Source organism: Sycon ciliatum, chromosome 9, assembly GCF_964019385.1.
Source record: "Sycon ciliatum chromosome 9, ocSycCili1.1, whole genome shotgun sequence".
Lineage (NCBI taxonomy): Eukaryota > Metazoa > Porifera > Calcarea > Leucosolenida > Sycettidae > Sycon > Sycon ciliatum.
The window spans coordinates 20,761,092-20,833,180 of NC_088651.1; the positions used below are offsets into that span (position 1 = coordinate 20,761,092).

At 47.6% G+C, this 72,089-nt stretch overlaps 2 protein-coding genes and 2 long non-coding RNA genes across 4 annotated transcripts in view; all 4 read right to left on the reverse strand.

Annotated features, from left to right (window-relative positions):
• The window catches only part of LOC135824340 (protein argonaute-2-like), a 1,251-nt gene extending 1,063 nt beyond the window's left edge, over nucleotides 1-188 (reverse strand). Inside the window, exon 1 of the mRNA XM_065337073.1 lies at nucleotides 1-188. This exon is cut by the window's left edge and continues 1,063 nt beyond it. Coding sequence (XP_065193145.1) covers nucleotides 1-188 — 188 coding nt within the window.
• A 15,737-nt stretch (nucleotides 189-15,925) lies between these two features.
• LOC135824941 (uncharacterized) lies at nucleotides 15,926-41,607 on the reverse strand. Its single transcript, XR_010554981.1, has 3 exons — nucleotides 41,364-41,607; nucleotides 21,550-21,644; nucleotides 15,926-16,921 (listed from the first exon to the last, which is right to left on the reverse strand). It is a non-coding gene; the product is annotated as an uncharacterized LOC135824941 (long non-coding RNA).
• A 2,351-nt stretch (nucleotides 41,608-43,958) lies between these two features.
• On the reverse strand, nucleotides 43,959-45,850 carry LOC135824646 (uncharacterized). The gene is made up of 2 exons (XR_010554901.1): nucleotides 45,292-45,850; nucleotides 43,959-44,482 (listed from the first exon to the last, which is right to left on the reverse strand). It is a non-coding gene; the product is annotated as an uncharacterized LOC135824646 (long non-coding RNA).
• Nucleotides 45,851-52,873: 7,023 nt separating this feature from the next.
• LOC135824341 (sodium/potassium/calcium exchanger 1-like) lies at nucleotides 52,874-54,421 on the reverse strand. Its single transcript, XM_065337074.1, has one exon. The coding sequence runs from the start codon at nucleotides 54,419-54,421 to the stop codon at nucleotides 52,874-52,876; it is 1,548 nt and encodes a 515-aa protein (XP_065193146.1).
• Between the last annotated feature and the right edge of the window lie 17,668 nt (nucleotides 54,422-72,089).

Below are 72,089 nucleotides of genomic sequence, written 5' to 3' on the forward strand. Positions count from 1 at the left end.
TGATGCTCGATGAGAAACTGTTGAAGATCAATCAGCGCCATTTTCAGCTCACCCAGGCATTCACCAAGGGTGGAGTCAGCACCGCAGCTAAAGCCTTGCAGTGGGTGCTCTTCACTCTGAAGAACAGCGGGCATTTTCATTGCTGTGGCTACACTTGCCACAAGGGCAATCACTAGAAATTCCTTCATTATCTTTTGGTTTTTTATTGGAGTCTCTTTCTTGATTTTGCTTGTTATGGATGAACTGAACTTCTCAGCGAAATCATTCCACTTTTATAGCATGTTGGCTGGTTTTATTTATAAATCCGCCTTTAGGTTGACCATGTCTTTCCTCTTCATGGGCGATATACTGATTTCGTTGCTTTGAAATTCAACCATACTAGCGGTTTCTGGCTAGTATCAGTTCTATCACACTTATCAATCGTCCTTATTGGCGTCACGCCATCGTGGAATAAAAGAATATAAAAAACCGAGATGTTCTCGACAGGGTATTATGTCTTCTTTCAGTGTCATAGTTCCCGATGTTTTCAGCCCTGCAACGTCTATCCTCTGTTTGTACCACTTTGTACCACTAGTACGCACTATGCTGAACTCGTAGTTTGACAGATTCGAAAAATAGGCTATTCACGGATGTCATCGGGCAGTATCAATCCTCCCACACCATCATGGTGTCACAGTGACGCTTTCAACCAACCAGAGTGACATCAACTGTCATCTACCTGCCTACAACTTACAAGGCTACAGCCTGCATCTGCGCTGCACTACTATTCCCAGCTGATAAAACCAAACAAGAAAATTGTTTCTGCGTGCTTTTACTAACTGTCAAATTTGGCTGCACAGTTCATTCAAACACGGCCTAACGGTCAATCAGTGCACGTGTTTAGAACAGGTCTACACAGCCTGGCACGAAGGCAAGAGCAACACTACAAGAGCAAGCGCCCACGCAACACTTCACACAGCAGTGCCAGCACAGCACACGTACCGGTACTTCGTTCTATAATCTAGCATTCTGCACTGTCGTGAATTTGTGCGCTGCCAGGCACCGCAATCATTTACATGATTGTATCTGTTGATGCGTATTGATTGAATTTGTTAACTTGAATAAAAATCTGGCAAAGCCCATTTCCTTTCTCACTAATGCTGTATGGTAGTCGGCACCTAATTCTAGGATTCATTTTAGACGGCAAACACACTATGCCTGTTGGACATATTCTGCGTTGCGAGCGTTGACAATAAAAATATATTATCATGTCTGATTTGGAATCCACGGACAATACGTCATGTACATGTAACATGGAACCCGCGGATAAGATAATTATAATTTTGATAGTCAAACACTTTAGGGCGATGAACTACAGTATCTACCCACTCTCAGAACTGAAATTCCTAATCCAATGCTTAGGGCCGGTTGGAATGTCTTGGCAGGATCAAAATAATTATCATCCGAGCACGCCTTGCACTTGACTGTCAAAGGTTCAATGGATACTTGAAGTACCGGTATACCTGGCAGCGCAGATATTTCATGGCAGGGAGGGTTTAATAGTAGGAAGTGCGTGTGCTACATTGTGCTTGGTAAGTGTTGATGAATAGCGTGGGTGCTTTCTCATGTGGTGTTGCTCTTGCCTTCGTGCTGGGCCGTGCAGCTCTGTTCTAACTACTGCACTATTATTTTCTGTACTTTCGGTGCATCTGATGCATACCTAAAATTTCAATCCACCGAACATACACTAACACATATACTGTATGATATAATCCAATAGGGAACTGTTTCTCTGTAGCTACACTATCTGTGCAACTGACCTGGCCTTTTGCCCTCACACCGAAAATATTGAGTAACTCAAATTTCTGAAATTAGAGTATCCGGACTCATGCCGTGATTGTGACTTTGACGGTCATTACAGCCAAGCGTGTTAGTTGACACTCCGCCATCAGTTTTAAGTTTTGTTTTTATGAGTCAGGGATGTTGACTATTGTGCAGTATACGCAGGGTGTATGTACTACATTGTTGTAGATGACAGTTCATGTCACTCTTGTTAGCTCAACGTGGCAGGGTGCAGTGGGAGGATAGACAAGGTCGCATGACAGTAGTCATTAGTCAATAGCCCACTAATACTCTGTCAAAACGTAGGTGCTCAGCGTGATGCGTTGTAGCTGCACAAAGTGGTACGAGCCGTCATTAGGCGTTCCAGACTATCAACATCGGAAACTGTGTCACAGGGCGAAGCCGTCATATTCGCGAGATAGCTTCTCGTGTATTGTAGAAATCAATATTGTAATTGCAGGGGAGGGGGGGGGGAAATGTGGCAAACACACATGCTGATGAGTGGATAAAACCAACCTGCGTACTATAAAGGTCGAAGGATTTCGCTGAGAATTTCAGTTCAACTTTTACAAGCCAAATCAAAAGATCAAGAATATCGAGCCTCCGAGAAAGAAACTAGAAGATGATCAAGGAATTTCTAGTGCTTGCTCTTGTGGCAAGTGTAGCCACAGCAATGAAAATGCCTGCAGTTCTTCAGAGTGAAGAGCACCCACTGCAGGGCTTTAGCTGCGGTGCTGACTCCACCCTTGGTGAATGCCTGGGTGAGCTGAAAATGGCGCTGACTGATCTACGGCAGTTTCTCATTGAGCATCACCGTCAGAGCGAATCTGACGTTCCAAATATTCTCAGAGGTCTGCCGCATCCACTCAAATGTATTCTCAAGCGCATGGCCTCCGAAGAGCAGCATGGCCATGAGCATGAGGGAGCGGAGAAAGGCAACGGTGATCGAAGCGAGAACGAAGAGGAAGCCAGTGGTGATACTTCTGAATTAATAGCAGAGGGACCCAACAATGGACCAAAGCGCAATGGCAGGCGCGGCGGAAGACGGAGAGAGCGCCCCACAGGTGAAACACAGGAGCGTCGGGGAGGTCGTCGTGGAGGTGGCAGTGATTCAACAGCAGAGGGCGAAAATCCTACGCGAGAATCAGGCGAAGGTCGTCGCCGCGGAGGACCACGCCGTATATGGCCCCGAGGTGAACGCCCAACTGATGAGTCTGGGGAGAGACGTCGTGGTGGACCTCGACGACAGAGGCCTACCCAAGAGCCCAGTGACGAGACTGACGCTGATGAGGGTGCACACAACGAGAACCAGGGCCGAGATGGTCGTCGAGGTGGTCCTCGTCGCCGAGAGCGACCTACAGGAGAATCTGACATGGCTAGAGATGGTCCACGCCGTCGCCAGAGGCCTACAGAAGATACTGCGGAGGAGAGCAGCGTCGAGGAGGGCTCCGTCACTGAAGAGCGGAGACGTGGTGGACGACAGAGGCCAGGTCGCCGTGAACGACCAACTGGCGAGACTGGGGAAGCGGATGGACGTCGTGGAGGCCGCCGTGGTCCACGTCGTGAGCGTCCAACAGGCGAGGTTGGTTCTGATGAGGAAGGAACAAGGCGTCGTGGAAGACCATTCGGTATCCAAAGACGCGGAACACGGTCAACAGAGGAGCCCACTAATGGTGACAGTACAGAGGGTGCACAGAGTAGCGAAGAGGGCCAAGGACGCCGACCCGGATTTCTGAATTGGGTTTTTGGTAGAGAGTAGGTGAAAAACACTTATGAGGACAACTCTCATTTCCCCCATCTAATGTTCTTGCGATCTTTAAAGCTGTTTCGTATATCACGTTATCCAACTATTTTTACAGCCTACAATCTTCCTACCTAAAATTGAGGCAAATGAGCACTGTTATATCCTGCCGCATAAATTGTTTCAATCATCCGTTTTCGAATACTTCAAGTACGCTGTTATTTTATGACGAACAATCTCAAGGTTTCATTATGCACATGTAGATTTCATATCATTGTAAAGATAAGCACCTCCTTTTTTTGACGTACTAATGCAGCGACCACCATGAATTTATACTTTCCTACCTTGTTTTGAAACTCGAACACAGTCGTGTTTTGCTTCTGATTTCGCGCATACTTAATACATGCAGTACCAGTACCAGTACATGAACCCTGATTTTTTAATACCAGGCCACAACTTCATTTTTTGCAATTGCATTAAGAATACAGTACTCTTTTCATTGGCTTGAGGGAAAGGGGCAAAAGGGAAAAGGCAGAGGAAACAATACTTCTTATCAGATTGGCTGTCACCACCAGCAGTTGAACCGGGGACCGAACCCTGATGCCAGGGGTGCTCTAGCCACTAAGCTATAGAGTAGCTGTAATCCCAGCACAGACCGTTCAGCATTTTGTTCAGACTTCGAAACTCACGACCACAAAGGTGTGAACCTACGCACCTACACAATCCAAGTTCCCCAGGTCATTTTTTTTCCGATCTGGATTCGATTTTACTCAAACGAATGAAAAACGCAACATTTCAAACGTTGGGCGAGCAGCCAGCCCGACAATGTTTCGGGTACTGAAGACTGCTCGGAGCTTTGGCCGAGCAGCCTGGCGAGCTCCACAGGCAACTGGAATGACGATCAGTGCTGGAGTTACAAGTCGGCATTTCTCTGCCGCTTCGCGTGATCAAATAACTAAGTGCCCAGTTTAAGTAGTGTGTACATAATTATACTTTGTACATGTGTATTGGTTTGTTGCAGAATCGAATTGATGTGGACAACAAACATTTTGAATTTGCTTCCAGTACATTATAAGTGTTAGTGGTGTAATAGCTGTGCTAGTACTTGTTAGCAACAATCCGAACTAGTGCACACACTGCACTGCATTGCTTTGTACTGCATTCAAGACTGACGTCATGCGCTTTGTTTTGCTGCGTAATCACAAATGGCACCAGCCCATTTTTGCGGAAAAGAAAAACAAATCTTGCTTGCCCAGTTGTGCTCTTCCAGACAACGGATCGTGCTTCAGCAGTGTTTCTTTTCCTTTCGTAGCTTTGCTGCCAGCCCGAGTGTCACCTCGACACTGTATTTCTTCAGTATGTCTGACCTTACTGTCGACACTGTCAAGGCAATGCCTTGCCAAGCCCTCCGCGGCGAGCCTTCTCAGCGCGGCTTGAATCCGAAAGGAAACTTAGTAAAAGTATTTTACAGGACTGTTTGCTGGCACAACTAGCCCTTGGTAGTGAGGTCTGCTCCGGCCAGGAGAACCAGCAACATGACAGCGCGGACACGGCTCGCGAGCCCAGAAGCCCGACGCGCACCAATGCCTCCTCCGCCAGCTCAGGTGACGAGGGCTCAACGGATCTCTGCGCTCCCGTACGGGACGAGGTGTAGTCGGCTTTGTCGGTCGCCATTTTATTATTATCGGAGAGCATTGTGCCGCTCCTCACCCAAGGCCAAGGCAATGCGGCAGCTGTCGCAAACTACGCCAGGCCAAGCTCCTGTAACCCACCCGATCAGCCACCTGCACCAGCTGTGCCCAAGGCTGTGCAAGAACGTATCTTGCGAGGCGAGTTCATAGATTTTTCAAGTTTGTTGCCTGAAATTCTTGCACACTTCCGGCCCAACATTCTGGCTGGTGCACAGCCTGAATAACGATAGCCAGCTAAATATCGTTGAGTCGGATGACGCGAAGCAGGTGCGTCGCAAGGTTCACGATAATTACACATGTAGCTACCCGGCTCGAGGCATGGACCACATACATGTCTGTTATCACGGCTGCTGCCCTACACCGCACTGCTGAGCTGATTGCGTACCAGCAGTTGATCCTGACTGCTAACCGCCAGTTCTTCCCAAGCGCGTGGCTAGAGTACGACCGCCAGCTGCAGATGCTCGTGGCCCAGTAACCAGGCACGAAGAGGTTGGACACCATCGACGTGAACCTATGGCAGATAGCTGTCACAGGCCATGCACACCCAAAATGCGCTCAATGTAAGACGGTCCATCCAGGGGCGGTTTGTGTCATTTTCGTCCCGAAGCCAGCAGCATTTACCTCCAGTGGTCGCAACCATACCAGCGACGGCCAAGAAATCTGCCGCAACTTCAATGGAGGTCGCTGTTCTTCGTCGTCGTGCCGCTTCTCCCACACCTGCAGCCAGTGTGGCAAGGACCACCCATGCATCATGTGCAACCAGCAGCAGCGCGGAGCCAATCGGCCACACCGCCGCTCCTAGCAGAATGGCTACTGAATTGCTTGACTCGGTACGTAGCTTCTTTCCTATACACTCTGCAGACACCACACTGCTAGCTGACCACTTTGCCCGCCTGTTACGTAACCACTCAGATCAATCATGTGTTGCGTATGTTCTCCATGGCCTGCGCCGTGGCTTTACTCTTGGATCTGCCGGCCAACACGACATATCGGTTTTCTCTAATAATCTACCATTGGCTTTCACTCACTCGGCATTTATATCCAAGCAATTAGCTGCTTTCTGCGCCCGCAGCGAGACCACAGGCCCATTTCCGTCACCTCCATTTCAGTTCATGCGCCGCTCTGGTATTGGTGCCATCCCCAAAAAGAACGGCAAGCCGCGAATGATCCACCATCTGTCTAGTCCGGAAGGCACCGGCGCGAACGACAGCATTCCTGCCGAACCGCTCTCTCTGCACTACCCGAGCATTGACAACGCGATCAACATCATCATGTCATGCCCACAGCCTGTGTCTTTGTCCAAGCTCGATGTACGCAGTGCATTTCGGCAGATCCCAGTCTGCCGTCAGGACTTCGGTGGGAAGGCTCCTACTACTACGAGCGCTTTCTGCCTTTCGGCCTCCGCTCCAGCCCAGCCGTCTTTGACTGAGTAGCCACAGCAGTCAACTGGATCATGCAGCACGAGTTTGCTATAGATCACCGGCTTCACTACCTCGATGACTTTCTCGATATCTCCACTGGTTTGGCTGCAGCCAACCAGCAACTCACCATCCCCCTCCGGGCGTTCACGTATCTCGGCACTCCTCTTTGCTCCATCCCAGCTCGAACGGCCATCACCATCATTGACCTTCCTTTGTATTGTCCTAGACTGCGAGCGCCACGAAGCTCGGCTACCAGAGGACAAGCTGTCCGAGATCCGTGCGTAACTCATGGCTATTATAAGCGAGCGCAGCATCGGCCAGCGTCAACTCGAGTCCCTCCTGGGGAAGCTCACTTTTGCTGCCCGAGTCATCGTTCCTGGACACACATTCATGCGCGAACTATGATCAGCGTGCCCTGAACTGTATCTGTGTATGCGAGTGCGGTGCATAAAGCCCACCTTGAGAATGGGTTTGCCGGCCCCTTAGTAGATGCGTGGCTTCTGAAGAGGGGGTTGAAGGGCATCCAGCGATGCCAGGGTACGGCTGCACTCACCCCTCGCCTTCCTATAACTATGCCAATCCTACGACACCTGACGGATGCACGCCGGAAAATAGTATCCTGAATGGCCATGACAAGCTGCTCTACCAAGCCGCCATGCTGCTTCTTTGGATTTCTTCGGTGCGCTGAATTCACTAGTGGCATCACACGGGGCTGTACTAGCTCCCCTGGTGACGGACGCCAGCAACTCTTCCTGCTTTCATCCAAGACGGACCCATTCGGTAAAGGCGTTACTAATGACATTGGCCCGTCTGTACCGCCGTACTGCCCGGTCCGTGCCATTGTTAGCTACCCATTTGTCACTCGTCCCGAGGGACCGGAGCAACTCTTGTTCGTACTCTCGAACAGACAGCAGCTGGCCAGGCAGTCATTCACAGTAACAGTATGGTCTCTTGTCGCTGCGGCCGGTGTACCATCCCAGTCGAACTACTCCGGGTATTCGGTCCACATTGGTGCAGCCACCACCGCTGCTATGGCTAGTGCCCCCGACTCCTTCTTCCGAGTGGCAGGTCAGTGGAAAGAGCGATGCGTGTCTATGCTACATCCAGACTACAACAAGCGCATAGCGCCAGCTATCGTCCCGGCTTGCTGCCGTGCCTTGGATGCCGTGATCCCCAACTCGGGTGAGTAATGAGCTACTGAACTCTAGTTGCGCAATGCTTGCCTGTGCTGACATTAATTGACCCTTGCTGTGCGTCAATAGTGCTTAGCTAACGGAGTGCTGGTTTCATGGGTCCACTCTCACAACTGGTGTTATCTAGCTATTTGCTGCGGCTCTGCCTTGCGCTATATTACATCCATTTAGCATTGCAGCTCTACGTTGAGCTAACAGCAGCTCTACTTTGAGCTAACAGCAGCTCTACTTTGAGCTAATAGCAGCTCTACTTTGAGCTAACCGCAGCTCTACTTTGAGCTAACAGCAGCTCTACTTTGAGCTAACCGAAGCTCTACTTTGAGCTAACAGCAGCTCTACTTTGAGCTAGCAGCAGCTCTACTTTGAGCTAACAGCAGCTCTACCTTGAGCTAACAGCAGCTCTACTTTGAGCTAACAGCAGCTCTACTTTGAGTTAATCGCAGCTCTACTTTGAGCTAACAGCAGCTCTACTTTGAGCTAACCGCAGCTCTACTTTGAGCTAACCGCAGCTCTACTTTGAGCTAACAGCAGCTCTGCTCTGAGCTAACAGCAGCTCTGCTCTGAGCTAACACCAGCTCTACTTTGAGCTTCAAACCAGTTGTTTCGAAACCAGCACTCCTCAATCCAAAGATGCCCCTTTGTTGACTTGTTTGTGTGAGGGATGGGGCTAAATGTACAATATAGGGCCCTGAACCATTTTGGGCTGTGCATGTAAAAGCAAATCTCAGCCATTTTCGGTAGCAGCTGCGGTAGCCAACGATCCTCAAATAGATAAAGAGTATATTCTCAACAATATTCACATTCAATGGATTCATATTCCTTGAATGCACCATACATCATAGCCCAATGAAACACATCAGCTATGCTAGAACCATCATCCGGTTGCCAGCGGTAGTACCAAAGGACTAGATTGCAGGTAGTTTATATCCTACAAGTGGCTTGGCTCTCTTATTCCGTGTGTTCGTGGTATCACCATAGACGAACACCTCCTTTTCTCAACTCTTTTCCTCTTCTTCAATAAAGCAATTTATCTAATCCTTCTTTTCAATGTTATATTAACTGGTTTGAGGGAAAGAGACAAACGGGAAAAGTCTGAATTTTTTTCAATTTTATCCTCTTTCTTTACCCCTCAGTAGAACCGATGTAAGCACAGTGCTGGTCAGACGACTTTAGGAACTCAATGACAACCTCCTCCTATTGTTGGAACTCAATGACACAGTAAAATCATTCAATACTGGGGAAAAATGGCAGAACCTGGGTCTTTTTCTGGTATGTTTCATCCATATTTTGGTTCGTTGATAAAGAAATGGAGCATAATTCTCAGAAGTGGTTGCAATAAGGTTAATACTGTTCTGCAAATGTTACAGCCTTTTTTTCGAGTGTTACGCGCCAAGAGCTACCGGTTCCGGACCGGACGGATATTGGAGATTGATGTGCAATATACGTAGCACCATGTAGTCATATGTGAACACTGACATTCCCCTGCTCGTTGATAGTGAAGGTTGCGATAGGGCCACAAGCTATGAGAAAGCGGAGGCTTTCGCACGTTTCTTTTCCCACAAGTGCAGTGTGCAAGGCCGCGACCTTACCACGATGGACTTACCGGACACGGCATTCGCTGACGCACCTGCACTAACGACAGTCCACTTTCGCCCGGATGCAGTCCACCGGCTTTTAGCTCGCCTGGATGCCTCAAAGGCGACTGGACCAGACGGTATTTCCGCTCGTGTCTTGAAGGATTGCGCCAGAGAACTTGCCAAGCCACTGTGTCAGCTCTTTGCTCTTTGCTTCCAGCACGGAGTCCAGCCACAAATGTGGAAGACTGCCAGCGTGGTTCCAATCCACAAGCGATCTTCACGATCCGCCCTAAGGAATTATCGTCCAGTTTCACTGCTGAGCATAATCTCTAAGATCATGGAGAGCGTTATCTACCGTCAGCTCATGAATCACCTTGAGCGTTACAAACTCCTGACACCCCACCAGTTCGGGTTTCGTCGCCGCCTCGGGACCTCAGATGCGATACAGGATCTACACCACGCCTGGATCACAGCCGTCGGCCGAGGCGGTGCAGCACGTATTCTAGCCGTGGATATTGCCGGAGCATTCGACCGTGTGTCCCATGCTGGCCTCCTCCACAAAGTCCGCCATCTTGGCATTGGCGGCCCCCTGCATACCTGGCTCTGTTCCTACCTAGGTGGACGGTCCATTCAATGCTTGGTGGGCGGCCAAACCTCATCGCTGTATACCATATCAGCAGGAGTTCCCCAAGGGAGCATACTCGGCGCTACACTCTTCCTGATTTACGTGAACGACGCCTCAGAGACCCTGTCACCCGGAGCCCACCTGGAGGTGTATGCCGACAATACTACCTTGTATAGCCTGCTATCCCTCGACACATCCCCAGCCGACGCAGCATTGAGCCTCCAGACTTCTGTTGATCGCTTGCATCAGTGGGGCCGCAGATGGCGCATCCCCTTCGAACCGTCGAAGTCCCAAGCCATGACCGCCACTCTCCGCAGAACCCCCATCAGTTTGCCTCGCATTGTCTTCGGCGGCACTCCTGTCCTTGAGGAGAAGGCTCTCTCTTTACTTGGAGTGACCTTTGACTCGAAGCTGTCATTCAGCACTCATCTCCGGAAGGTTGCCACTCGAGCCAAACAACGCCTGGGCTTCCTGCGCCGTGCAGCGCACATTCTCTCTCCAGCCGGCCGCACCACAGTATGCAAGGCATTTGTTCGACCAGTTATGGAGTACGCCCCCCCCCCTCATCTGGATAGGTGCTCCGCCCAGCTACCTGCAACGCCTGGATCATATCCAACGCTGTGCTCTGCGAATCATCGGTCCAGGTGCACTATTACCTAGCCTGGCCATCCGTCGTACTGTTGCCTCGCTTGCCTGCCTATACAAGCTGCATTACCTGCCTGGCCCCCCGCAGCTGCTCTCTGTTTTGCCACCGCGCCATTTCCCCTCATCCAGCCCCAGAACTCGCAGCGAGCATGGTAGCGTCATTGGCCATGACCACCAGCTCCAACACCAGCTGCTTGCATCTGTCCCGCTGGCATTAAAGCGCTCGTTCCCACACTGCAGTATTAGTGACTGGAACTCCCTCCCCGCCGCTCTTCTGTCCCAGCCTCCCCACAGCAAGGGAATGCAAGCATTCAAAACTAATGTTTATCGCCATCTGCGAAGCACAAACTGGCTCTGGGCAGTCGACTCACTATGATGCTCTCGTCGTTCTCCTCTATCCCTATCTATGCACCACAACTGGCTCAGACAACCGACTCGCCATGATCAGCCATGATGATGCTCCTCTCAGTAACAGCCCTTGTAATTTGTTAATAGTCTCACAGTTTCTCCCGCACACTCGCTGATGTCAACCCTTCCTTTCTTTTCATTTTGCTGACTCGTACAGCTCTATCTTTTGTTTTTGGTGCGTGTTTTTGGCCGTGATGCCGAGACCTCAGGTCGGCAGAGCCATCAATGCCCCACCATCACTGCTGCGTCTCGGTGCAGCCCCTGCTCAATAGTTGTCACGTTCGTCCTAGTCTCAGAATCATTGTCTTTCTTTATTATTTTCGACCTGGGAGTGTGAACATAGTAAAAAAAAAAAAAAAAAATGTATGTGTATGAAGACAAGATAATACTTCAGGTGCCGTAGGAACTGGTTGCAGGTTTTTGAGCTCTGGTCAAAGTCCCCCCTTGTTCTCCCCCAGTATGCCAGCCAGTCAGCCGAGCAGGCTGCCAGTAGCAGTTACAGGTGTGAAGTCGTCTTCCCTTCGCCAAACTCCTGAGAGGTTGAGCAGAAAGTCTCCCGCGGCGGATCGCTCGCCTCCTGACGGCCTGCGACAGCAAATTGACAACACCTGTTATAACGGGAGCCAGGCGGAACAGGACGACACTGCGTCAATGCGCAGCACGTTAAACGAGATATTGCGGGAGCAGAAGGATATGAGTATGAGAGTAAACAGCATCTTTCAAGAAATCTCCCTGAAGCTAGAAAATGTAATGGCGGAAAATCGCTCTTTGAGAGAGAAGCTGACGAAGTTTGAAGTGAGAGTGGAGGAGATGGAGAGGACTTTCCGTACTCGAGATGATGACCCTGCGTACCGTACCAGGAGTGCGGTGCAAAGCAATGCACCACGTGGAAACGCGTGGCAGACAGCTGGGAGCCACAGTGCAACGCAGCTTGCCGAGGTCATAGCAGAGGAGGTAGAGAGGGTGAAGAGGTCGGAAAACCTTATTCTCAGGGGCATCCCCGAAGCGGACAATGAGGACAGCGTAGCACTGTCATCCAGATGTGAGCAGCTCCTCCAGATTAGTGCTGACCAAATACTCTCTGCAGAGCGCATTGGTTCCGCCAGCAAAGCCGTACAGGACAAGGCCAGTACAGTGAGGCTACGCATGAAAAGCCACGAGGCCAAGCTGTCAGTGTACCGTAAACGTCTGGATTTGAAACTGAATGATCAAGATGTGTACGTGAACAACGACCTGACCAAGCAACAGCAGATTGCTAGACGACAGGCCCTGCCTAGGTATAAGGAACTCCGCCAAAAGGAGATCCGTTGCTCGCTACCGTATGTTGAGATTTTGAACCCAGATGGCACCCCATACAGTGCAACTGAAATCGATGAGCTAGCAACACAATAGGTTTCATCAGGGTGTCCAAGTAATCACCAGCAACACTCCCTCTCAGCTACTTCACCTCATCTCCGAGCAACAGATGTCGTCGCTGACCCAGCACCTAACATTTTAAGAAATCCTTGTAACTATCCATCCAGTCAAACAGTGCCTGATTGTCCGTCTTCACCCATCAAGAGCTTAACCATCGCCCACATCAACATCTGTAGCCTAAGAAATAAAACTCATGAAATCCATTGCATAATGTACAAGTACAGAATTGATGTGCTAGCAATCAGAGAAACATGCTTGGACTCTACTGTGATGAATTGCGATCTTGCTATACCAGCCTACACTCTCTATCGCCGGGACCGAGCTGATCGCAGAAAGGGTGGCGGCGTTGCCATGTTTGTGCAGGAACAACTGAAATCCAGGCAACTTCAAGTAAACGACAGGCTAGAGACCATATTGGCTGGGTTGCACACCCATAGCCGAACGAATCCATTTCTATCCATCGGCTGCGTATACCGCGCTCCCGACAGCCATGTGGATTTCTGGGAGCAACTCTACAATAGCGTGCAGATGGCCTCCGCAACATGTCCGGACATCCTCCTCCTCGGTGATTACAATGTCAACATGCTCTCTGTCCCACCTCACCCAAACGCCCGCTATGTACAAGGCCTCTGCGCTGACGACAGCTTACAAAACGTCATACTACAGCCCACCAGAGTTCCTAGTCAGTCATGCCTAGACCTTGCACTCATACCGACAACAATGACAACGGCTGCTCCGTCTTCCTCTCCCATATCTCTTCATAGTACATTTGTTCACAGCGTCGATGGCCTGTCCGACCACCATCTTATTGGCCTCTCTGTCCGTGTTAGTAGAGCCAACTTTGAACAGCCACACGAGCAATTCTCTCGAAGACGCCAACCTAGCCTGCCTCACCTTGACCGTAGGGTAACGTCTGCAGCTCTCAAACACATCCTTGACCCCTCAGATGTATCCGGCGGTTGTACTCTAAATGCAGCGGCAAGCCACTGGCAACAAAGCGTCATGACGGTACTAGATGATCTTGCACCATTCGTTACCCAGAAGCGCGCAGCTTACTCCAAACCCCGCCCCCAGCCCTGGGTCACCCCAGAGCTGAAACAGATGTTTCATCGACGAAGCTCAGCCCACCGCGCCTTAATAAAGCACCCCATGGATGACCGCCTCCGACAGCAGTATCTTGCAATACGTCGTCAAGGAACTTTACTAAACCGCAAACTGAAAAGTGTGTACTACAAAGATAAGTTCAGTGCCGCTACAGGAAATCCTAGACTCCAATGGGCAGTGCTGAATCAACTAACTGGAAGGAGAAAATCCCATCCCACACCGAAAGCCTCCCTCTCATCTTTGTCAGATACCCTAGGCAATATCGTCCATGATGAACACCGCGCTGCTCTTACGACCCCAGACACTCCGGCGGACGACCGTTTAGACAACTGCCTTCTCGAGTTCCAACCCGTTACAACAGCAGCAGTAACGAAGATTCTCGAACGATTGAATACCGCGAAAGCATCTGGATCAGACGGCATACCAGCTTACATCTTGAAACACCATGCCGCGGAGCTGGCCAATTCCTTAACTTCCATCTTCAACCAGTCATTGTCTAGCGGAAAGGTACCGTCAGCCTACAAACTAGCGTCTGTGTGTCCAGTGTTTAAGAAAGGTGACCCCTACGACAGTTCCAACTATCGCCCAGTCTCGCTACTGCCCATTATCTCCAAATTCTTGGAATCACTAGTGCTCCAGCAGCTTCACGACCATCTGGACATCACACCCGGAGCAATTCCAAATGAACAGTTTGCATACAGGCGGAACCACAGTAATGAGGACCTTTTAACACTTGCCATCAATAACTGGCAGAGAAGCATGGATACCGGAGACTATACGGCCGTACTGCTCGATATGAGCAAAGCCTTTGACCGCGTCCACCACCAAACGCTAATAGATGACCTTCACAATCTGAAGATCCGTGGAAATGCTCTTGAGTGGTTCAAGTCGTATCTGTCTCACCGACAGCAACGCGTAGAAGTGAACGGAACCACAAGTGACTGTAGAACCTGCACTAGGGGCGTTCCCCAGGGTTCCGTCCTAGGCCCTACCCTCTTCAGCATCTACACTCGACTTGTCCCCACTCTGCCATTGCGTTCCCAATGCCTTCTTTATGCAGACGACACCACCCTGTATGCCTCTGGAAAGTGTCCACGAATTCTCATGTCTTACTTAGAAGACACACCACCGCAACAAGCCATGGCACTCTACTTCAATCCACCGAACACAGCCAAGCCAGGAAGACCTCTGACTACTTTAGTCACCCAGATCCAGCAAGACTGCGTCCACAGACAAACGCCACTCAAGAGGAGCCCGCATCTGCAGAGCCTCCGGCAGAAGGCATCCGACAGGCAAGTGTGGAAGGCCTTCGTAAAAAACGCACAGTGAACACTGACGAAACAGAAGTTGCCCATCCTTCTCAGTGCTATTTGCTTATTGTCGATTTGTAAACCGTACCTTGCAGTCCATGTCTTCCCTTGTCATCATCATAATAGTATAGTTTTGTCTCTCTCCTTCTATTGCTCAGGAACACAGAGGCGGAAAGAGGCTGGTCCTCAAGTACGCGAAGCTGTTCATAATATTAAATAATGATAATAATACTTAGAAGAGGATTTTTCAGTGGTTAAGCGGCACCTCACAGATCGCGGCCTGCTCCTGAACTCCAGCAAGAGCCAAGTACTACTGATCCACAGCAGACGCTCACATCCCCCACCTAACCTGAGCATTGTCTGTGGTTCGATTGTTATTGCCCCGTCTGACGAAGTTAAGTATCTAGGACTGATTCTCGATTCAACTTTAAGTTTCAGTGCCCACGTTAACTCCCTCAGGGAAGACATCGGAAAGAAACTAGGTGCTTTTCGACGTGGAAGGAGGAACCTTGCTGTCCAGGCCAGAAGGCAGTTCTACTTGTCAGTAGTCCAGAGCAAGCTCGAGTACGCCAGCACTGCCTACGTCCACTGCCTCGCTGACAATGTGAGAGATCAGCTGCTGCACATAAGTAAGAGAGCACTTAGATGCATATTTGAGCATGACACATTTACGCGGACATCATACTTGCTGGAGCGATACCACATAATTAGCTTAGACAAAATATATCATACTAAGTCCATATTCTTCGTGTTCCGTTGCATCCACAATATCTGCAGTTCACTCCTCTCTGACATGTTCTCCCTTCGCCATGACTGCGCTCACACAGACAGAGTAACCCGCGGCCAAGTCGATTATTCCCTTTCCTTACCCATTGTGCAAGCTCAAGCTGGATACAGATCTATTCCATTCCTTGGTGCTGACCGCTTTAATGCGCTTCCCGAATCCCTTCGCACAAATCATATCCCCAATTCATTTCGCCAGGAACTTAACAATTTCATTCATCTTGGGCACCCTGTAAGAAGACCTTAGGGTCTGTTGGGAATGCCCAAGTAAGATAATAAAATACAATACAATACAATACAATACAAAAGATAAAGAAAAGCGGTTAGTTTTGTTTTAATAGAATTGTTTTGAACGTTTCGCGAAGAAAACCGTGCACACATGAAAGAATGAAACTACTTCAGTATCCTGTAAAAATCAGCTTGTACCGCAAGAAACAGGAGTATGCTGGTCTCACTCAAACTAAAGGTTATCTTTGAAAACCTACTTTGAAAAGCTATAACATCTGCCGTACAATATTGAAGAATGCATCAGACTATAATTTATGTTATACATGCATACAACAAACTGGAAAAATTTCCTTTCTCGCTACAATATTTAAAATTAATGACTGTTAGACGGGTGTAGTTCCAGTCCGTCTCATGGCCGTATCGTACGAGGGTGGGCAATCTTCTCGACTCTCGCCTCTCTCTACCACAATCACAGGAAACACGATGCAGATATCTTCGTCGTGGCTTGAGTCGTGCATGTCCGGATGTTCCTGTAGAGGGGAGGCGACTGGCCTGCCAACTGGTGGCTGCATGGTCCCGCCAGCAGCTTGTGCTACCGGCCGCGCAATGCTTGTTGTAGAGGTAGTGTGCGATGCCACTGGATTCGCTACGACTGTACTGACTGGTCTAGCAATAATTGGTCTGACCACTTCACCCTCCTGTTGAATTCTATTAGTGTCTTCAAGTTGTCCACGCATTCCCGATGCCGTACTCGCTTCGCTCCGTGCACCACGCCCTTGTCTGCTTGATCGGATAAGTGTGATTCCGCCTGCCAGCACGAAGAGACTTACAAGAAGTAGGAATCCACCTATACCAGCCTGGATGAGTTTGTCGTTGGGTAGTCCAAGCCCGAGTAGGACTGCCCCGCAAACTAAAATCAATAGCGCCAGTGCTAGCGTTAGGATTCCACAAACTTTGTCTGCATGAAAACAAAACAACACACACAAAACAACACAGTTGGAGACACTGAATGGCGCTCTGGGTTTACCAATAGCAGCCAGTCCACATTAGCCTGTAGCTAACGCCATGTACATGTACACTACATGATTATTATAAAGACTGACAAGACCTGAGATGGTGAGCCAAGTAAAACATAGTAAAATGGAATATAAACTGGCACAACATAATGATCGAGATGGCAATAAACAAAATCAGCTGAATTATTATTGTTTAGTGCCATCTTTAAATTGTTGTCACCTCGCCCCCTGTACTACATAATATTGGTAGAAAGAAATAGGACCAATGAACAACAAGTTACGCTATAATGTCCACTAACACCACAAGTTACTAAACAATCAGCTCATACGATAACATTGCACGATACTGACCCTGACAGCTCAGACTTTCAGCTCGTGCTTATCTTGATTGGGCTCACCTTCCCCTCCTTATGTTATTTCTGTAACTTAGAACCTTCCAACGCATATGGCCGATTGGTTTGCAGGCCTGCCGACGAATCATGAGGTCCCGAGTTCAAGACCCGCGCTGGTAGCAGGGAGCGTGTAAAAAGACTTTTTACGCGTGTTGAACTGCGCCGACACCCACGGTCAACTGGGTACTCACAGCTCGGAGTGAGAATAACAAGGATGCAGTTTACAGGGTTATGGGCCGTTACACGCCCGATTGGTTGAGAGACTAACCTCCTCTCCCCCGACTCACTTGTGAGGTCTGCATTCGCCACTAAGGTGTAAAGGCATAGTGGTGGCCTGCGGATGCGAAGGCTAGTTTGTGTCGTTCTGAACATTCAAGCGATGCCGACGCGGATCCCGCGAATATTATTATTATTAGAACCTTCCAACTTGGAAGCCTGTTAGAGTGCGCATCCAATATGTGCTAGACCTGTTAGCCAGTTAGTTGTACAACTGTCAGTACCGGCGGTCTGTGAAACTCTTGATGGTAGCATGCTTAAATTTCAAATGAAATTGTGATTCTGCTGTGTTTTATTGTGGTTGCCATGTTTATTGCTATGACGATCCCGTGCCGGCTCCTTTTCTGTCTCCGTCTTTCAGTGCTCTTTGCACTCTGGTGGCCTGTAGCCGACGTTTTGTTAGGGTGTAGGAGACAAATCTTCATTTTACCTGTTTTTGATAATGATAGCACATGATTATACATCGTTGTCATAATATGTTGGCATTATTTTTGGCTAGTTGCAACCGCAGCCCAATGGTCTGCTCCGTGTGCCATGTGATATAATTATGTGTTATCGCATGGTTGCTGCGGGCCTTATGGCATATTATTGCCCCTCGAAGTTATCCCTCAGGCCTATGGCCCTCGGGCTAACCTCTCGGGGCAATAATATGCCATAAGGCCCTCGCAATCATACGATAACATGCTACGTATAATTATTCATTTTGCTCGTGCTCCTGTTGAAAAGTTGGATTTCTTAGTTCCATGCAGTCTGTATTGACATCCACTTCAAAGCTCAATCATTTTATTATTGACATGATCTTCTGTTGCCTTGGACAAGTGGTCCTTTCATCATCAGCAGCCTGTTTTTATAGGGTAATAGGCTAAAAGCGTAAGTGTGATGGGTGGGTTTCATCTACACTTACATGTATTTTCAGAAATGCATGCACGTGGATATTATGCTTGTTTATGAGTTATGAACTTATGGCGTTCATATTTTCGATCAAGTTCAGATTACTTTTTTTGCGGGATCAACGGTCTTCTGAGTCCCATTCAATTAATTGCATGGATGTACTTTTAACTCGCAGGAAAATTGTTTTTATCATGCAAGTCACTTTTGAGATCTTAGGCTGCAACCTTACTAGGTACAAAATCACGTACAAACGGCATTACAGTAGAAATCGTCATGCCGACGCGTGCGAAATGCAAAATGCGCTTTGTAGGTTTTCAGCAACTGGCGCACCCATGTAGAAAACCACGTTTGTCGTTTTCGTCGTTTTCGCGCTCCATCTCCTGTGTACAACTTTGTTTTTGTAGATGGAGATGGATGGCAACCAGCTTTGCAGATGCTTCGGACTCTCTCTGTGATGCACTAGTCCTATGTGCTCGCCGTTTGGCTACCCAGTTCGTCGATCCGCTGGCCTTGGAGGCCTATCTCGCCTCCCGTTTGGTCCCTCTGGACAAGAACCCAGGGGTGAGACCGATCGGGATCGGGGAGGTAGTGCGCCGCATTATCGGCCGAAGCATCCTGATCGTCATGAGCGACGACATCCAGAAAGCAGCGGGAAGTTTGCAACTCTGTGATGGCCAGGATTTCGGCATAGAGGCAGCCATCCATGCCATGCACCAAGTCTACGCCCAAGAGGAAACGGAGGGCGTCATTATGGCGGACGCGGCCAATGCGTTCAATAACCTGAACCGCAATGTGGCCATCCGAAACATTCGCCACCAATGCCCCTCTCTTGCAGCAGTTGTGATCAATTCGTACCGGCGGCCGAGCAACTTGTATGTGGCAGGGGAGTGTATTCTGTCCCAAGAAGGCACAACCCAGGGGGACCCCCTGGCGATGCCTTTCTATGCCCTCGGCATCCTCCCACTTGTGAGAGCGGTAGCAACCCCGGACACCTGCCAGCAGTCGTCTGGTAGCAATTCGATCGTGGTGGGACAAGCTGCAGGCTGAAGGTCCGTCCTACGGATATCACCTCAATGCCCGGAAGTCTGTGCTTGTGGTCAAGCCACATGCCTACGACGACGCTGTGCGCCTCTTCGCTGATACTGGCATCCAAGTAACATATGACGGCAACCGCTACCTGGGTTCCGCTATTGGCACGCCCGACTACATCCACGGGTTCATCCAGGAGAAGGCCAATGAATGGTGCAAGCAGATTGAGACACTCTCATCCTTCGCTCGTACCCAGCCCCAGGCAGCGTACACTACTTTTGTTCGTGCTCTCTCATGCCGCTGGACATTCTTGTGTCGTGTTCTGCCGGATGCGTCCAGTGGTCTTGATCAGTTGGAACACGCCATTGTTACCAAGCTGCTGCCAGCCCTGACTGGAGAAGAAGTCAGTCTGGAGCTGCGACGGCTGTTTGCCTTCCCTTGCCGGGATGGTGGCCTGGGCATCGTCAATCCAACATCTCTAACAACCCAATACGCCTCATCCCGCGCGATCACAGCGGCGCTCACCACCAACATCCTCGACCAAGACTTCAGTGTGACGGAAGCTCTTGCCAGCGTTGCCTCAGCCAAAGCGTCACAGCGTGCAGATCACCGCCAGAAAGCGAAGACCGACATCCGTGGCTTCGCTGCCGACGCATCGCCCACTTTGCAGCACACAATTCAGTTGGCAAGTGAGCCTGGCGACTCCAGCTGGCTTACTTGTCGTCCGCTATCCCGTCATGGATTTGTGCTATCCAAAAGCGAGTTCCGCGATGGTTTGGCACTGCGCTATGGCTGGCGGCCTTCTCGCTTACCGTCAACCTGTGTCTGTGGAGCCAGCTTCACAGTAGCCCATGCCCTGACATGCAGCACCGGAGGTTTCCCGTCACTTCGACACAATGAGGTGCGGGACATCACTGCCTCGCTATTGAAACGTGTCGCCAATAGTGTCGCTATCGAGCCACACTTACAACCGCTCTCTGGTGAGCAGCTCCGCTACAAGACTGCCTCCACAGAAGACCAGGCTCGACTTGATGTTGCGGCGAGTGGTGTTTGGGGAGGTCGGTTTGAGAGAGTCTTTCTCGATATTCGGGTTTTCAACCCCTTTGCTCCCTCAAATCGATCTTCTTCCATCACCGCTTGCTACCAGCGTCATGAACGGTAAAAAACGGAGGCGATACGAACAGCGCGTCAAGGAGGTCGAGCGTGGAACCTTCATCCCTGTTGTTTTCGCTGCAACTGGTGGTACTGGTCGAGCTGCTGCCGCTCTCCTCAAGAGAATAGCTGCAATGGTCTCCGACAAATCTGGTGAGCCATACTCTGCAGTGATGGCATGGATCCGCTGCAGGTTCAGCTTCGCCCTTCTCCGTCCAGGCGTGGCTTGCCTGCGTGGTGCACGACGGCTGTATTCGCACCCGGAGGTGGCTGAGTCATCCGCTCGACTCGCTGTCTCGGAAGCTGCCATATAGCACTAAACACTTGTTTATGCCTCGTCATCATTGCTTTTCTCGTATGGTCCATGTATGTAACTACTGGTACTTGTTTTTATTGAATCACTGTGTTACTAAATTCTGCCCGTACAAGAGGCCGGTTTACCAAATTCAATAAAATTGTTTTGTAGCTGGTCGTCGTACATAGCATCAGCATCAGCATTGTTTTTGAATTTCCCGGTCTTTTCCAGCGCATGGCACACGCTTTGGTACGACAACGTCACGTGCTGGTCGCGCGAAAACGTCATCTATGCAGACCGAAAAGTGTAGTGTGGTTGCGTACCGACTTGTACTGAGATATGCATGAAAATTTGTACTGTGATTTTTACGTAGTGTGGTTGCGGCCTTAGCAGTGCTATTATTGCGACTTGTGGTTATGAGTTTCCTTGTCTTTTCTACACGACTGCACAAGTATATTGCACTAGTATATTGTTGTACATGTACTATACCTTAGTGCTGACACTGAGAGTGTCCAATTCCCGGACGGATACTTACTCGCCAAAGCCATAGCATGTGACGATGCCTATTCTGGTGACTCCACGACAGTCATCAATCTTGGCGGAACTATGTACGGATAGGTACATGTAGATCTAGCGAGTAAAATGTGCGTCAAGCAAAACACACACCAAAATAGATACATTTTCAGAATATGGAGCAGTGTGATCCGTGTATGCCTTCATCAGTGTGTTGTGTGTTGGGGGTAGGGGGGGGGGGGGGGGAGGGGAGAAGGATTAGAGGCAATTTTATACACACACATGTACATGTACATGTACATAATAAAGTGCGTCTAGGTGGATATGAAGTATTGACCCTAGGCCGGCGCAGGTCTATAAACCTCTTCACCTCTGCCAAGGTATAGGTTATGCGTGCTTCCTCTAGCTATATCTCATGTTTGGCATTCATGTGTTCTTTGTAAACATACAGAAGAAACAACAAAACACGGACAAAACATATGGCCATGAGTTCTGAAAATGTTTGTGGTGTGCGTGTCTTGTCCATTGGGATCTTCAACAGCTATTTCGGAGTCATTGTTTACTGTAGCTGGGTGGTGCGTATTGGTTTTAACCAGGCGCCGAGCTGGGAACCTGGTCTAAGCAAGAGTCACGTACACAGGGTGTGTACAAGTAAACCAGGTGAAACTGAGCACCATGAAATACATGCACACATAATGCTTTACAGTCCATTCATCGGAAACAGTCCCGCTGTCTTTTGAAAGTCCGATTTGGGCCGAATTGACGATCAAAAACCCACTTTAAATCTCAAATTACTGGGTTTGGGAGCAGCTTCTCCATACATTTTCCATGGCATACCTGTCCCAATTTTGTAAAATCTGGCTGAGTTTCGATGTCCCTGTTCTTGGACTTGTCTGTCCTCAAATGTGGCAAGGTGTAATTGCACGGGCCACACAATGCAGGATGCACTGTTGTTTTCACGATACCTACAACTACGTGCGGGAGACGCCAAAAAGTTAGGGTGCCAGTTTCCAATGAATGGGCTGTAACTGTGGCGATCGCCATTCTATAAAATTTTCATCGAAAACTGATAAGAGAGTAGCAAGACATCCGCTAAAACTCGCGCAAAGTATGCCTTGTATACCAAAGTGCCCGTAACTTCGGCGACCGGAGCACCGAAGAATGATAGTACAACCGTGGACACGCATATTGTTAGATTGACAGCATGACACTGTGTTTGGAAACAGTGACCTTACTACAACCTTCCGCGGTTTATCTAATACTAGTTTTGAACTAGTGTTGGGTTATATAAAACCGTGGACATGTACTAGGGACCGGCGGATTCTGCTCGAAAAGGTGGCAGATTCTCCTCGAAAAGCAGTGAAATTGGCAGAACCACACAAACCTTATGGTGGGCAATTCCTCGAGTTCTGCTCCATTTTTTTTATCCACATACCAAACACGCATGAAACTTTCCAGAAAAAGTACCGAATTCTGCCAATTTTTCTCCTGGCAGAATCCGCGGGACCCTAACATTGTACATGGGCTTGTAGCAGTCTGACACCTCTCACGATTACGTCACACCCGCACAGAAGCATTCGCAAGAAATAAATCACTCTCTTTGGCCTCAACTTCTTTGTTGTCCGGTTGGCCATTGCAGCCGTCGTCTTCGGCGACGTTAGACACGTAAGGCTCAACCACCGCTAAAACCAAACAGACAGACCTGTCTAGTGACAAGGGAGCGAATGTTGAGCGTCATAATCACTAACTTATGCATGAAAACATCTCAGGGCAAAATGAGACAGACTACAAGGAGGGTTTGCACAACACTAGTACATAACGGAGAGCACGAGAACAAAGGCGCGGCAGACGACTAAGCAAGAAAACATTCAACGCCAGATTTGTTTGTCCACCAAAAAATAAGAGAGAGAGAGAGAGAGAGAGGGGGGGGAGAGAAAGAGAGATAGATAGAGAGAGATAGAGAGAGAGAGGGGGGTTATAACGTATTAATGAAAACGTTTGCTATATCATATGCGGGAAAGTATATTTTATTCAGGGGAAGAGTCAGACCATCAAACTGATTGGATCATATGCTGCTCAACAGAGTTTCAAATTGTGTGCAGCATGACAGAGCAATACATGTATAAGAGCTATGACAATTGTTAACGTGTTTCTCTCCCCTAAAGAGCCCGCTAAGCATTCCATCGTGTAGGTCAGTTTGTATCTGAATCCCTGCAATTCCAACTCCAGAAGGGCTTTCTGCCGAACACGACTTGCGTCCTAGAAAACCGATTGGTGGTCCGTGGCGCATTCTTCATGTAAACTGGAACCCACCTTAGCTGCGGCGGCCCCCGCGACGTCCGCCCTCTCTGCCAGGCTGGCCTGTGGGTCGTCCACGGCGGCCGGGGCGGTTGCTTCCACCACCACGGCCCTCATTCGCGTTGTTTTCACCTTCTTCAGCGGTACTCTCCACACCAGGCTCTTGAGTGGGTCGTTGCCGACGAGGACCACCGCGTCGAATCTCTCCCGACTCATCAGTAGGGCGTTGACGGCGGGGCCCTCCACGGTGCGGGCCTCCACGACTGCGACCTTCTCCTGTTTCTTGTGTGGGATGTTCACCCTCTGTTTCACCCGTTGGGCGTTCGCCACGTCGTCCGCACCGTTTGCCCATGCGCTTTGGTCCATTGTTGGATCCCTCGACTTGTGATTCACCAGTATCACCACTGGCCTCCTCTTCGTTCTCGCTTTGATCACCATTTCCTTTCTCCGCTCTCTCATGCTCATGGGCATGCTGCTCTCCGGAAGCTATGTGCTTGAGAATGCATTTGAGTGGACGCGGCAAACCTCTGAGGATATTTGAAACGTCGGAGTCGCTCTGGCTGTGATGATCGATGAGAAACTGTCGAAGACAAGTCAGCCGCATTTTCAGCGCACCCAGGCAGTCACCAAGTGTTGAGTCAGCACCGCAGCTAAAGCCTTGCAGCGGGTGCTCTTCACTCTGGAAAACAGCGGGCATATTCTCTTCTGTGCCTGCACTTGTGGATCCACTGCCCTTCAATATGCATTTCAGTGGATGTGGCAGACCTTTGAGGATATTTGGACCGTTGGGGTTGCTCTGGCGGTGATGTTCGATGAGAAATTGTCGAAGACCAGTCAGCCGCATTTTCAGCTGACCCAGACATTCACCAAGGGTCGAGTCGGCATTGCAGCTTAAGCCTTGCAGCGGGTGCTCTTCGCTCTGAAGAACAGCAGGCATTTCCATTGCCGTGGCTGCACTTGCCACAAGGGCAAGGACTAGAAAACCCTTGATCATTTTCCAGATTTTGTTTTAGAGACTCACTGTTTTTGATCTGTCGATTACTCTGGTAGAGACTGATCTGATCTTCTCAGTGGAAACCCCTTCACCTTTATAGCACCCTGGTCGGTTTCGTCATTATGTGTTTACACGTGTTTCGCTTTATCGGCAATGTTGATGTAGCTGCTGATGCTTCTATGATTTCGCCGCGCATTGCCAAAAATGACCTGAAGACTGCGAGGAATGAGTTGCGATATTTTCATTTCCCTTAGATAGCCCGTACCACTGTGTGCAGCCTCTAGGCATCATGCTAAACTCTGCGTGACAGATTGCACCAGCACCCTGTCATCGGCCTTTGTCTATCCTCGTGACCCGTGTCACTTTGAACTAGCCACAAGGACATCGATTGTCATCCACTCGCCATCTGTCATGCAACATGGGGTGCTTATGTAAACAAAAACGTGTGGCTAGGTGCACGAGCAATGACAAGTTAGTCCACTCTTTTCTATAATGATGAAGTGCCGGCTCTTTTTCTGTCTCCGTCTTTCAGTACTGTATGCTCTCTGGTGGCCTGTAGCAGACATGTTGTTAGGGTGTAGGAGAAATATCTTCATTTTACCTGTTTTGATAATGATATCACCGAGCCATCGACTGTCATCCACTCACCATCTGTCATGCAATATGGGGTGCTTATGTAAACAAAAACGTGTGGCTAGGTGCACGAGCAATGACAAGTTAGTCCCCTCTTTTCTATAACGATAAAGAGCCGGCTCTTTCTCTGTCTCCGTCTTTCAGTACTGTATGCTCTCTGGTGGCCTGTAGCAGACGTGTTGTTAGGGTGTAGGAGAAATATCTTCATATTACCTGTTTTGATAATTATATCACCAAGACATCGACTGTCATCCACTCGCCATTTGTCATGCCATATATGTACGTGGTGCTGATGTAAACAAGAACGTGTGGCCATGTGCATGAGCAATGACAAGTTCGTCGACGCGGTCCTTGCTACTGGTCCATGTACTCACGTCCCACTAACGCCCTCTGGAGAGTGAGAACTGCGCCACATAGCCCGGCACGAAGTCAAGCGCAACGCAGCATGGAAAGCGCCCACGCACAGCACACCTACAAGTATTGACTATTGTACCCTTTCTGACCAACCTTGTCAGCATAATACGTGTACTGACCGGCTCCTCTAGCATTATTATTCTGGTGAATCTTACACTGCCAGATTGGACGTTCAAGTTTAATGTAAGGCTGGTTGGCAAGATGGTTTCGCTCATGGCATGGCTTTACCACAAATATAGATGTTAGGAATCGTCGTCCCACGGGGTTGAAGCAATAACCTAAAATCTGCCATCAGATCTCATCGCGACACTCAAGTCTTTGAGGGTTTCCCCACTACGCAGTACCAGTATTGCAGAATTCTTCCTGGGTGAGCGCCGGGAGTCAAAAAATGCACATTAGAGGCCCTGCGCCTGTACCTTTTGCCTGCGTGCTGGAATCCATTGGCATTCACATTCATTGGTGTCTTAGAAAACACTCAATGAATGCTTTGAGAAGCACCAAGATCCTCAGACCACAATAAGAAGTCACGAATCTGGTACAGATTCGCACAGTGCGCTTCCATTATTGATGGGTATAGGCGCAAGAGATGGATCGACAACATCAAAGAAGACCTCAAGCCTCTGAATGCGCCGATTCAGGAATGCTTCAACTTCGCCACCAACAAGAAACTCTTGTTGACGATCACTGACGGATGCATAATCCCGTATGATTATTTTGTTTATACATGTACGGGCAATATGCGTGTCGTCTATCTTGTTCCAAATTAATTATTTCATTACATGTAGTAGCGTGAATTATGTGACTGTCCCTGTACTGTCTTAAAACAGCCAACTTTGTTTCATTCTTCTCCTATATCCGTGATGATGCCCTCCAGGGTGAAAATCTGGACAATTTGTACTTGGTGTAGCCAAGGACCGTTTGTGTGTTGCGAATTGGGTGTATAATAATAATAATAAACACAGCTCGCATCTTCCCTGAACCTGTTAGACAGGAGCAGAGTCGACGCATCTGTCAACAGTGTCAAGCCAAGTTAGTCTATCTCCTGCAGCTTGGGTGTATAGGGCTTGAAAGTGCTACGTCACAGCATAGCAACAATTTCAAAAAATCAAAAAACTGGATCCACTTGGATCCAGTTTTTGTATGGATCCAAGCACATTTCAAGCCGTCTTACTCACAGCAAGGTGATGTAGCCAGTGAAACTGACTGATTTGGCTACTGGGGGTGGGGCTACAACTGGTGGCGAAGTAAAAGTCGGCCCTGCATACGACACGAGTGGGTTGCTATGCACCCACATACTGAGGCAATAGCAAAATCACACCTTAGTGGACCCAAAATAGAAATCTGATGTCAACTTACTACTCCCTGGCCGTTTGTGACGTCATCACTTTCAAGCCCTATTGAAAACAGGGCAAGACTACAGTGGACTTTCAAAATTCTTAAATAAATTTGCGCTCTGTTCATATTATATTAACTGGTTTGAGGGAAAGAGACAAACGGGAAAAGTCTCTGTTCATATTATTATTATTACTCAATCTGCGGACTGAACTGTTTCGTCCTTTGTGGACTCGTCAGCGCAGCACAGATTATTATTATTATTATTATTCAGGTTCGGCCTCATTTCCTCTGTGCTGCGCTGACGAGTCCACAAAGGACGAAACAGTTCTGTCCGCAGATTGAGTATTTCGCTCCTGCTCTTGTAGCAGTTGAGCACTCTTGCGTGGGGTAGTGCCTTTGCTGTTTGCTTTATGCAGAGCTCACTGACTTGTCAGCTTGAGCACTCTGGCAAGGTACGTTCGGGCCTGATTGGAAATTTTTATTTCCATTGCTATCAGGTTCGGCCTCATTTCCTCTGTGCTGCGCTGACGAGTCCACAAAGGACGAAACAGTTCTGTCCGCAGATTGAGTATTTCGCTCCTGCTCTTGTAGCAGTTGAGTACTCTTGCGTGGGGTAGTGCCTTTGCTGTTTGCTTTATGCAGAGCTCACTGACTTGTCAGTTTGAGCACTCTGGCAAGGTACGTTCGGGCCTGATTGGAAATTTTTATTTCCATTGCTATCAGGTTCGGCCTCATTTCCTCTGTGCTGCGCTGACGAGTCCACAAAGGACGAAACAGTTCTGTCCGCAGATTGAGTATTATTATTATTATTACTTCGAAGTATAGTCGATATGGTGGCCGAAATTAATGCGGTTTTGCAGGCTCTTGAACGCTCTGTTCATTACTTGGACTTAACGTAACCGTGCAACTCATGTATCAGTGCCAGGCAGCAAGTTTTCTTCGCTATTTTCCAGTTTGCATCTTCCCCTCAAACCAAAGGAAACAGTCCTGTATAATGTTCTAACACTGTTAATGAAAGTCTGTTACCAGGTAGGCTCTAACTTAGAAGCAAACCAGGACAATTTTTGATTGCAAAGCAATGCAAAAAATAACAAATGCATAGTAGTTGGGTCATTCATGCCTGAAACAGGCTGGTACATATCCTTACGAGGTCATGAAATTTACATGTGGATAAAAGAATTGTTTCAAGGGTTGGGAGAACTTCAAATTCAAGAGATCAGTCGAACTGTCTGAAAAGAGAAACAATTGTCTGACCTAGCAGGACTCTCCCCGACTGATCCTTTGGATAAAGAAAATTTAATGGTGAAATTATTCGTGAACAACGAACAGTGCATGCGAAAAGGGATGATTTAAAAAAATTGTTTCCATAATAGGGTCACGTGATAGTCGACACTGTTTCATTGATCACGAGAACGCTTGATGGAGACAAACGAGAGCTATCTTAACAGTTGTTTTTTGCTTACTGTCTACCGAAAAGCCATTTCAGAAATCCGGGTCGGCGTCCGTTGCCCTCTTCGCTACTGTCGGCGCCCTCTGTACTGTCAACATTACTGGGCTCCTCTGTAGAAGGTGTTCCGCGTCTTTGGAAACCGAATGGTCGTCCACGACGCCTTGCTCCTTCTTCATCAGAACCAACCTCGCCTGTTGGACGCTCACGACGTGGACCACGGCGGCCTCCACGACGTCCACCCTCTCCTTCAGTCTCGCCAGTTGGTCGTTCACGACGCCTCGCTCCTTCTTCATCAGAACCAACCTCGCCTGTTGGACGCTCACGACGTGGACCACGGCAACCTTCACGACGTTCATCCTCTCCTTCAGTCTCCCCAGTGGGTCGTTCACGACGACCTGGCCTGCTTCGTCCACCACGTCTCCGTTCTTCAGTGACGGAGCCCTCCTCGACACTGCTCGCCTTTGCAGTATCCTTTGTAGGCCTCTGGCGGCGGCGTGGACCATCTCTAGCCATATCTGACTCGCCTGTAGGACGCTCACGGCGAAGGGGACCACCACGTCGACCACCACGCCTTGATTCTCGTTGTCCGCACCATCATCGTTGCTAGTCTCACCATCCTCAGAGGTGGGTCGCGGTCGACGAGGGCCGCCACGGCGTCTCTCCCCCATCTCATCAGTAGGGCGTTCACGGCGGGGTGCTCCACGTCGTGGTCCATCGCGGCGACGTTCTTCTCCTGATTCTTGTGTTGGATTCTCACCCTCTGCAGTAGAATCATTACCACCTCCACGACGACCTCCCTGGCGTTCCTCGGTCTCACCTATTGGGCGCTCTCCACGTCGTCCGCCTCACCTGCCATTGCGCCTTGGACCGTTGTTGGTTTCCTCCGTCACTTGTGATTCAGCAATATCTCCACTGGTTTCTTCTTCATCCTTGCTTCGATCACCGTTGACTTGCTCCGCCATATCGTGCTCTTCGGCATGGTGTTCTTCGGAGGCAATGCGCTTCAGGATGCATTTGAGTGGATGCGGCAGACCTTTGGAGGATATTTAGAACGTCGGAGTCGCTCTGACGGTGATGCTCGATGAGAAACTGTTGAAGATCAATCAGCGCCATTTTCAGCTCACCCAGGCATTCACCAAGGGTGGAGTCAGCACCGCAGCTAAAGCCTTGCAGTGGGTGCTCTTCACTCTGAAGAACAGCGGGCATTTTCATTGCTGTGGCTACACTTGCCACAAGGGCAATCACTAGAAATTCCTTCATTATCTTTTGGTTTTTTATTGGAGTCTCGTTCTTGATTTTGCTTGTTAAGGATGAACTGAACTTCTCAGCGAAATCATTCCACTTTTATAGCATGTTGGCTGGTTTTATTTATAAATCCGCCTTTAGGTTGACCATGTCTTTCCTCTTCATGGGCGATATACTGATTTCGTTGCTTTGAAATTCAACCATACTAGCGGTTTCTGGCTAGTATCAGTTCTATCACACTTATCAATCGTCCTTATTGGCGTCACGCCATCGTGGAATAAAAGAATATAAAAAACCGAGATGTTCTCGACAGGGTATTATGTCTTCTTTCAGTATCATAGTTCCCGATGTTTTCAGCCTTGCAACGTCTATCCTCTGTTTGTACAGATTTGTACCACTAGTACGCACTATGCTGAACTCGTAGTTTGACAGATTCGAAAAATAGGCTATTCACGGATGTCATCGGGCAGTATCAATCCTCCCACACCATCATGGTGTCACAGTGACGCTTTCAACCAACCAGAGTGACATCAACTGTCATCTACCTGCCTACAAGGCTACAGCCTGCATCTGCGCTGCACTACTATTCCCAGCTGATAAAACCAAACAAGAAAATTGTTTCTGCGTGCTTTTACTAACTGTCGAATTTGGCAGCACAGTTCATTCAAACACGGCCTAACGGTCAATCAGTGCACGTGTTTAGAACAGGTCTACACAGCCTGGCACGAAGGCAACAGCAACACTACAAGACCAAGCGCCCACGCAACACTTCACACAGCAGTGCCAGCACAGCACACGTACCGGTACTTCGTTCTATAATCTAGCATTCTGCACTGTCGTGAATTTGTGCGCTGCCAGGCACCGCAATCATTTACATGATTGTATCTGTCGATGCGTATTGATTGAATTTGTTAACTTGAATAAAAATCTGGCAAAGCCCATTTCCTTTCTCACTAATGCTGTATGGTAGTCGGCACCTAATTCTAGGATTCATTTTAGACGGCAAACACACTGTGCCTGTTGAACATATTCTGCGTTGCGAGCGTTGACAATAAAAATATATTATCATGTCTGATTTTGAATCCACGGACAATACGTCATGTACATGTAACATGGAACCCGCGGATAAGATAATAATTTTGATAGTCAAACACTTTAGGGCGATGAACTACAGTATCTACGCACTCTCAGAACTGAAATTCCTAATCCAATGCTTAGGGCCGGTTGGAATGTCTTGGCATGATCAAAATAATTATCATCCAAGCACGCCTGGCACGTGACTGTCAAAGGCTCAATGGATACTTGAGGTACCGGTATACCTGGCATTTCATGGCAGGGAGGGTTTAATAGTAGGAAGTGCGTGTGCTACATTGTGCTTGGTAAGTGTTGATGAATAGCGTGGGTGCTTTCTCATGTGGTGTTGCTCTTGCCTTCGTGCTGGGCTGTGCAGCTCTGTTCTAACTACTGCACTATTATTTTCCGTACTTTCGGTGCATCTGATGCATACCTAAAATTTCAATCCACCGAACATACACTAACACATATACTGTATGATATAATCCAATAGGGAACTGTTTCTCTGTAGCTACACTATCTGTGCAACTGACCTGGCCTTTTGCCCTCACACCGAAAATATTGAGTAACTCAAATTTCTGAAATTAGAGTATCCGGACTCATGCCGTGATTGTGACTTTGACGGTCATTACAGCCAAGCGTGTTAGTTGACACTCCGCCATCAGTTTTTAGTTTTGTTTTTATGAGTCAGGGATGTTGACTATTGTGCAGTATACGCAGGGTGTATGTACTACATTGTGGTAGATGACAGTTCATGTCACTTTTGTTAGCTCAACGTGGCACGGTGCAGTGGGAGGATAGACAAGGTCGCATGGCAGTAGTCATTAGTCAATAGCCCACTAATACTCTGTCAAAACGTAGGTGCTCAGCGTGATGCGTTGTAGCTGCACAAAGTGGTACGAGCCGTCATTAGGCGTTCCAGACTATCAACATCGGAAACTGTGTCACAGGGCGAAGCCGTCATATTCGCGAGATAGCTTCTCGTGTATTGTGGAAATCAATATTGTAATTGCAGGGGAGGGGGGGGGAAATGTGGCAAACACACATGCTGATGAGTGGATAAAACCAACCTGCGTACTATAAAGGTCGAAGGATTTCGCTGAGAATTTCAGTTCAACTTTTACAAGCCAAATCAAAAGATCAAGAATATCGAGCCTCCGAGAAAGAAACTAGAAGATGATCAAGGAATTTCTAGTGCTTGCTCTCGTGGCAAGTGTAGCCACAGCAATGAAAATGCCTGCAGTTCTTCAGAGTGAAGAGCACCCACTGCAGGGCTTTAGCTGCGGTGCTGACTTCACCCTTGGTGAATGCCTGGGTGAGCTGAAAATGGCGCTGACTGATCTACGGCAGTTTCTCATTGAGCATCACCGCCAGAGCGAATCTGACGTTCCAAATATTCTCAGAGGTCTGCCGCATCCACTCAAATGTATTCTCAAGCGCATGGCCTCCGAAGAGCAGCATGGCCATGAGCATGAGGGAGCGGAGAAAGGCAACGGTGATCGAAGCGAGAACGAAGAGGAAGCCAGTGGTGATACTGCTGAATTAATAGCAGAGGGACCCAACAATGGACCAAAGCGCAATGGCAGGCGCGGCGGAAGACGGAGAGAGCGCCCCACAGGTGAAACAGAGGAGCGTCAGGGAGGTCGTCGTGGAGGTGGCAGTGATTCAACAGCAGAGGGCGAGAATCCTACTAGGCGAAGGTCGTCGCCGCGGAGGACCACGCCGTGCAGGGCCCCGAGGTGAACGGCCAACTGATGAGTCTGGGGAGAGACGTCGTGGTGTACCTGGACGACAGAGGCCTACCCAAGAGCCCAGTGACGAGAATGACGCTGATGAGAACCAGGGCCGAGGTGGTCGTCGAGGTGGTCCTCGTCGCCGAGAGCGACCTACAGGAGAATCTGACATGGCTAGAGATGGTCCACGCCGTCGCCAGAGGCCTACAGAACATACTGCGGAGGAGAGCAGCGTCGAGGAGGGCTCCGTCACTGAAGAGCAGAGACGTGGTGGACGACAGAGGCCAGGTCGCCGTGAACGACCAACTGGCGAGACTGAGGAAGAGGATGGACGTAGTGGAGGCCGCCGTGGTCCACGTCGTGAGCGTCCAACAGGCGAGGTTGGTTCTGATGAAGAAGGAACAAGGCGTCGTGGAAGACCATTCGGTATCCAAAGACGCGGAACACGGTCAACAGAGGAGCCCACTAATGCTGACAGTACAGAGGGTGCCCAGAGTAGCGAAGAGGGCAAAGGACGCCGACCCGGATTTCTGAATTGGGTTTTTGGTAGAGAGTAGGTGAAAAACACTTATGAGGACAACTCTCATTTTTCCCCATCTAATATTCTTGCGATATTTTAAGCTGTTTCGTTTATCACGTTATCCAACTTTTTATACAGCCTTCAATGTTCCTACCTAAAATTGAGGCAAATGAGCACTGTTACATCCTGCCGCATAAATTGTTCCAATCATCCGTTTTCGAATACTTCAAGTACACTGTTATTATGACGAATAATTTCAATGTTTCATTAAGCACATGTAGATTTCATATCATTGTAAAGATAAGCACCTCCTTTTTTTGACGTACCAATGCAGCGACCACCATGAATTTATACCTTCCTACCTTGTTTTGAAACTCGAACACAGTCGTGTTTTGCTTCTGATTTCGCGCATACTTAATACATGCAGTACCAGTCCCAGTGCGTGAACCCTGATTTTTTTTAATACAAGGCCACAACTTCATTTTTTTGCAATTGCATTAAAAATACAGTACTATTTTCATTGGTTTGAGAGAAAAGGGCAAAAGGGAAAAGGGAGAAGAAACAATACTGATTGCCTGTCACCACCAGCATTTGTACCAGGGACGGAACCCTGATGATGGAGGTGCTCTAACCACTAAGCTATAGTGTAGCTGTAACCCAAGCACTGATTGTTCAGCACTTTGTGCAGACTAGGGACCGGCGGGTTCTGCTCGAAAAGTTGGCAGATTCTGCTCGAAGAGCAGGGAAATTGGCAGAACCATACAAACCTTATGGCGGGCAATTCTTCGAATTCTGCTCGATTTCTTTATCCACATACCAAACAAGCATGAAACTTATGAGAAAAAGTACCGAATTCTTCCAATTTTTCTGCCGGCAGAATCCGCCGGACCCTAGTTCAGACTTCGAAACTCACGACCAGAAAGTTGTGAACCGACGCACCAACACACTCCAAGTTCTCCAAGTCATAACATGTTGTTCATTGGTTTGAAGGAAAGGTGCTAACGGGAAAATTACAGTACGTTACTATTTCATACCAAAAATATCCCTTTGTTGCTTTGTGGCAGTTCACTGTTTTTCTAATGAAATTATCACCTTGAATTGGGGAGATGATATGAAATGGGGAGTGTGGATGGGGTGTGCGTTTAAGAGTGTGGACAGGCATGGTACGTAGAAAGGTCATGTTGAAATTGGCATTATAAGTTTATATCAACTTTTATACTCAATCTACGGACAGCATGCTGTAACTAGTATTTTAGCTTGAATGTGAGACTCAGAAATTCAACTCAAAAATCCAAATATGTGGCTCATGTACATATTGGTTCGCTTTCCGTACTTTGAAGTACATGTACTCGAAGTAGATTACAGCAAAGTGTAGTCTCCATTTCGTTCGATGTAACCCACTTTTTCACTGCTTGTCAACACCATAGCTAATATGGCTTTTTCAGCGGTATGATTAAAATCAGGGAAGTGTGTGTTGCTCCATACATGGGAGCTCGTGGTTATCCTGCCGACTTGAATTCTCACTTGACTGACTCACGACTGCCATCCAGAGCCCCCGAGAAGTCCATCGAACCGTCCACTCGGCAAACCTGCAAGAAAGCACCACTCGCCTGGTCAATACACAGTGTTTTAGGGAGTTCACCCCTCATCAGTTGCGCCGCAAGTTGAGTAGGCTGAGGAAGACTTTGCGGGAAGAGCACCACTTATTGAGCAGGGAGTGGTGATTTCCTTGCAGGTTTGCCAAGTGAACGTTTCGATGGACCTCTCGAGTGGTCTCGATAGCTGTCGTCAGTCAGTCAAGGGAGAATTCAAGTCGGCAGGAAAACCGCGAGGTCCCATGTACGGAGCAACACACACTTCCCCTACTATCACCGAAGTAGCACTAACCTCCTCTTCACATTTATTATTAAAAACAGTTATAGTTTATATTGCGGTACCTGCTTGGTGTGGTGTACCCTCACCACATGTCGAATGCCAAGGTGTACGCCTCAACGCGACAAGGCCCAGTCAGCACTACCTGTCGCACACGTCGGCTACTCTGGCTGGGCCATGTTGTTCGCGAAGGACGTAACTCAGCGTCCTACCAAGCACTGGAGATGGCAATTAATACCCGGGAAATCAAGCGCCCACGTGGCCGACCCCATCTCAGATGGATTGACAATATTAAAAATGATCTAAAGCACGCCAATATTGATATTTCTGACTGTTTTGAACTGGCTCTAGACAAGAAAAATGGCCGATGCTTGTGGAAAAATGTGCTGCGCTTGCGTAGTTGTTCTTACTGCGATACATTCTAACAATATTTAGATGCCTTTTGTCGGCTCTTCTGCCTGGATTTCGTTGACAGATCCGTTAAGCCCATGGATCCTTCCATGAGTGATATGCGAACTGTAACTATTATTATTATTAGTATTTATATAACAATGCCCAAATGTTAATGTTTGGCACTGGCCCGGGGTTATAGAACATCAGACGCGAAGAACGGACATGCAGTCCATACGGTTCTAACAACATTTACCAGAAAAGAGCCTTTGGTTGGGACTTCATCTGTTATGGATTAGGCGGAACATGCTCACCGACCTACGACAATTTTTCAACGAGCATCACCGCCAGTGCGACCAACGCTCTCCAGGTTGTCAATATCTACATGTTCTTCGCTCATTTGTATTCTTATTATTTTTGATGCTGTATCGGAGTCGCCATGTCATTCGCTTCATTTCAGCCAGTCCATATAGTTTACATGCTTAGACTGTAACATGGGTGTGCTGTGCTGTCAGTGTTGGTAATGTGAAAATACCCATGTTGAACTTGGAATCCGCGGATATTGTACATGACGTTAGGGCACCGCTTAAGAGCTGCATCTGCGCCTTCATCCAATAGGATTGTGGCGTTCCTGCGGATGCGGAAAACCCTTTGGCCAAGTCTCACGCGAACGGTTTTTCTTTCTTTTTTAGGGAAATGCTCCAGAGTAGCTACTTACTCTCAAAACCTGAGATTCATACTCCACTGGTAGAGTGCCGTACATCTACGTGATATATACCATTATTATTAAATTAGGCGACCATGCCTTGCGTTCGACTGGGATCGTCCAAGGTTCAATGGATACTTGTGCAAGTTGTGGTACCTAGCAGCGCGCACAATTTCCAACAGGGACGGATAGTACGAAATACCCGTACTGCATGTGCCAGGTGACGAGTTGCGAGGGCGCTTTCCCATGTGACGCTGCTCTAGTCTTCGTGCTGGGCTGTGTAGACCTGTTCTACCTGGAATCCGTGATCCTAACTGAATGAGTGGGTGCATACAGGCGTGACAGTCTAACTTGTCAGTTGACACATACGTCATGCGTTTCTTGCTTTTTTTATCAGCAAGGAATAATTACATGTATTACAGCAGTGGCACAGCATATGTACAGTCATGTAGATGACAGTTGATGTCACTTTGGTTTGTTCGAAGTGGTACGGCGCTGGAGGATAAACAATATCTGATGACACTAGTCAATAGCCGAGTAGCAACTCTATCAAACCTAATAAGTTGCTGCACAAAGTGGTACGAGCCGGTCAATATGTGTTCCGCATCTGATAATTACCTCTGGCCGTCAGCGAAGCCATCTGGTTATAGAGATCACGTGACGTGAATAGTGAAGATTGTTGCATCAACATCAACATCAATATTGCAATTGCAGTGTCAGGGGAAAAAGTGGCAAACACGCATGCTGATGAGAAGATGAAACCGGCCAACGTGCTATAAGCCGGATGATTTCGCTAAGAATTTCAGTTCATTCTTTGCAAGCAAAATCAAGAGATCAAAAAGATCGAGCCTCTAAGAACGAAACTATAAGATGATCAAGGAAATCCTAGTGCTTGCTCTTGTGGCAAGTGTAGCCACAGCAATGAAAAGTCCCGCTGTTCTTGAAAGTGAAGAGCACCCACTGCAAGGCTTTAGCTGTGGTGCTGACTCAACCCTTGGTGAATGCCTGGGTGAGCTGAAAATAGCGCTGACTGATCTACGACAGTTTCTCATCGAGCATCACCGTCAGAGCGAATCTGACGTTCCAAATATTCTCAGAGGTCTCCCGTATCCATTCAAATGTATTCTCAAGCGCAAAGCCTCCGAAGAGCAGCATGGCCATGAGCAAGAGGGAGCGGAGAAAGACAACGGTGATCGAAGCGAGAACGAAGAGGAAGCCAGTGGTGATACTGCTGAATTAATAGCAGAGGGACCCAACAATGGACCAAAGCGCAATGGCAGACGCGGTGGAAGACGGAGAGAGCGCCCAACAGGTGAAACAGAGGAGAGTCAGGGAAGTCGTCGTGGAGGTGGCAGTGATTCAACAGCAGAGAGTGAGAATCCCACGCGAGAATCAGGCGAAGGTCGTCGCCGCGGAGGACCACGGCGTGGAGGGCCCCGCGGTGAACGCCCCACTGATGAGTCTGGGGAGAGGCGTCGTGGTGGTCCTCGACGACAGAGGCCTACCCAAGAGCCCAGTGACGAGACTGACGCTGATGAGGGTGCACACAACGAGAACCAGGGCCGAGGTGGTCGTCGCGGTGGTCCCCGTCGCCGAGAGCGACCTACAGGAGAGTCGGACATGGCTAGAGATGGTCCACGCCGTCGCCAGAGGCCTACAGAAGACACTGCGGAGGAGACCAGCGTCGAGGAGGGCTCCGTCACTGAAGAGCGGAGACGTGGTGGACGACAGAGGCCAGGTCGCCGTGAACGACCAACTGGCGAGACTGGGGAAGCGGATGGACGTCATGGAGGCCGCCGTGGTCCACGTCGTGAGCGTCCAACAGGCGAGGTTGGTTCTGATGAAGAAGGAACAAGGCGTCGTGGAAGACCATTCGGTTTCCAAAAACGCGGAACACGGTCAACAGAGGAGCCCACTAATGGTGACAGTACAGGGGGTGCCCAGAGTAGCGAAGAGGGCAAAGGACGCCGACCCGGATTTCTGAATTGGGTTTTTGGTAGAGAGTAGGTGAAAACTTGAAAACGTATGAAGATAACTCTCATTTTTCCCCATCTAATGTTCTTCTGAGATTTGAACCTGTGTAGTTTCTCACATTCATCCAATCCATTTCATAGCCTTCAATCTCCCTACCTAAAATTGAGCCAATTGAGCACTGTGATATCCTGCCGCATAAGTTGTTTCAATCATCCTTTCTCGAATACACTGTTATTTTATCACGAATAATTTCACTATATTTCTCTATCCACATGAAGATTTAATACTCGTGAAGATTGGAAAATCCTTCGTTGATGTACTGAGTAATGAAACGATCACTATGAATTTCTGATTTCTTGCATTGTTTTGAAACTCGAACACAGTCGTGTCCCCTGAAACTATCCCCCCGGAATTGATTAAGTGATAGGAAATGGAGAATTCGGTGTGGGTGTATGTGATGAGTCATTGTACGCAGAAAGGACATTTTGAAATTTGCATTTACATTCTACATGCATAATAACTTGTATACTCAACCTACGGACTGCATGCTGTAACTTGTAGAATTATACCTTAACTTGATTAGGGCCGGGTTCCACTGCGGCTCCGTGGCTCCACTGCTCGGCGGCACTTGGCTGCATGCAGCGGAGCAGCTCGGTTCCACTGACACCCGCCATTCGCGGTATCGGGGTCCACACTTTTTGATGACGTTTCACCTGCCTGCGCGCGCGAAATCCAAAAGATCCTTGTGTTCTGGCCTGCGCAACGAATTAAAATTTGAATTTTAAAATTCTGGCGTTCAAAACAATGCAAATTACGGGAAACAGGTCGAGCCGCGGCCGCCGCTTGCAGTTTTTGGTCAAGAATCGTAGCGAAAGCTCGCGGTGAGCCGCGGCCTCGCTGCTGGAGCTCGAGCCGCGTTCACTATGGTAGTATGGAGGTTTAGTGACTTTAGTCCCACGTAATCCGTGGGTACTTTACGTGTGTGTACCACGTGATGCTCAGTGACCCACGTACAGACGTTTTCTGATTCACGACATACCGTGTATGGAGGCTCACCCACGTGCCGCCAGAACGTGGGTGAAAATCAGAATGGAGTGCATTGTGCAAGCTGTGAGGGTGCTCAGCTGAAGAAGTATCCGAAGTACGAAATCAAAATACTGGATGAGCTTCTTAGGCCCGTGTAGCTTGTGCCTGCCTGATGGTTCATGTATATTCTTAGGTCTTTAGGAGATTACAGCTGAGTGTAGTTTTCATTTCGTTCGATGTGACACTCATTAATTTTTCACTGCTTGTCAACACCAGAGCTAATTTGCCCTTTTCAAAGGCATAATAAGAAGAGTTATATTATTTTACACCTATGCCCAAATGTACTTCTTGTGAAGTAGATGTTTGGCACTGGCCCGCTTTCTCATGTGGCGTTGCTGTAGCCTTCGTGCGTGGCCGTGAAGACCTGTTCTATCTGGACTCCGAGATCGTGACTGAATGAGTGGGTCTTTACAGTTGTGACAGTCCAACTAAGTTACTTGTACATTTCTTGTTTTTGTTTTTATCAGCCAGGAATATACATGTAGCTAAACAGTGGTAGGGTGTATGTACATGTACATGTAGATGACAGTTCATGTCACTTTGGTTAGTTCGGTATGTTGTGGGATAGACAATGTCTGCTGACACTAGTCAATAGCCGAGTAGCAACTCTATCAAACGTATTAACTTCCTGCACAAAGTGGTGCTAGCCGGTCAATGGGTTTCCAAAGAACGAGACCACCTTCTGGCAGGCAGGCAGGCACAGAGGGTTGGTCTAAGACCATGGTTGAGAAACGAGAGGTACCAGGTTCAAGTCCTCCTTGGAAGCGGAAGGATTTTTCCAACCGTGCTGAGACCCACAGTTAATTGGCACCTCGTCGTGGCCTGGCATGAGTAAAGCATGTGTGTGGCAAATGGGTTTTAGGCCTTTGGCCTCTGGTTGGTGGATCTGATGTATCCTCCCCCACCGTTTAGGTGCCGCATCTGACGCCTGATCATGGGGCGGTGGCGTTCCGCGGAAGCGGAAAGGTGGTTCTTGACCAGGGAGTTGTTCTCGACCCGCCCAGTACGCGGAACCTTCGAATTATGATTATTTTTTAGACCACCTTCTGCAGAGGAGCACTGAATTTTGTTTTTTTTCGGTTCACTTGGTTTCTCATTTTAAACTTTATCCATTTTATCAGAAGACATGAAATGGAGAGTGTGGCTCTTTGGTGGAGTGTAAGATTTAAAACACGTTTAGGAAAACTCTCACATTTTCAAGTTTAGTTGTCCATGATTATAATACTAATAAAACTGTGATGAGTAGTACTAGGCCCAAACATTTGCTTTAATCATTTATATTTTTATATTTTTTACAACATCTCAAGACGCGGTGGAAACACCGGCCAATGTTAAGAGAGTGGGTGAATGGCCAACCACGGCATATCATAATAATATTATGGCTCGCCCTGTGATCATGAATCACTCTTACAAAATTTCTATCCACGTGTAAATGGCATATTCTCGTAACGATCTTTACCTACTTGTTTCAAGTAATATTGGTACCACAGCACTGGATTAAAACATTTTTTAAACTTTATTTGTATCCCAAAAATGTCGTTTGTTGCGCTTATTTTGCGCGTTTTTTGCGCTTATTTAGCCTATATTCCCTGCTTGATACCAGACCAGAACTGTATTCTTTCATTTGCCTTTGAAAACGGAATACAGTACTATCACACCAGATAATATCTGTGTTGATTTGTATCATTGCACTGGGTTTCTCATGAAACTATAGCCTAAAATTGGTGAGATATTCTGAAGTGGAGAGTGAGGGCATGTACACGTCCATTTGGAGGGGTGGTATGTAGAAGTGTCCATGCTCATGTTTTAACTTGGGTGAATGCTATGTGCAGTTTCCAACTCGCTTGATGTTACACACATTTGTCAATGCACGTCAACACCACAGCTTTTATGCTCTTTACGGTGGCATGCCCAAGAGGCTGCTCCATATGCACCAGCTGTTCGAACTTACTCTGTATCGCATCAACCAAGCGCCCCTGAGTGATACCGAGTAACTAACGGTAATAATACATGTAACACCATTACGGTTCGTCTCAAATGACAGAGTCACATAAAACCCTAAGATAGTAACTGATAGAGGATCAAGGTCATGCAACTGGGAGCAGAACTTACCTTGCGCGAATGCCACTCTGTCACCACTTCTCATCTAGTCCCGTAGGCTCTATCCAGTGCCTTCAACGTAAGATTGGGTAATGCATTAATAACAACCTAGTCAGATATCGGCGAGCGATTCAAGGAAGATGCTCTGGGTCTAAACAACAGTCTCCCTCAATTGTAGACGCACCATATTCCCATAGCACGAGAGAAAGAAACCTGATGGTAGGCTACAACAAAGGCGACGAACTGTAAGTGTGAATTTGTTTCTATTTTTTTTTATTTCGAAGGCATTCAACCTGTAGTGGAATGTATCTGGATTACTACTTACTGTCGTTCGCTTCGAGCTTGCACCTAATGCTAACATCTGCTGAACACATGCGCGAGCTCCGATCCCACTTGAGCTGGTAAGCCGTATGAACTTCCGCTAGATGCATCCTCTTGTCCCGCAAATACTGTTTTACACCCGGTTCTCCTGCTCAAGCCTTTACCAGCTGCTGCATCTAACGCCAAAGATATGCATAGCCGTGCACATGAATGTACACATTACATCTATGGTGACGTACATCCTTCAGCTCTCAGTAGACCCTGTCTCCGGATTAGTCCACAGTCTATGGTCTAAAGCCTGGCCGGTGTTGATCATTGCCATAGCTAACGTATTGAACGGTACTGGTCAAACGCTTTCAGTCCACTAAGCTCTAACCTGTTTGAGGTTGGGTTCGTTTGGCCTGCACGATCGTGCATTTACTAAATCGTGCATTAAACTAGGCCTATTGAGGATTTGAGATCCGGTTGAAACGGCGATGCGTGGTATAGGTGGTCCTAGTTGATCCTAATCTTAGGTCACACACTCTAGTCGGCTTCAAAGTTAGGCAACACTATTAGGAGGACTTTCACCGAAGAAGTACAGGTTCCTGCACGAGTACGAGGGCAGTACCGCGGAATCCAGCCCGCGCCGCGATAGCGGCAAGGGCTGGATGAACAGCGGTACTGGCCGAGTATGAGTGACTGGATCGTGTTTCCCGTGTGCACCCAAGCCAAATAAAGAGATACATGACAGACACACCTGCATTGTGTTTTGTGATTGTTTTCTGGTGGACTCTACAAATTTTTGTAGTAGTCCATAGTGCTTTTTTTCTTGCGCTGCCATTGACATTGGCGACTGGGCATCAGGCATTCTGGCTGTTCTGTTCCTACGGATTTTTCCCACGTCTTGATCGGAAACCTCGGAAAATTGCGCGGATCCTGCAGGTTGCTGAGCATTGCGCGCTTTGGTTGAGGCTCATCCGGCTCGTCCAAGATCTCCTTCGCGAGCGACTCCGCAATAAAAGTTTCGGTCTCTTCCTTAACTTTTCGGAGGAGGTCATTCGCATCGCCAATATCGTTCAAGAAATGGGCTTCTTTTCTCCCAGTTCCAGATCAAATGTTGGAGCGCCATGATGACAGTTGTGGTTGAAAACAGTCGCTCTTCTGCTTTAGGTATTTTATTAGTAACCAATGAAAGACATTGAAGTAGAGTCAGTCCTATGGCTACTGCCCGACGGGCAGTTGAATCCGTTCCTGCCCGTCGTCAAGTGACGACGGGCAGTGGAATCCGTTCCTGCCCGTCGTCACTTGCCGACGGGCAGTGTAATCCGTTCCTGCCCGTCGTCACTTGACGACGGGCAGTGGATCCAGTTCCATCACCTGTGTGAGCAGGCAGGACCGCGCTTTCCAGCCCGCGCGGTTTGATCTGTCATTGGTCAACTCCAAGGCGACAATCACGTGACATATGGGAATACTCGATACTCGCTTGTTACAGTCACAGATATGCAGGAACCCATCTTGGCTAATCCGGAACCGAACAAAGAGGCACGGATTGCTGACAGACACTGCGATACCGCTTCACCTTTTCCATTCTTATCCGGAGATATCGTGGCAGTAGGTGTACAATGAGCGGTATACCGTAATTGCGGTAGATCAAAGTTGCAACGTGCCGTTTTCAGCTCCACTTGATGGCCTCTGTTTCAAGGATCAACTGACGGTCTGGGTCAAAGTTTGTCGCAGGAACATTTTCTCTTATACAGGAATCCCAGCGCCGTCATGAAACTACCTGTCCGCTTCAATTGCCATCAAATAATGTATCACCGTAAAACGGTAAAACGGCGTGTAGCACTGGTGGCTTTTGCTTGCAAGTCGATATTCATGATGCGACGAGCTTAACCCGAATGAGGAGAAATTAGAACAGGAATGGGTCCACAATGCTTTATGGCCATTTTCGATTGTATGTTCACAAGGAGAATGCCCGTCGACTGTTTAGTCACTAGCTGAGCGATGTTTTGTTATGAAAGTGCATTGTTGACACGCAAGGTGCCACAGGACACTGCTGCATAATTCTGCATTACCAGTTTCTGCCAGCAGATACGAGTCATTAGACAAAAAGACTTTAGTACGTTCGCAATGCGTGTAAAAGTTGGATTCTGAACCACCCCCAGGCAAGATAGTGCTATTCTTTCAAAGGAGTGGATGTTTAAACGCTTCACTCAGTACACATACCGAAAGCGTGCGATGAACCACAGCTTGGATCTTATGTGAAGAGCTAATAAGCAGTACCCTCGTTATTTAAACGTGAAGCAATATTAAACAACATAAATTAGGATTGAATTACCCCTTGAAAATGAACATCAGATGCAACCAAACGTCCATAATAGAAGACAAAACACGTGTACGTCCGAAAAGCTTGTGACGTGCATAATTTCGATCAAGTAGATTGCTTGCAAATGCGACATGTTATTACGGCATGCTGGAGATGCCAAAATGTTCATTATGATAAAAGGAATACAAAAGCAAGCTTTCGGGACAACCCGTATATCATTGAGAATGATGATGATTACAGTGTATGCTCGGTAATAATAAACAAAGGAACTGCTATATCAACGTGACAAACGCAGTTATCATAAGAAGATACACCGAGAAGGAAATGACTGAAGCCTGACTGAACTCCGTGTTACACTTTGACTTGTCGCAGCACGTCACGCACGTGGTGCCATCGCATTTTTGTGTGCCGAAATCCTTGTGGCAACCGCTTAACTGATCTGGCCTGGCACAGCCTAAGCTGATGGTGACCTCGCCCGTTTCAGCACTGGCTGAAAACGTATCTGAAATAAAACGAGAAACACGACATTCGGACTACATTTAGTTGACAAATTGGGCTAATCGGGGGTCAGATGACATTTGGCTAGAAATAAGAACATCCTTCCAATGACGTCAACTTGAAATAAGAAATACAACTGTTCCTCCTCTCCGAGGAGCTTGGTCCATAATTAACACTATCTAGTCACAATATCCGGTAAACGGTCCATTTCGACCGTCCAAGGCCTCACTTGTTTAGCAGAAAGGGAAATGCAGATAAAACCCCTATCGCAATCTGCTAAAACTCCGATCGCAATCTGCTCTTGTCAACAATATTAGTAATCCACGAAGCAGCCAAACACGTCTTCGATCTCTTCATATATATCCTGCAGAGTCCAATTATGCGGTCTCCAATGTATTCCCCATCTCTTCTCTAGACAATAGTTTCTGGTCCTATTCGAAATACTGTCCAAGCCCTTGCATTTTAGATTTCACCGGTGGGTTTCATTCAGAATAATAACGACCTATGTGTTCACTAGGTTTAGCATCAATAGGACAAAGGCTGGTTGGGAACGAGGAATGACTGAAATTCGCCCGTTGCAGTTGCGAATTACCTCGTTGCATTTCTGTTTCATTCAGAATTTTTGAAAACAAATGTTTAAGTCCGAGCTGAAGACGTTCTAAGGAGGGCTTGTTTTTGAGGATTGCTATGATACAAAATAGGTACCTCAAAGTACTAGCATCCTTGATATTCGTTCGTATCATCATTTTATTGTGCAGCTGCATGTCATTTGGAAGTCCATTGAAAATAAGAATCTCATTTGCGTTCACTTACTTGGGTATACGAGCGTTGAGATGCACGTCGTACTGTTCACACAAATTTCCTCCTTGGTCGGACACGTTGGCGTGTTCAGGAATTTCACGGCAACATCACTGCAACTGGCCTTCCAGCATGAAAAGTTCGACGCATAAGCCGTGCTGGAGATGACAGGAGCCACTGTAGGATCACTGAAGTTCAAACCATCATCAGCAGACACCAGACTGATGGCAGCGGAAGATAGTACAAGGATGATCATAGATAAGTTCTTGTCCGCACTCATCGTGTTGGGTGTGTCAAAGTACAGAATGAAGCAGGATCTTTACGCAAACTGGCGGCCTTCTCTTCACGCGCGTTCTAGCAAGAACTGCCCGATTTCGAAAAGGAGGCTGAATATATACTAGTACATTTGTAGCACGTAGTTTGCTGTGCGTATGCTGGTGTTACTACATCACCTATATGCAGCACGAACTCTTCTAGCCTCCAAACTAGAAACATCTGCTGAGAGGCCTTTGGCTCCGGACTGGTAAGCCACACATCCGTAACAACCGTAGCCTACGTTCAGGTGGTGAATTTTATCAACAAAATGGGCTACAACTTATTTGTTAACTTGCGCAGTAGATCTACAGTATTTTAAACAACATAATCGTATATGTATCTTGCTTACACAGGTGCTGCAACCTCGCTTCTAAATTGATCCCAAAAGGGTACACAAGATGTTTGCCCATATACGGTTGCATGCTTTCACAATTTGCAGGAGGAGAGGAAGTGTTTTGATTTTCCCAGGAACTTTAAAGGGGGTTCGACAGCGAACAAGAACCAGGAAGGAACACAATACACGTACGGACTGTAACCAGATGTGAAGAAGTCTTGAAGAAAACCTGCATGCTGACTATATAAGAATAATTTTATAATATTTATTTTATCAGGCCTTTGAATGAATGAAGGACCCAAACATCAAGCAACTATGTTACTTGTTCGACATTTGTGTAACTAGTGGGCCTCAACCAGCGAAACCAGCCCTTAGGTTCAACATTTCCAAAATTCCTTTTTGGTTAGAAATTTGTTGAACCACATCTACTGAAGGACCTCAGCCAAGAAAAAGTTCAATATTCCGATTCTAAACGGGTGTATACACCACAATACACGATGTACTCCAAATTGTTGCAATGTATGTATACGATGTATGTGTACAATGAATATTCAGCATTTGTGTATGTGTACAATGAATATTCAGCATTCGAAGGTCGGCGGGCAGCTTGAATACTTTTGAAATAGTGAAGTAAGCAGCTATAATGACAAAGAATAGCTGATGAGTGCGGAGAAATGATCGACATATTCGCAGCTGCATCCTGCGTTGAGTCGTTCAGCAATCTCGTCTTCCATTTCTTCCTCCGCAGCTGAAGACACGACATCGCTACCGTCACTAGCCCCAGACTCAGAATTTATCTCAGGTGAAGACTTCTCATCTTCCGACTCTGACGAGTCATCGGCCACATTGAGCCGCATCGCAGCAGGAGATGACGGCTGCGATTCCGCCTCGCTGTCGACATCGATGTCGGAACCAAAGAACGTTTCATCCTCCTTCTGAACTTCAGCGGCTACTTCAGCATCCACTCCCCACCAGGCTCGAGCTAGCTGTAGACAATGACTGCCGTGTGTGCTCGGCGAACAGCTCTGGCGTCCGCAGCCATCGCAACAAGATCAAGGAACACTGGGTCGCCACTCGACACCACTTCAACTTCGAAATAATTTACTTCAAGCAAGGAGTTCAAGAAATCGTCGAGCTGTTCGTAGCGCGATCAACAAATCGTTGAACGTCACAAATCGACCTTTTTCTCGAAAAATCACGAAATCTCTAAAGGTCGTTTTCGCTGATTGCAGCTCAAGTAACACACACAGTTGCTTGATGTTGCGTCTTTCTGTCCTGACCGTCAGTGGAATGTACGTAATTGAAAGCAAACAATGAAAATAACTGAAGTCAGATAATCAAGCAAGGGTACAAACTAATCAAGGCTGCTAAAGAATGCGAAAAAACAATGTAGGAAGGCTAGCAAGTGAGGTGATAATCTTACATGACAAAGTGTAGAAGAACAGAATCAGAAGTGTAACTTCTACAGTATAACTCTAATGCACCGACATGTTCTTTTGCTTGCACAAATCAGGCGTATGCACACGAATACAAACAGCTTCAAGGACTTTCCACTTGTTTACATAACGGGCACGAAAACGTACACAGAAATGTAGGTCATTATACACATTTTAATTAAAGACAGTCTGGACGGGACACCAAATGCACGTATAGAGCTGACTTCTTCTTATGAATGCAATTATTAGCCTCTTCATTCTCCCTCTCGTTCAACTGCCTCCATCTTCTTCCTCTGCTTCATCCTCATCTGTGTCATTGTCCGTGTCTGTCTCTGCTTCATCCGCTGTGTTCTCATCCGTTTCCTCCTCGTCCTGTTCCTGGCCTTTCTCTTCAGTGTCAGCAGCTCCTTGGGTTAATTCATGCTGCTTTAACTGTGTCTGAGTGCCACTACTAAAATTTTTTTGCGGGCCCTGGTCAATCCTGGCATAAATCCCCATTGAGTAGCTAGCTCACAAAGGATACATCCAGTCACTCTAGAGCAAATTCAGTAACTCAGCCTGTCCGTCGGTTTACTCATTCGTCAGCTTCCAGGATGTTGTGTTTTCCCTTCATTGTTTTTTACACAAAAAAAACACACCATTTGACGGCACAAAGCAGCCAGGCAGTGATGAGATATATGGAATGGCAGGAGTGGGGTATCATCCTGCACCATTAGCACTAACCACCTCCGCTGACACCCTCACACATACTTCTGCTGAGATAGGTGCTGTTGTTCTTAAGTTCTTAACGAGCACTTTGATGTAGGAATTGGCACACAGAATGATCCTGCATGGTCGGTCGTAGATCTGTCTCATCTCCTTCTCCCGGCCTCGAACTGGCCTCTCAAACATTGTCAACATTCGATCGCCTATCCTCTCTCTCTCTCTGTTCTTCAACATTCCCTTTCCAGTTGATAAACATGGTGATAAAGACACACCTGGCAATATGGCGGTAACCATACGCCTGCCCACACACGCTCTCTAAGCTGCGAAGTTCTGGCACAGAGCTCTCCTTCTCACCACCACCACCATTAGTTCATAAGTACAGCTGCAGTGGTGTCTTCAACTTCATATTCCCTTTCCAGGGTCGTTTTTCGTTCTGACTGGAAACATACATCGCTCGTGCCCATATACAAGAAAATATGAAGCAGAAACTATCCTGGTAACTATTGTCCTATCTCTCCACTGAACACCTTCTCCAATATACTTGACAGAATCGTCTATGATCAGATGCACTATAATCTGTCACCTCTGTTCCGTGATAATTATTATGCAACCTGGATTCGACCATGATGACTCTACCTCCCTAGACCAACCTTGCCCAGTGACTGTGTTGCTGTAGTGTATTTTATTATTTTACTAAGGCATTCCAAACAGACCATAAGGTTTTCTTACAGGGTGCCCAAGATGAATGAATTTGTTAAGTTCCTGGCGAAATGATTTGGGGATATGATTTTGTACCCTTGGAGACCGCCGGCATAACATTGGCCTTAGTCTCTTCGACTTCGGAAATCGTTTGATTCAGTTTGGCATCAGAGATTGCTAAGCGCCAAGCTGCATGCTTATGGGGTCTCCGCCGTCTGCAGTCGCGACATTCCTCCCATCTCAAATATCGGACTCAATCAGTAAAGCTTCGTCTAGTCCTCTCTGATTCTTTCCCTGTTTGCTCTGGTGTACCGCAAGGGTCCACTCTTCGACCGTTATTGTTCCTGGCCCTCGTCAAGAACCTCCCTGACCTCAACCCTGGCGTGTCTATGCTTGCAGATGACACGTGTACGCTGCGCATTAGTCCCCCTGTTCCCCGTCTTTTATTGGATCCTCAAGCGGGTATCACGGATATCACCTCTTGTATGACATTGTGGAAGCTTAACTTAATCATAACGTCAGGAAGAACAACATAATGATCCCCCCACCCCATGTCTACTACTCTCTAGCACTCTCTCCTACCCCTAGTATTCCAAACCTCTACAACCCCCATTAAATATGTAGATCATCGCATGCATCTAGGTATCCATTTTCACATCAATCTTTCCTGAAATGACCATGTTGCTCACGGATATCACCTCTTGTATGACATTGTGGAAGCTTAATCATAACGTCAGGAAGAACAACATAATGATCCCCCCACCCCATGTCTACTACTCTCTAGCACTCTCTCCCACCCCTAGTATTCCAAACCTCTACAACCCCCATAGAATATGTAGATCATCGCATGCATCTAGGTATCCATTTTCACATCAATCTTTCCTGAAATGACCATGTTGCTCATATAATGTAAGAAGACTATCTACGAAGTCAAATGTTTTCCAGAATCGATTTTCTTGTCACAACTATCAGTTGTGACATAATGCCTCGCAAGCCGAATCATACGCTACAAAGAATATTTTAGAACATTCGCTACGAGCACACGAAAACACAAGGAAACTACCAGCAGGTACGCTACGCCGATCGACAGTTGTTTTTTGTTCTGAATAGAAAGTCTGGAACGGTACAAAAAATGAAATATTTACGCAAGGGAGCAACAACAAAAGTTCGGAACAATACGAAGAGTAGCATTACAGGCAAGATGCAAAAATAAGAAAGTCGAAACGAGGCGAAAACGAAACACACGTAAACGCAGTATACTGTAAAACAGGAAAAATCTAACAAGTCACAAAGTTTAACGTTTTAACGACCAAATATTTGTCGTTATTAGAAAAAAAACGTTATCGGTGGATGTCTGTTTAAAGATGCGCATACAGATGGGTGACCAGGTAGCCATCGTTAACCTTAATTTGGCCGTCACAAGAATTCAGCGTATTCTTGCAGTTTTTTTCTTTTGTTTCGGCTTGTATTGGACCAATTAAGCATGTTTATAAGTTTGAACTGAATATGTCCATGCGTTATGGAAATATTTATATGTTCCCAAAAGGGAACGTTGGCCGGATCGCGTACCAAAATGACCATGGTTTTTATGAAGGGAAGATGCAATATGATATAATGGATTATGTTGTCTTCTAAGTGTTTGTGGAGCAATGCAAACATGAACAAGCAGTAATGGAGAAGAAAATAATATGTAATAGTCGTCAAAGAGTGTCCAGCAATGTTTCTTAGTGTTTTCGGCTGCTACCGTTCGCGTCTCGTATACACCGTGGCATTCGATCCTCGATCGAAATGCAGTCGAACTCCACACTTAGAACAGTAACATATCATGGTTTGTCTGCACCATTTACAACAACATTGTGTTGTCCACATTGTTGTTGTCAAACGCGCTGGTATTGCACATCAACAGCAAGACACTGGTGCTTCTGGGCGGGGTCGGCTATAGTAAAATAGGACGGCGATCTCGGGATGAGCCTTGATGTAGGACATTGGCTTGGGGCTCACCGCTGCTTAAAAAATTGGCACTCTCAGATCAGTTGTAAGAATGTGGAGCCAGACAAAAAGAATTACAAGGAATATCTCAAGATTGTCGGTCTCCGAGCTAATGTTGGCCTTGTCCGTATCGCGGGTATCGCGCAGTATTTACTCGTCAAATAATGTTTAGAGATGTACAGGGTGTGTATATCTCGCGATTGGCAAGTGGGTGATGCTGTAGTGATCTCATGGTGTTCGTGAAGGGATTTGTCCAGTTCAATTTCAGGACCCCTATCGTAAACACCAGTCTATTTCACCTAACGCGTTGCTCCAGCGGGTTGGCGTTTTTTTTGCGGTCGTACTCACTATCAACAGGAAAGGCACCAACATCATTATCCTCTCCATTCGTCAACTGGTAGTCGTCTAGGTCCATATCTCTTGCAAGTTCGATGAAACCTTTATCATCCGTTGAATCATCTGATTACTACTCTATTTCATCGTCCACGTTCAGATCAACGAGAAGTGGTGAGCACACATGCTCTTTCCCTGGGCACAGCAAATTCACTGCATCAGAATCACGGAATCATTAGCACCATGCAGTTGTGAATTTGCAGTGCTCAGAGAAGGAGCAAGTGTGCTCACCACTTTGTTTCGAGTTCCTGAGCTGCAGGATGCCTTACTCCTATAGCGCTTACGTTCAGATTGCCAGTAATCGGTGGCGCTAGGAATAAGTCTTGAAGTGTGTTGGAGTTCTCAACAATGTCCTTAGCTTTCATTGGAATCACTTTTGAGTCCCTTTCCAGAAAGGACTCTGCTACTGTAAACCTTTCCCTCTGCCTTACCACATTACAGCTAAAGCGATATTTTCTGACAAAAATGCAACCGCGCGGAGGAAAAGATCATCGAAAGTCCAGGAGAACGCCATAAAGCATCCATACTTTGCTGAATAGTGTTCAAGTGAATCTTGTTACACAAAAGAAAACATACTTCAGAAGTATATTCCTTTGGAGACTGTTTACCAATCTTTACTTTGGCAAATGTCAGCCTCGCACAGCATTGCTGTATTCAGCATGCTAGTGAATCACAAATATATGACCAAATTTGGTTACCATGGAGATGGTCCAATCACCATCAAAACATCAAAAAGGCTCCATCAGTTATATATCCACGTTTACGAATGTTACAAACAAGGATATGCGCTAGATATACTGGTTCCTGAAATCAGGTGAAAATGAGGTATATCTGGGCCTCTGATCTGGCCAACGTTCCCTTTTGGGAACATAGAAGAAAGACGGCGGGTTTCTATGTGCCATGATCAAATTTCCGGTGAATCTTCAGGCCAGTTGGCTGGCCATACTAGCAGAGTGCACTTCTTACGTGTGGATTACTCTGAGAAAGACTGTTTTTCACACCAGAATTCTCAATTTCTGAAGTACGGTCGAATACCGAAAATTCACGACATTTCGCGTTATATACCGATACTTGAAAAATTCAAAAGCCTGACAAATATTCCAAGATTCATGATCATCAGCCTTCTAGATATGCATATAAACAGAAAATGCGGAGGAAAAATGAATTTCCCTTGACCAAATCGCATGCGGAAAGAAATGTTCCCTTTTGGGAACATTGGCCTGATTAAGGTTAAACTTTCTGCACGCAATCATGCCAAAATTACAAAAATAATAAACTTTTTGGTTGTTAGACTTTCCGGTTTTTCAGTACTAAGGAAACAAGGTGGTGGTGGGTACGAGAGAAGAGTCGGGCGTCAATGTCTGAACTCAGCATGCACAGGCACAAGAGAAGTCGACTCGAGGAGGTTCTTATTTGTTAGCTTACACGAAAGATTCAAGACGATGAGATAGAGGATTAGCAAATTGAAAGAACGAGGCTACGATGGGCCTGGGTAGCTACGGCAATGGATGGACGACAGCGCCACTGTGGCAACCTAGGCTAACGAATAATACGGGAATGCGGGAAAAGGGCGGGGAGAGTGCGGGGCAAGAGGGAAAAGCGGGAGAAGAAGCATGCCGTAATTTGTGCATCAGTGGGTGCGTACATGCGTATAATGCGTATAATGTGAGAAAGGTCATTAGTGTGTGAGTGCGTGCATAATTATAATGGAATGGTAGATCGAGCGTTACTTTCCACCAAAAAGCCATTTCAGAAATGCAGGTTGTGGTCCGTTGTCCTCTGGGTTACTGTCGGCGCCCTCTGCGATGTCAGCATTAGTGGGCTCCTCTGCAGAAGTTGTTCCGGTTCTTGTGAAACCAAATTGTGGTCCACGACGTCTTCCACCTTCTTCACTAGACCCAGCCTCGCCCGTTGGACGTTCACGGCGAGGACCACGGCGACCACCACGACGTCCGCGACGTCCGCCATCCAGCTCAGTCTCGCCGCTGGGTCGTTCACGGCGGCCTGGTCTGCTTCGTCCACCACGTCTCTGCACTTCAGTGACGGAGCCCTCCTCCACGCTGCTGTCCTCGGCGGGATCCTCTATAGGCCTTGGGCGACGGCGAGCACCGTTTCTAGCCTTGTCGGATTCTCTTGTAGGACGCTCCCGAAGGCCTTCTCCCCGAGTCTCGGCAGTGTGTTGCTCACGATGACCTGGCCTGTTTCGTCCACCACGTCTCTGCTCTTCCGTGACGGAGCCCCCTTCGATGCTGCTTTCCTCAGAAGTATCCTGTGTTGGTCTCTGGCGACAGCGTGGACCATCTCCAGCCATGTCTGACTCTTTTGTAGGGCGCTCGCCGCGGCGGGGAACACCTCGACGACCACCACGGGCCTGATTCTCGTTGTCTGCACCTTCCTCGCTGGTAATCTCATCAACGGACTCCTCGGTAGGTCGTGCTCGCTGAGGACTACCACGGCGTCTCTGCTCCTCAGTGACAGATCCCTCCTCCACGCTGCTCTCCTCGGCAGGATCCTCTGTAGTACTGGGGCGACGGCGTGGGCCATCTATTGCCATGTCGAAATCTCCTGTAAGGTGCTCTCGGCCACGGGGTGCACCGCGACGACTACCCGGGCCTTGATTCTCGTTGCCTGCACCTTCATCGGCGTTCGTCTCGCCACCTGTTTCCTGGGTAGGTCCCGCTTGACGAGGTTCACCACGGCTAATCTCTCCCGGCTCATCTGTAGGGCGTCCAATGCGAGGCCCTCCACGGCGATGACCTTCGCCTGATTCTCGCGTGGAATTCTCACCCTCTGCTGTAGAATCACTACCACCTCCACGACGATCTCCCTGACGGTCCTCTGTCTCACCTGTTGGGCGCTCCCCACGCCGTCCGCCGGGTCTGCCATTGCGTTGTGGCCCACTGTTGGGTGTCTGTGCTCCTTGGGATTCAGCAGTATCACCACTGGATTCCTCTTCATTGTGCCTTCTATCACCCTTGCCATTCACCGCTCTCTCATGCTTATGGGCATGCTGCTTGAGGATGCATTTGAGTGGACGCGGCAGACCTTTGAGAATATTTGAAACGTTTGTATCGCTCCGGCGGTGATGGTCGATGACAAACAGTCGTAGATTAGTCAGCGCCATATTCAGATCACCCAGGCATTCACCCAGGGTGGAATCAGCACCGCAGCTAAAGCCTTGCAGTGGGTGCTCTTCACTCTGAAGAACAGCGGGCATTTTCATTGCTGTGGCTACACTTGCCACAAGGGCAAGCACCAGCAATTCCTTCATCATCGTCTAGTTTCTTTCTCGTAGGCTCGATATTCTTGATCGCTAGATATAGCTTGTAAAGGCTGCACTGAACTTCTTAACGGAAGCATTTCACTTTTATAGCACATTGGCTGGTTTCATGCAAAAATCCGCATTTTTTGTTTGCCACGTCTTTCATCGTCATGGACAATATTGATATAGATGCCTTTTAAAAAATGCAAGGCTACACAGAATATGTCTTAGACATATTGACCAGATAGTCATGACTTGATTCAGTGTCAGAATTTTCAACTTTCTCCGCCCTTTAACACCTATCGAATGTTGGTACCACTGCGTACCACAACTGCGCACTATGCTGAAGTCTGAATTTTTGGACAGATTCGAAAGACACCCATAGGCTATACACTAAATAACGTGATCGAGCATGGGCTCTTATTCCCCACCTAACCACGTTGATCTAACCAAACAGACATCAACTGGCATCTACACCAAGCCTGCATCTCCGGCATTATATTCATACATTATAAAAAAATAAAATGGTGTCTGCGTTCTAGTATCAACTGGCAAATTTGGCTGTACCGTTCATTCATCCACAGGCTAACGTAGTGACGTCACTCCGTGCGGGTGATTAGAAGGGATGGGGGTTAGAGGGACAAGAGGGGTTTGAGGGAATAGCGGGGGTTGACGGGTTAGCCTAACCGACAAGTTAGGATTTCCTACTTCTTTTGAAGTACTTGTACAGTCTCGAGAGTGGGTATATACTATAGTGTGTACATGTATATAGGGCAGGGTGATGTCACGTAGAAGGGACAATGTGAAATGGTGAATGCCTAGCTCACCTGAAAATGGCGCCGACTGCGGCAACTTATCATTGAGCATAACCGCCAAACCAAACAACACTCTCTGGATTGCAAAGATTTAGCAAAGGTCACATCTATTAAAATTTCCTAATGATGCTGTGTTGGAGTCGTCAAGTGCTTGTACATGTTATTATACGCTCTTTGTTTAAAGCCTCTATTAATGGCAGAAATTAACACACTATGTATTAAAATGCAATACAACATACACTGGAGAAGAAATCAGACAAATGCTTGATTGTAAAAAATATGGATTTCAAACCCAAACCCCAAAAAAATGACTTCAGTTCAGCCAGCAAATACTATGCACATGTGAGTATATCATCTGCTGCGTTGTTATCGGTGCAAGTGTGCAAACATCATGTTGGATTTGTTATACTAGCAGTCTTCTACACGCTCTTAAAACTGATTTTCCTATAATAGGCCTAGTCCATAAGGTGTGGAATGTCTTGACATAATCAAAATATTTATGAGATGATGCGTTGCGCCCAATACATCGCCAAATTGACAGATGGATGATTGTGAAGTTAGTTGTGGTACCTGGCGGCGCGCATATTTCATGACAAGGACGGACAGAGTGAAGTGTACTATATGCTCTAAGTGAAGAATAGCCGTAGTAGGCGCTTTCCCATGTCACGTTGCATTTGCCTTCGTGCCAGGCTGTGTAGACCTCGTGACTGTGACGGAATGAGTCGGTCTGTACAATTCGGACAGTCTAACTTTTCTGTTAGGCTAGCCCCTCTAGCCCCCTTCAACCCCTCTAATGTTTTCCAGGACAGGTGTTTGTGCCCCGGAGTGCACCCCACCATTATTACGCCCAGCTAAGTGCGGTGTCGCTTGTCCATCGCTTTGCTCATGGCTGCAATATTGTGTATTTGCGGTGCAAGTTCGGCATACCATCGCCCAATTAATGCGAAGAGGGATTTGGTCTTTACGGGGAGCCGTTTCTAAGCGTGGGTAGTAACAAGGCTGCTTGTGTGGTCTCTGCGTGTTGCTATGGTAGCGGAGTTCCACCGCTGAAACAGGTTTTTACTGCAAGTATTGCGTTATGAATTGTTGGGTAGATAGATTCGTGGTCGATAATAATTTTTTTTTGGAGTGCGCATCCAAGATGTGCTAGAGCTGTTAGCCAGCTAGCTGTAGGACATCGGTATCGTCGGTCAGTGTCGTGCAATCTTATCGCGCGAGCTGATTGTTTAGCACCTGGTGGTGTGACTGACCGTTATAGCGTAACGTGTAGTTCCTTGGTCCTTTTTCTATTCCATAATTGTTTCATTATATTTTATTAGAATGAAGTTGAAGACTGCGCTGCAGCTGTACCTATGGTTGATAAATATTGTCGCAAACACACACCTGGCAAGTTGGACGTGAACACACGCCTGCCCGCACACGCTTTGTAGCGTGCAAAGTTATTGTGTAACAGAGCTCTCATTCTCAACTCCAACATTGCCAGTGGAAGAGGCTTTCTCACCTAACCTGTCACTGGACACATCATGCACGCAGTCCCCATTTCTCCTCTTGTGTTTTTCATCAGGCAGGAATATAGTGCCGCAGATGCAGGCTGTCCATGTATGTAGATGACGGTAGCTGTTGACGTCACTTTGGTTAGCTCAATTAGTTGCACGATGTGGGAGGATAGACAATGCCCGATGACAAGAGTCAATTCTTAGCCGATTAACAACTCTGTCAAACTTAATAAATTTGTCCCTGGTCAAAATATTATGCGCAGATACGTTGCTTCCATTACATCTCCATAGAACGAATGGATTATTGCGAAGTTAATTAGTTGTGGTACCTGGCGGCGCCTATTTTCATAACATGAACGGACAGAATTAAGTACGTTTACGTTTGCTGCACGTATTGGGAGATGAGTTATGGGCACTTTACCCTGTGGTGTTGTACTTGCCTTCGTGCCAGGCTGTGTGGACTTGTTGTACCAACATGGAATTCGGGACTGTGACTGACTGAGCTCTGTACAATTACGACAGCCTAACTAGTCTTTTAGGCTAACCCCTTTAGCCCCCTCCGACCCGTCTAATATTTACGACGGCAGATGTTTGTGCCCTAGAGCGTGCCACATCACACCATCGTCAGTTCGCGCCTGGCGCCTAGTGGATTCATGGTTAGCGGTATCCCACTTAGCAGGTTAGTACATCAGGTAGCATATGGCACACAGAAGATGACACAGCATGGCATAGTTGGATTGAGACGTTGGATGTCTTGACATGGAGCTTCATTTGGGAGAATGATGTTTATATTAATCGTCATCTTGCCAGGTGTGTGTTTACCGCCATATTTTTCATCCAAAATTACAGCTGCAATAGTGCCTACAGCTTTTATTCTCCTGAGTCCCAATCGAGCTATGTCGTTGCTGTGTCATTACCTAGGCGCCAGGCGCTAGACGCTAGGCGCCAGGCGCGAAGTGATGATGGTGGTGCTGAGAAGGAGAGCTCTGTGCCTGAATAAGTGTGTAGCCTAGAGGGCGTGTTGGGGCAGGCATATATTTACCGCCATTTTACCAGATGTGCGTTTAGCACCAGAATTGTATAAACTCGAATGAACTCTGACTTGTAGCTATATTTCCTTTTCCTTTCTAGATTTTTTAAGCGTTATTGTTTTCTTACTTTTGTTTTCATTCGTGCGGTGTTTAATTAATAGTTGCTATTCAATATTCACTGTACTGATACATGGTGATAATTGTGTTTCGGCTTGCCAGTAAAAGAGGCCTTCTCAGCTAACCTGTCAGTTGACACATCATGCACGCAGTCACCCTTTCTTCTCTTTTTTTTATCAGCCAGGAATATAGTGCAGCAGATGCTGGATGTACATAGATGACAGTTGATGTCAAATTTGGTGAGTCAAAGCTGCACGATCTGGGAGGATAGACAGTCACGGATGAAATAGTTCAAAAGTCGATTTACAAGTACATATGTCAAACATCGAGCTGTGCTGAGGAGCTCTAACAGAGCGAAACATTTGCTGTCCACAGATTTGAGTATGTCAAACATAATAAAATTAGGCTGCACCAAGTGGCACGAGCTGCTGAATAGGCGTTCCTCCACTGACAGTATGTCGCACCTTCCCACTAACTGAAGCCACTCGATTTTAAGGGTGCTTTCTTATATTCTCTAGCTTCTAGAAGAAGAAGAAAAGAGAAGTCGAAGAAACTGGGATTACTCAAGAACGGGTCTCGAAGAATTTGGAGATATTTTGCACATGTCAAGCAAAATGAAGCTTCAAAGGGGCTTCGATCTTGAGTGATGAATGTATGTGTGTATGCGAAAAGGGAAATGCGTACACTCATGATGAACACGTGGCTTTTAGTCGTGGTTCGCATGCGCTGATCCCAAACCGCGGGAATCTCCAAGTTTCAAATACCTCTGAAGCTTGGAGAGCTTGGAGAACTTTGGAGAGCCTCCTAAAAGTCGGAGAGGATATAAGAACAGCTCCCGAACTTTTCGGAGAGTCTCCAACTTTTCCGAGAGGATTTAAGAGCGCACCCTAGACATCGCGTCACGTTAATTGTGGAGATTATTTCATTGGATCTGGATTGAGAGCAAGAGATTAATTTATACAAAAAAATGGACCAATGAACTACAAATGACGCTATAATGTCCACTAACACTGTCAATTACTAAACAATCAGCTCCTGCGATAACATTGCACGACACTAACCGACCCCTTAGCTCTCCGTTCGAGTTACTTCCTGCACGTCTGATGAGTCGTCCTTATATATACGGCGAAACGATCGTAGTGTGAAACTGCTGCTTTTTACCGCTGCTTGTTGTCCATCTATTTTGTCATATTTGAAGTACGGTGCTGTTTTCCTCAGGCTTTCGGTTTAGCATGAATATTGCTCGCATACCTTACACCTTTACTGATCTCCGCATTTTTTGAACCACACAAGTTGGGTGGAATGTTGCTTGGTGTCCTTGAATCGTGGTTTGACCGTATTGTTCAATGGTCCTGCTTCAATCACACAACAATTACAGTAATGTGATAGAACGGTAACAGAAGAACAAAAAAACATTTGTTATGGTTACAAGCCTCTTTTCTCTTCAGTGCAGGCAGGTTGCCTGAAAACTATTCAAGTGCAATGAAGCGTCCTTCATAATTTTAAAAAGCCTCTTTGGAAGTCAATAATTTTTTCGACATCACTAATAGAAGATGCGCCAATAGTGAATAGCAACTGGAGAGAGCTTTGTCAGATGACAAACCCTCTATTGTTCCCGTAGCTACATGTATAGCTTCCTGCGGAAGGCCTCTGCTATCCTAGAGCTCCCTGGCCGACTACGATCCTACAATGAGTTTGTCCGACCTGTGCTGGAGTACTGTACCCTGGTCTGGCTTGGTGCGCCACCCTCACACTTGGCCAAGCTAGACCAGATCCAGCGACGAGCCATCCACATCATCGGATCGGGCTGCTGTCTCCCTAGTCTATCTCTGCGGAGGACAGTTGCCTCGCTTGCATACTTGTACAAGCTATTGTGCCTGGATGCGGACAGCGCGCTAAAGAAGATCCTCCCCCCCCCCCCCCTATTGCCCAACGTCGACCTCAGGACATACAGCCCACCCGCGTGTCTGCTCAGCCTACGCACCCACACCAGCTATCGACTAACCTGCCAGCACGCACCCGAAACAGCTGTCTTCGCGAATTTCCTTGCAGCGCTGTGCAGACATGAAATGCTCTGCCCAAAAGCGAACTGCTGAGACCCCCACACCTGGAGGGCCTGCAAGCCTTTAAGTGCCGTGTCCACCGTCACCTCCAGCTGCACCACTGGAACTGGGCGACTGAGAGCCTCTAGCAGACGTCTCAAACCACCTCAGCCGTAGTGCACACATCGCGCCTGAGACAGTGTCTTTTGAAGTTTTTCGGTAGCTTATATACTCTCCCTTGCTCTATGTTGCGGCACAGTAGCTCCCTTGTTCATGTAATAGCTGGCCTACTGTAACAATTTTGACATTGCTGGCCAAATAGCTGAGGCTGCAGTCACCTCACCAATCATCTCATATTCTCAATGTTCCTTTTATTTTACTTTAACTATTTCGCAACCTCTCTCTCTCCCTCCCTCCCTCTCTCTCTCTCTCTCTCTCACTCTCTCTCTCTCTCTATCTCTCTCTCTATCTCTCTCTCTCTCTCGCTCTCTCTCTCTCTCGCTGTCCCTCCCCCCCCCACTCTTGGTGCGGGATTGTGGCTATGAAGTCGAGGCCCTAGGTCGGCGGAGCTCCCTAAACCTCACCACCACTGCCACGATTCAGGTTGTGCGTGCTTCCCCTAGCTGCATCTCATGTTTGGCATTAAGTGGTCTTTGGAAAAAAAAAGTATGCAAAAGACGTTACTTCACTAACGTCTGCCTCTAGCCAAGGTCCACACAGCTTTAATTCCCGTTGCTATGCAGAAGACCTTACTTCAGTAACGTCTGGCGCTAGCCATGGTCCACACAGCTTTAATTTGGTATTTTTCATTTGTTTGTTTGTTTGTGTCTCGCGCGCCTGGCGCTATTCCGTATCTGCCCCGTACCGTACCGTACCATCAAACACAGCTGGTCATCCGCTCTTCTCAAGCGAATTGCTGCTCTGTCTGCAGAGAAATCCGGATAGCCATACGCAATGGTGATGGCGTTGCTGCGTTGTCGTCTTGGTTTTGGTCTCCTGCGTGCCAGTGTTGCCTGCCTTCGCGGTGCCAGGCGGATGAGCCGCGTCAATGATCAGTTTGCTGTCCTCGCAAACGCGGAGGCTGCATTGATTTAACTTTCTTTGCAACTCCTGCAGTCTAGGTACTGAGTATCATTGTTATCTTCTGTGTGTGTGTGTATGTGTGTGTGCGTGAGTCAACAGCTTTGCCGAGAGAGCTTGGAAGCTCAGGGCCCTACGCCATGCTTTTTTTGCCTTGATGACCTAGACAAAAAAAGCATAGGGATGTTATAAATTCTTTTAAAAAATCCTTTTTTTTTAAGACATAACCCGCACTATCGCGCGCCCTGCATGCATCCCCCGATACACCTCGCATACATTTGTTTGTTTGTGTCACGCCTGGCGCTAGCGCTATCCGTATCTACCGGCAAAAAAGCATAGGTTGTTATAAATTTTTCAATTCTCCTATTTTTTTCAGGCATATACGGGGATTCGAACCCGCACTATCGCCCTAAATGCATTCCCCATACACTTCGCATTCATACCCATTCTTCCAAGTTGTTCCACATTGTGATCTTGCATTTGCCCTTGTCTCAGGGGATTCTGTCCCTGCATTAGCTATGCTTGTCACATGCTATGAGATTGTGTCTAATAATAATAATAATTTGAAAGCCCTATTTGAATATACATTGTGGCCAGCCGTCTTTGATGGCACGGTACGGTAGGGGATAGGGACGGGACAGGTACGATCGAGGGTATACGACACCGTCTCCCGTACCGTACCGTACCACCAAACACAGCTGGCCACATACAGCTGCCCCCAATAGTCCTTATGCACGTGACTCTCGCCATTCCGGAGACATATTTTCCACACCTGTGTACTATTTTTAATATTATCAGTTCCTATCATACCCTGGTTTCTCATAATTGTGTTGCTTTTGCCCGTACAAGAGGCTTTATGACTTAGCCTGTCCTTTGTGCCATGTACGCAGTTTCAGCTGGCCGACTGCTACACACGAAGGTACGACTGAGGAGAAAAAAAAAAAAAAAAGTCCTTATGCACATTGTACAGATGCACGAAGTTCTGTACTAGGGCCGTAGGTGTGTACATACCCGGTTGGGTGTTCATTGTGTGCTATACATGCGCGTTTGACCCATTTAGCCTCACAATTCATGGCAAACGATCACTTTTCAAGCCTTCTTCACTTTGGGATTGAACTAACGACTAGCTAGATCTCTGCCGGAAAAAGATTTCGTATGAAATGCCTTCATGGCCCATTTCATAGTGGAAATAGCAGTAAACACAATAGGGTCCTGCACATTCAACACCCAACCGGGTCTACGGGATTCTACAAGATTATACGGGATTTCGTGCATCTGTACAATGTGCATAAGGCCTATATTCAAATAGGGCTTTCAAACGCAAGATAATAACGTGAAGCGACTTGGAAGAATGGGTATGAATTCGAAGTGTATGGGGGAATGCATGTAGGGCGATAGTGCGGGTTCGAATCCCTGGATATGCCTGAAAAAAAAAGGAGAATTGAAAAAATTATAACATCCTATGCTTTTTTGCTGTCAGATACGGATAGCGCCAGGCGTGACACAAACACACAAACAAATACCAAATAAAAGCTGTGTGGACCCTGGCTAGCGCCAGACGTTACTGAAGTAACGTCTTCTGCATAGCTACGGGAATAAAGTTATTGTGTTTACCCCTCTTGAACACAGCTGGTCACAAAAAAAAAATATATATATATATATATATATATATATATATATATATACTTAGTAAGACTATGCCTGTAGCTGCAGAAAAAGTGCTCAACATCCAATTTCTTGGGGGGAGCAATGACACATGTCAACAAACAATGGATCACTCGTAATATTTCGCTACTCCGAGTTTCATGCACTGTGTGCAATCATCAGGCGAACAATATTCAATTTGAATATTGTTCGCCTGATGATTGCACACAGTGCATGAAACTCGGAGTAGCGAAATATTACGAGTGATCCATTGTTTGTTGACATGTATATATATAATAGCTATAAAGAGAACAAATTCTGCTGTCATCGCCACACTACAACAAAGTCATGAAGGTTTACCAAAATCGATTTTCTTGTCACAATCATCAGTGGAAAGCCGTGACTGAAGAATAACCATGCCAAATCAATAATTTATATACATTCAATAATGTGTTACGAGAACAAAACAAAGTGCTAAAAATAGAATGAGGGAAGGTGAGACAATAGAAGTAAAGTGAGAGCTAAGTGCAACAGGGGTGAGGAACTAATTGCAACGCTAGAACTATGTAGTGAGACAAACAATCATGCTGTGCACCTACGAAAACAATCTTAACGCAACTACATGTTTCTTCTGCTTACAAAGATCAGGCTTATGCAACCGAATACAAACAGCCTCAAGTACTTTCAACTGACTAGCGTACCGTGCACGACAAAGAACAGAAAAACTAAAATCATCATACACCTGCAGACACTTAGGGTGAGACAACAGATGAAGAAAAACGGCAGACTTCTTACGATCACAATCACCATCCGATTCCTCGTCTCCACCAACCGCAACCTCGTCCCCCGTCTCATCTTCCAACTCATCCTCAGTGTCGTCCTCCGTGTCATTCTCCTCATCACCACCGATCGGTCCCAGGCTCGCTTCACGTTGCTGAACCTCTGTTCGTTGACTCCTCCTTTGATCTTGATGGTAATTTGTTACCATTGTTGTTGTTGTCATTGTTGTTGTTCCTGTTGTTGCTAAATCTTCTGTTCCCAGTGTCTTCGCCGGTGCTTGACATCCAGTACTGTAATAATTCATTGAATAATTAGCCGTTGATCGTCTAGGTCTTTGAATGTTGATCGTGTTGTTTTCTCTGTTGAATTCCGTTTCCTTCAGCCTTCTTTCTTCTTGTTCATGTTCAGTGCTTACCTCATCCATATTTGCCCGTTCCAGCGACACCACAGACTCAGCCCCAGCACTGCCGATGGCAGATGCAGGTGGCGGTTCTGGGGGAGGCAACGGCAACGATGGCGATGGGGGCATCACCATGATCACCTCGCCGCAGCGTCCACTTTGGTCTTGAGCTGGATGTTGTTGTGGTGTACTTTCTTGTGTTGTTATGGTGCATTGTGTTATAACGTTAGTGACAATGTGCACATTATCCATCTCCACGGCTCTCGATACGGGTAATGGAGGCACTATTGCCGTCGACGGTAATTGTGCTAACGATGGCTCTGATCGAGGGTTCTTAGGTGGCCTGCCGCGTTTGGGTCGCAGTGCCCCTGCCGAGCCAGTCAGCATGTGCAGTGGGACGTGCTGCTTGATACGTGTCTCCGCGTCGATTATTTACATATATATATATATATTTAAATAGAGATGTAGGCGAACAAAATTTATATACACACAACAACAAGGTTGTCAATTTCATAATACTAAAAGCTTTTCACCCATTTTCATCAGTAGTTACATGGGAATGAGCAAGAACGAAAACGAAGCCAGAATTTATACTGGGGGTAGAGAATCAGCAAGAATATTCTTACGCGCCTCAAGTTCACACTACACTACTATAAGAATGTATGGAGCAGTGGAAAAATGCGGGAAACAACACATGAGGGGAATGCAGTACCAGAACAAACACGTGATAAAGTTGTCAGTCCGGTTGCAGCTTGAACAGCCGTAGCACCTTGATGTGCTTCTTTTGTCGACACAGCTCTGGCCTCAAACTGCGAATGTACAGCGCCTCCAGTGTGAATCTGTGCGCGCTGTTCCGGGCTGGTGTGATCACACTGAAGCTGCTGTTGCGTTCCTGCGGGATGCATTCAGGTTGCGCCTGCAAATGCTTTGTGATGGCGCTATCACTTGTTGCCACACGTTTGTCAGGCGGATACAACCAGACCCGCATTCAGGTCTATCGCGAAGGATGTTTCACCAACTCTTGAAAACAGTAATTTTATTTATAAGTATGCGTGTCGCTGTGAGCGGACGTACGTTGGTGAGACATGTCAGCGATTGTCGGAAAGGATCAAGCAGCATATCCCAGACAAGCTGTACAAGAAGCCGCCTGACAAACGTGTGGCAACAAGTGATAGCGCCATCACAAAGCATTTGCAGGCCTTGTGTGACACAAGGTGATAAGGTGTGAGTGGTGAAAGTAGGTGTAAAACTGTTGCACCATCCCCTCACCAACGGAAAGTTCCGTGGCTTTAACCAATTGTTAATCACGGAACCCAAGAGCATGGAATACAGTAATATTATAATGGTGTAGCAATGCAGCAGGTAGCAAGGAGCAACAGAATACCCAATTGTCAGGAACGGAAGCCTGTGTAACTAAAAAAACTCAATAATGTCAGGAACTGAACGCAAATAACCACAACATGAAGGAGCTGCAGACCATGCTATCACTTGCGTAGACTAGTGAGAAAGTTCCGCAGCTGGACAATGTTTTTACCTGACTCGTCAACCAAGTTACTAATGGGCTCCCATGTTGCCTCGCCAACGGGGTAACCCTTCCAATGCACCAAGTACTGGCGCTCACCCCGGTCCTCTCTGTGCTTCAGGATGGCCTCCACCATATGGCGGGTGTTTCCGTCCAGATCCATAAACGGAGGGGGCACTGGCTGGCGTCTGTTGGGAATGGTGTTCTGTTCGTAGTGTCGCAGAACAGTGACGTTGAATACAGGATGACAGCGGAAAACGGACGGCAGCTCCAGTTCGTAGGCGTTCGAGCCCACCTCCCGAACGACGCGGAACGGCCCAAATCATTTTGGTTGTATCTTCCTCGATAGCTGTTGTCGGGCCTCCAGTGATATCAGAAAGTCTCTATAGACTAGGGCCAGGTTTCCAGCCTTGAGACGGCTAGGATTCCTACCCCTGTCGGCATACAGGGTCTGGCGGGCTTGAGCCGCGACAATACTATCCTGCGCTTACATAAGCGCATCAGATGTGGCTTGGATCCAGTCTGGCCTAGTTCTCCGAGCTCCCGTACCCAGAATGAAGTCTGCGGGCACCTTCGGGTTAAAACCATAATTCAAGAAAAAGGGAGAATTACCAGGGGATGCTTGCTGGGAATTGTTGATGGCATACTCACATATGGGTAGTAGTGCGGCCCAATTATCTTGCTTGTGGTTAACAAAACACCTGAGAATATCGGCAATTAATCTGTTCATTCGCTCTGTCTGTCCATCTGTTTGAGGGTGATTACCCGTGGAAAATGACAACTTAGTACCGAGCAAACGAAACACTTCCTGGAAGAACTGGGCCGTAAATCGTGGGTCACGGTCACACACTATAGAAGAGCTAAGACCGTGAAGACGAAAAACATGCTGAATATAGAAATTGGCACTGCCTTCGGCATCTTTGGTTGCCGTTGTGGGTACTAGGTGAACACATTTTGTGAGTCTATATACAAATTTGTAAATAGCATCATGACCTTCGGGTGACTTGGGTAAACCCATGATGAAGTCCATGGTAATATGGTCCCAGGGTTGCTCGGGCACAGGAAGTGACTGGAGAAACCCAGACCTTAATTGAGCACCCTTAGCGCGCTGACAGACATCACACGATTTAACAAATTTCTTAACATCCAACCCCATGCGCGGCCAATAGAAGTGTGCCGGGATGACCTGCGGCAATGCAGTCATGGTGCTCCTGCAAGAGTTGTAGTCGAAGTGCGCATTTGGGAACGCATAACCTGTTACTGGGGGAAGATCGCAAGTAAAGATGATGGGCGTCACCATCCCAGAGGTATGCCTGGTGAACGTTGTCACTCGGAGAACGAAGCATCTTCTGGATGATAGGCCATAACTCTGCATCGTGTCGATATGCTTCTGCTACCGTCTTCGAGAACTGATCATCAATTGCCAGAGCAAACTCAAGATCGTTAGACTGTGCAGCAGTCAGTTTTGTTTGAACTACTGAGATCTCTCCCGGCTGAAGGTCAGGACGACGAGACAAGGCATCAGCAGCCGCATTGTCCCTTCCAGGTTTATGATAGACCTTTAAGTCGAAATCCGCCAGTAACTCTACCCAACGGGCCTCCCTTTTGGTGAGGGTAGGTTTGGTTCTCAGGTGTACAACGGCCATGTTATCCGTGAACACATCAAAATGTCCAAAGAGGTACACTCGCCAACACTTCAGGGTTTGGACTAGAGCGAGGGTTTCTCTTTCTCCGGCTGTGTAGTTGCGCTCGGCGGAGGACAGTCTCCAGCTAGCATAAGCGACTGGATGCCAGAGATTTCCTGGTTCGCCTTTCTGCAGGAGCACTCCAGCAATGGCGAAATCGCTAGCGTCGGTTTCTACTCTGAATGGCTTTTTAATATGAGAAAGTCGCAATACGGGTGCACTCAGTAAGGCCTTCCACAGCTTCTCAAATGCAGACTGACGTGCGCTGTTCCAAGTGATCAATAAACCGTCTGAAATAGTTCGCGAAACCCAAGAACTGTCTCACTTCCTTTATAGAGGACGGCGCAGGCCACTCCTTAACCGCAGCAATTTTGTTTGGGTCGGGAGAGATAGATGAACCACTCAGCTTGTGGCCTAGGAAGATGACATCCCGCAGCCCAAATTCACACTTTGAGGGTTTGCAGAATACCTTGTCGGCTCTCAAGGTTTCCAAAACAATGCTGACATGCCTCAAATGCTCGCTCCATGTTTTACTGAAGATAAGGATATCATCAAGGAATACGACCACGAAATCACGTAAATAGGGCTGCAGTATTGAATTCATCAAGGCCTGGAATGTGGCAGGCGCATTGGTTAGACCAAATCCCATTACCCGAAACTGGAAATGTCCAAAGGGGGTATTAATTGCCGTTTTGGGTACATCCATGTTTCCCTCGTGCCAGGCCAAGAGTTCCCAATTAACTGTGGGTCGCAGCACGGCTGGAAAAAATCCTTCCGCTTCCAAGCAGGACTTGAACCTGGTACCCTCTGTTTCATGGATGCAGTGAATGGGATTTCGGTCTTTGACCACTTTGTGGTGGGTCTGATCTACTCACCTCCCACCGTTTAGGAGCTGCATCTGCGCCTTGATCCAAGAGGGTGGTGGCGTTCCTGCGGATGCGGAAAACTGGGCCTTTGGCCGAGTCTCACGCGAACCGTGAAATTTTTTTTTTTTTTTTTTTGGGTACATCTTTTTCACTAATTCAGATTTGGTTGTATCCCGAACGGAGGTCTAATTTCGTAAAGTAGCGAGCCCCTTGGACGGTGTCGAACAGATCGTCAATGTTTGGAAGGGAGGCTTTGTTTTTAATAGTGATCTTGTTTAGATCCCGCCAGTCACAAACGATTCGTAATGACCCATCGGCCTTCTTAACAAAGAACACCGGGCTCCGTACGGGGACTTACTAGGCTCGATGAATCCTTTACCCAGGAGGGCTGTCAGCTGCTTGTGTAGTTCATCCATCTCGGGCTTGGATAGTCGGTACGCTGCCTTGGATGGTGGCGTTGAGTTGTGTTCGACCTCAATCTCGTGGTCCACCGACCTTTCTGGGGGAAGCTGGGAAGGGAGGTCATCGGGGAACACATCCGAGAATCTGTGCAGCAGCTCATCGACGTCACGCTGCTTGTCCGGAGGTACCTCCTTCCGAGGCTCATGGGACGAACTGTCGTCGGGGGAAGATAGCCGAGCCAGGTAACCCTCTGCGCCTTGCCGTAGCGCATGTCGCGCTTGTTTGCCAGAGATGAACATCAGCTCCGAGGGAACAGTAGGGTCGCCTGTGGGTTCACCCGCGATTAGGGATTCGGCACCCAGTTTGACCTCGTTGGTGCGGTAGTTGATAGCTGGGTTATTCCGGGTCAGCGAGGGTTTTCCCAGGATCACATATCGATCAAGGGGAAAGATCGTCAGGCGCTGGTCATCGCCATTGCCTCCTACGGCCAAGCGAGCGTCGGTGGTCTCTAGCGGCCGCGAACTGGTTGATCCGTCCGCCAAGGCCACCTTTAGAACCTCCTCCACGATCTTCGTTTTCATCTTTTGTTTTCTTGCGAATCGTTCCGAGATATAACCGTGTGTTGACCTGCAGTCGATTAACATTGTCGCTCGGTGGCCGTTCACCTTTCCGTTCACAACAAGGAGATCGTGGTCCCGCGCGTGCGAATCCAGGGCAATGTTGCTGACGTAGCTCCGCACGCACTGTGGGCCTTGAGACTCCAGGGTGTCGTCGCCATCATCAGTCTCCACGTCGTCTGTCTCCAGGCAACTAAACCTGTTGGCGACTGGCACGGTGAACTTGGGTGCTCTCTCACACGCCAGTAATCGCACCCCTCTTTTTTCTGGCGTCCAGCGTTTGGGTTTGAGTCGCATTGACGTGCCAAAAGACCAGATCGGTGGCATATGCAGCCACGTCGTTCCGTTTCCTCGCGATTGGAACGGGGACCAGGAACCGACAGTGGACGACGTACCAGGTTTCCCTGCTGCTGTCGTACCGTAATGAAGGGCATCACTTGCGATACGACAAGCGCTGCTTCTGTCGCCTTCTGCAGGGTTGTAGGATGCTCCTTCATGACTTCACGCCTGAGCTCCGGGGCCAGGCCCCTGACAAATAGTACTGCGCGAGAGTGGCAATCCAGGTCAGTAATTAAAAAACTGAGCCGCGAGAATTCTGCGATGTAGTCTCCTAAGGCGACGCGCTGGGAGACGGAGAACAAACTCCACCGAGCTCTCTTTCTTGGTCGTACTTCACACCGTAAGCCGTCCCTAATGCCTTCTTCAAGGACGACAAGTCTGGGTATGCAGCGCCGGCTTCCAGGGAAGTCATCAACCACAGACCCGGATTTCCAGTGATATAACTGGCTGCAAACTCAGCTTCACGTTTAAGATCCGCGAAGCGCCACGAAGCCAAGGCCAACTCGACGGGAAATGCCCATTCCCGAAACGTGGTGGGATCTCCAGTGAACACGGGCGGCTCCTTGACGTGTGGGCGATCACGCGGTGCCGGCTGGGAAGCTGAAGCACGAGACTCAGGAACACACTGGAGTGACGACTGAGTAGAGAGTAGAGCTTCCTTCCGGAGACGGTTGACGATCCAGATGCCGACGACGATAGAGCTTACAGCCGAGGCCAGAACTAGGCCCACGAACGACCACAGGGGATGAAGATCAATCCTCTTGCTACCAATGTAATAGTTCTTCATTGAGCGAAGGAAGAAGAGAGCGTTTATTACTCAATCTACTGGTTATGTATATGAGAGTAGGTGTTACACAAGGTGATAAGGTGTGAGTGGTAAAAGTAGGTGTAAAACTGTTACAGACAGCCCTAAAGTAGTTTCCGCCCATCTGTCGGGCCGTACTCAGCGTATCTGTATTGGACGGGATCAGAGTGCCATTTCTGCACCATCCTGTGGCGTTCCACAAGGTTCTGTTCTAGGACCGATCCTTTTCAGTATCTACACCCGCGAAGTTCCAACCATAGCTAAACAGTCTTCATCGGTTCAATTTGCCGATGACATCGCGCTGATCAGCAGCAGCACATCCCTGGACACGGTATCTGCTACGCTATCAGCATGGTTTCTGCACAACCTGACTGGCTGCAGACCCGTGGTCTCATTTTGAATGCAGCCAAGATCCAAGTGATCCCTGTATACCCCAATAGGCAGCCTCAGCAGCCCCAGCACACGATCAATGTAAACTGTCATAAACGCCGATTCCAGTCGTTACTGCGGCCAGGTATCTTGGAGTGCTCCTCGACTCGGATCTGTCATGGATGCCCCACGTTGATCGCTGCATCGCTCGACTCGCCCAGAGGATCGGAGAACTATTTAGAAAAGCGATCCTGTCAGCTTTTCTATTATTGTGTTCACATTGCGCAACCTAACGACACCGCTATTCAGACACGTTGTCTACGTAGCTACGTAAGTTTCTACGTAGGATGCTCGGTACCTGGTCCTGGACCAGGGAGCTACTCCATGGCTCCTACCATCGCACGGCCGTCTGGCCGCATGCGTGTGCATTGCAGACGTTTTTGTTGTTGCCTTTTCGGATGTGCATGCACGAGGAACCTCCTTCTTTGGAACTGCTTCTTGCATGAGCTGTTTCGGATATTTCGTCTCCTTGCCTGGCTTACTTCGTTTCGGCGCTGCTGAGACCTCCTTTCGCGGAATATTACTCAATGACAGGTGAGTTGACCAGTTCACTTTGATTCATTTGCTTGTGTTGACTCTTTCATTTACGAAAAGTGTGCTGATTTTGGGCGGAATGAAATAAATAATGGAAAAGCTGACAGGATCTCCTTTCTAAATTTAGCTTTTCCGCTGCCGAGGCCTCCTTTTACGGAATACTCAATGACAGGTGATCTCTGAGTTGACCAGTTTCCTTCGATTCATTTGCTTATGCTCACCCTTTCATTAACGGAAACGTGTGCTGATTTTATTCGGATTTAGATCCATTTTTATCTCTTTGCCCTTGCTTACAGTGTGCGAAGAACGCGAGTTCACCTTCTTAACGGTAAGGCTTATGTTAGATGTGTTGTCGAAATACTCATATTCATTGCACATTAGTACGTTACAAGTAAGGCACTGGTCAGTGGCATACTATCGTTGGCAGTTCCCAATCTGGAGGGAAAGGTTCAAGGACTCGTTGACTGAGTTTGCCAAATAAATTCGCATATCAGGGAAAATCTCCATTGTGGAGAGGTTCAGTAACTTGTTTGCTTCATACGAAACAAGCCAATGGGTGCAGTCTCGTCTCGTGAAAATCTCGTACTTGTATGATTGCATTTGTTTACTCGAGTCTGGGCTGTTTGATTTGTGAGTACCGCCGAGATTGCACTGCCCCAAATAAAGTTTCGTGCCGCCTAAGCAAGAATTACGATCTGCAATCTGTTTGTAGTACCTGTAGTACCTGCAAGAATGTGCAGTACATGTATCGTACTTTCTCTGTTGCTGTTTCAGTTGCCGTCATGTTGCTAAAGAAAGGTTCAGTAGAGAGGTTCTGCAAAACGAAAATTTGAACGAAGTTTCGCGACAGTCCTTGCGAAAGTGTGTACGAATTTTTGCACGAACTTTGCGTTCTGCACATTTTCGTAGTTTGCGCGGGCCAAGTGCACGTACGCCATGACCCGATCTCACGAAATTTCCTACGACAGTTCATTTCGTGTTCCCTGCAAGTTTCGCTTACAAAGTTGCGAAAGTTCGTGCGAAGTTTCGCACCTCCAGATGTAGAGGGAAAGTTCGTACGCATTTTCGTTTTGCAG

What these genes read in the sequence shown, in the direction of transcription:
- LOC135824341 (XM_065337074.1), bottom strand. Translation starts at nt 54,421, where the DNA reads ATGATGAAGGAATTGCTGGTGCTTGCCCTTGTGGCAAGTGTAGCCACA.